Consider the following 72,089-nt stretch of genomic DNA (forward strand, 5'->3'; position numbering starts at 1 on the left):
GAGGAAACAATTTGGTTGACTCTTTTCAGGTGAAGCGATGAAAATATTCCCAGCCTTCAAAACTGTACTAGAAACAACACATGCAAATGAAGGTATAAGAATCCACAATGATAATTTGCATTTTACACACTTTCACACAAATGTCCCAAAGGCCTCCCAAAACTCAAATTAAATTTCACAGATCTCCTCTAAGGACACATTTATCGTTGTTTATGAAAACAGAGTGGGAAATTGAGACATAAATCGGGAGTGAGCCACAAATTAGGTCGACAGAATACATAAAAGAACTGAGTTTCAAGTTCTAAGCACTAAACCATGTAAATTCTTATCCACCAGTAAAGATGAAAAGGAAAAAGATATTACATTTATTTTTCTTTTCTTTATAAGGTGCAAGCCTACATTTCAAAGCTTGTCATGCTGAAGATTTACAATTTATAAAACAAAAGCAAGCAGAAAAATATTTCTTGTAACAGTAAAATAATGTTTTTTATCCAATTATCTTACCTTTTCAGCAGATATCAATTGAGCCATCTCCATACATAAGGTACTGTTCTGTGATGATGGAGAGTATAAAACACAACACATTCTCTTGCAGACTTTGCCATCCATCTGTATAGAACAGCACTCAAACCTGGAAAGTAAAAGACAACTCCATATCAGACTGTGATTAAATGTGAAATTAGTGTCATGATTGTTCAAAAGAGGGACAGCTGCCTGTGGCTGAAGGCATTTCAGGAAGGCTTTTTGAAGAAAGGAATAATTGAACAAGCCTGCTAGAACATGAGAAAAGACAAAAAGATAAAGAGTGACGAGAACATTCCAGAGAAGGAGTGAACCCTAGGGTAAGGTAGAAAGGAATAATGACTCTTCATGAGAAACAGGCAGACCAGTATGGAAAGTCTGTAAATTTGGCTGAGCAGTTTGGAATCTAATTATTAGAAGCCTACAATGTCAGAAACTTGAGTTGTATATTATAAAATATATTTTTCCAATTGCCAAATTCCCAGTGGTATTGTAGCCGGGCGGAAGGAGCAGAGGCCTCCCGAAGACGCTTTCAGTTCCCCGGCTGGGAAGTGCCTAGGTCCTTGACCTCTCTTACCCCAAGAATGGGGCAAGGGGCCATTTGAATAAATATCCGGGACCCAAAGAGTTTAGCAAAGATGCGATTAGGCAGAGAAAGAGAAAAAGAGAAAGCGGGAGAGCTCTTACATCGTCCTGGGAGAGGATCCGAGGGAGGAATCTGTGTAGGTAAGGAGCATCCGGGTTTTAACCCGGAAGTTATTCCCGCCCCATTCATGTTTTCATCCAATGAGGGGAGTTCTTTTAAGCTTCTGTTGGAGTGATTGATCTTTGACTTGGTTACTGGATTGGCTACAGAGCTCCCTCCTCCCCCAGCTTTCAGTGGGCTTTATTGAACAAGGAGGCTCACCTGGAATTTATACCTAGCCCTCATCACAGGAAAGTCAAAGAACTTTACTTCCTGGATGGAAGGTGTGGATGGAGGCATGGTGCTGGGAAATTCCTGCCTTTGAAACCACGCCTCTTGTGGACTCCTGAAGAGAAGTTTTTTGTTCCTTAACATAGTCCCTCAGTATAGAACACATTCTGGCTTTTATCATTTTATTCAAATATAAGAGCCTCAATGGTCAAATTTATCTTTTAACTATTTTCATGAAAAACAGAATATTTCAATTGAATTGTTTTTATCACCTGTTTGTGTATTTTAATAGTGAGATAAGGTCATTTCATTTTTCACTTTCTAGCTCATTCAAACAAGTGAGGAAAACTCATTACAACTTCGGTGCCCTAAGAAATTAAATCCAATTATGTACAAATAAATGTTCATAATGCGTGTTTTTACAAATTGTAGCCCTAGCTAGTCCACAAACCCAGAGGCAGCCCTTCAAAGAGGTTAAGAACTAGGATCCTAGAGTCACTCACACTTGATGTGACTCTATGCTGCCAATCATTAGCTATATAATCTCATGCAAATTACTTAGCCTTTTTAAGCCTCAGTGTCATCATCTGCAAAATGGGGATATGATGTTCTCTCATTGTTAGCATTGTTATTAATTTACCTTTTCAACAATTATTTATAGAGCACCTACTGTTTCCAAGGAACTCTTCCAGATGCTGGTGATACAGTAGTGAACAAGACAGACAAGCAACAAACATGTTTGGAAAGTTTAAATAAGACAATATCTATAATGCATTTGGCAATATACCTAGTGAATAATGAATGATCAATAATTGTTAACTATTATAACTATTATTAACACCTTACCACACACTTTATGACTTTGAGCAAGTCCCTTTACTGCTCTGAGTCTCAGGTTTCTTATTTTTAAAATAAGAAAATAAATACGTAGGGATCCTAAAACCCTTTCCATCTTCTACATGCTACAATTTTATGACTAACAAGCTTTTTCAAATTTTGAGGGAGACACCAGAAAAGAAAATAGAAAAAGGAAACAATTCCATTGATTCACAGAAACAGAAAGGTAGAAAAAGCTACTGTTACAGTTTTCCATACCTATTACTTTTTATATCAGCTAAAGAAGCATTCCTATTAAATCAGAATTCAGTGTCTACAAATATTGAGAGTGACATATAGTGCAGACAATACAATCACATTTGTAGGGTTTATTACTATTATTACTTATATTTTTGTTTTAAAATTTGAGTGAACATAGAATAATTTCTTGGAGGCATCCGTATGACAGAGATAACCAGACTGTGAGACAGTTGGTCTAATGGTGAACACTAGAAAATAGAAGCCAATTCACATCCAATCAATTTACAAATATGGCTGATGGTACTGAGCTATAATATAGACATTTTGATGATCTCATATAAAGACTGTCTTTCTGTGACGTTCCAAGCACAACTATACTTAGTAAAGAATGTTATTTTGTTCTGCAAGTAGAGATTTAGTGAAACACTTAAATCAAGCCAACCAGTTAATTGATTTGTCACCTGACAAAAATTTGTTGTTATTCGGTGAGCACTGGACCTTGAATCAATGATGCAACCACTAATTTATGATTCTGAAAAATAAAGAATAAAGAGGACTTCATGAATGACTTGACTTGCTTTAAAAATGTGAAATATGTGTGATAATAAAAGTAGTAGTAATAATATACAGTCTTCTATATTCTAAGGGAATGCTAAGCCAGGAGATACATTATTTCATTTAATTCTTACAGTAACCCAAGGAGCCAGGTATTATTCTTTCTATATTTTGGGTAAGGAAATGACTCAGAGAGTTTCAGGAACTTTTTCAAGGTCACACAGCTAGCAAGCAGCAGCAGAAGCCTGAAAATTGTCACTCCTCTTTGTTAATGACAGGTGCCAGATGACTATGCTAGAAACTCTTTAGGTATAAAAGCAATTCAAGAGAATATAAATGAGTCATTCCTGGACTTCTTAGCAAAGAGACCTTCATTTTCTGCATTTGCATTTCAAAAGACTATATGATAAAGAAATCATTTGCTATTCCTAGATAAGTGCTCCTTCAAGCAAGAAATTTAAAACCCATTTTTAAAAAATAGGCAAAAAAGAAAAAAGGAAAAAAAATACCAGCTTTAATTTCCTCTCTATATTGGACAACCACAAAAGACACTTGAAGTTCTGTCATTAAAAGCAGACTGCCCAGAATGACTGCAATCTCTAAGAGTTTGCATTTTAAATGAAACAGTTGCCTCTGTGACATAAATGAAGATATTCCATACATTTATGAAACTGGAGGCCTTCTTTATTTGTGTTCATATTGTTAACAACCTTCTGGCATATTCTGGAATGTATCCATTTCTTTTCATTTATTTTCCCAGCAGAGTTTATCTGTATTGGTATGGCGATTTTTCTTTTTTATTCAGTATCCTCAGCACCTATAAGAGGGTCTGAAATAGTAGGTATTCACTATATATTTGTTAGTTAATAACTTCATAAATCAATTAATATGATAGAAAATATATTGAAGAAAAATACTATCAAATTTTTTTGTGTGTCTTGAAATTGTCACACAACTCAGGAGACAAGTTCCTCTGAACCTGTCATTTGTGTATCTGAGAAGTTACATTTTCATAATACCCAGGACAAATTCAAAGTATTTTTTTCCTTATAAAATCAGATGGGCTGGATGTCTAAAAGGATTATTAACATCTAGACTAAGTCAAGAAGAAAACTTCTCCAATTCCAGTGTTATCCCATTTCAAAGCCTACTCTTTGTAGGTTTGGATATAAAATATGCTCTACCTTCTTTCAAAAACAAGTGGCAAAAGCTCAGCACCCAAATAACTTAATCAATCCTTGGAATGATTTTTTTATGTTTCAACTCATCCTGTTGCTTTATCCTGAGGAGCCTTAAAAATGGTCTTAGAGCTGCTGGAATTCCCTTAAACTAAGCTCTTAAAGCAACTCTAAGGAGGATTTATGTGGCAACCTACTTACTTGTCTGCCTGTCTTCCAAAGGGCTGAACTTTAACTGCTAAATTAACTTACTCTCTTTGGCGTTTGGGGACTTACTATAAGGGGAGCTATATATTTTTTCTTGTCTAATGTCTACTTCAGCCTATTTGATAAGAACTTCTATCCCACTAGAAATATTAGAAAGAAAACCTCAGCCGTTTTTTGGACCCCCTTCTCTTTCCTGTCTACCCTAGAGAAGAACCGTATAAATTAAGGTAATGCTAGCTGCCGTAAGAAATCTTCAGCTTTCAATGGCTTAGCTTAGCACAATAGAGATTTCTTTTTCACTCACCTTAGATCTAGCTGTCTTTCATAAAGTGGTTTAAGAATGTAGACTCCTCCCATGAATTGCTTCACCATTTGTTAGGGTCTTCGAAATGTCTAGGTCTAAGTAGCCAAAAGACAAAAGGAAAGAGATGGAGAATAAGGTGCATCACGGTTCAGAACTGACATACATACTTTCCATTAACATTCCATTAGTGAAAAAATAGTCATATGCCCACACCTGGAGGCAAGGGGTGGACTGGAACACATAGCCTTTGACTGGAAACCTGCCTTCCAGGGAAAACTCCAAAATAAGGAAAGGGTACACAATTCTTTTATAAAATATTTGGTGGTTCGCATGCCCCCTTCCAAAGTGAGACTGTGGAATCCTGCCCTCCACTGGGGAAGTTAGATAGTTGGGTTGGATAAGTCTGTTTGCAGATGCCTTATGTCTCTTCCTCTTTGGTGCTTTGTTCTTGAAATGGCCCACCTGGAGTTATCCTCTCTATTTTGTGGTTAGCCCTCCAGGGCAGACTAGGAGAACCTGCAGAGGAGGCTTGCAGTTGTCAGTTTCCTAATTGGAGACTGAGAAAGTAAGTTCAACTCTCAGGGAAAGTGGAATAAAAAGCCCATGTTGGCCTCAAATTCAAGTTCATTGTATCATCTAGTCTTACCAACAATACATCTGAGTTCTTTTTTCTTTTTATTTATTTATTTATTTATTTATTTATTTTTTGATACAAGTTTCACTTTGTCGCCCAGGCTGGAGTGCAGTGATATAATCTCGGTTCACTGCAACCTCTAACACCCAGGCTCAAGCAATCCTGCCACTTCAGCCTTCTGAGTAGTTGGGATTACAGAAACACACCACCATGCCCATTCCTTTTTTTTTTTTTTTTTTTTTTAACAGATGGGTTTTTACTAAATTGCCTAGGCTGGTCTGGAATACCTGAGCTTAAGTAATTTGCCTGCTTTGGGATTACAGGCAAGAGCCAACACATCTGGCTCACGTCTGATATTTTTCTAAGTTTCTATTATATAGAGAGATATAGATAGACAGATAGCTAGATAGCCAGATAGCTAGCTAGCTAACTAAAAAGATGATAGATAGTGATAGATAGATGATAGATAGATAGATAGATCATAGATAGATAGATAGATAGCAAATTGGCTCAAAACTGTAGGAGAAAAAAGGAGAAAAAAACAAAGCTCCATAATTAAGTTGAAGAATACCCAAATTTAATATTTTTTAAAAAATAATTACTACTCTTGTTTGAGCTGGCTAAAATGGCTTAAAGAAATGAACCTAGAAAACTGTTATAAACACTTTAAAAAACAAAAAATAATACCAAATCCTTAACATTCCAAATTATCTAAATTCTTAACATTTAAATAGGTTTCCCAAGATAAACCTAAAGGCTCAAATAGGAAATAAGTGTTTAATGGAAGGATACTTTGATTCCTTTGAACTTGTTGCCAGCTATTGTTCAGCCTCCTTGTTGGGTTTAGGTCTGCAGGTTTTTGCCTATGCTCTTTAAATTTCAGACCTGTTTCTTCAGAGTGGCATTAGCCTCTACCTACGTGTGAACCAGACACAACTTCTTTTTTTGCCATGCCACAATACTGTAGTCAGTACTGGGTGGTCTTTTAAAGTGTTCTGTGTGGAATTGCAAGGGGGAAAAGGCAAAACTCTCCAAAGAAGTGCTTGGGCAGCCTAGCATTGAAGACAGAGATGGACTACAGCAAGAGCCAAGCAACCAGTATTTCCTGGTGATCCATTTAAATACAGCCACAACTTTAGTACAATAAGCCTTAGCTACAGTGGCACAGGGAGTCGGACTCAGCTCTCTTGTGTGCAGCTGGCACACAAGCTACATTGAATTGGCAGAGGAGGAACTGGCTTGCTCACAGCCCAAATATGAATGAGGTATTAAGTGTGAGTTAGAAAAAAAAACATTTTAAGACATGTGTGGCCTCTTCGCTTTCCTGGCTGTTTTAGAGTCAGTGTTTCATTTATGGAAACAGAATTATAAGTAAAACCTTATTGGATTCTAAATTCTTGATCAATATGAAGCAATTTTTGACATGATTGAGTAGCAGCTATTTTCTTCTCTTTATTTTTCTGCAATAACAATGCTTTAAACAAATTAAATATAGATTTGAATACAGTCCTACTCTGGTTACTTTCTGGCAGGAGAATTCTCAAACATAGTTTGGAAGTGATGTCTATATACATAAAGTTAACTAGACAAATACACACACACACACACATATATATGTATATATATATAAAACAACAAATAATGAGTTTATTAAGAAACATAATTAGAAACGTGCTGATAGTGGTTATTTAAACAGTAAGACACTGGTGAAGTAACACCAGTGTAAGTAACAACAAAGCATGGGTGTATCAAGAAAATTAATTAGAAACAGGTCCTGATAATGGTTGTTTAAACAGTAAGACACCAGTGAAGAAAGATAAAAAGAAGATATATAATGAATTGCCTGTTAACTTTCATTTTATTGTAATTTGTAAATTTCAAATAAAGAACCTAAACAACACAACAGCTGACTAGGTAATTGATTTAAGTATTCATTTCCAACAAAGGTAGTAGATTACTGCATGAAAACAGACTGTTGATGGAGTCCTCCAAGTCCCTTAATTATGAAACAGTGGTAAGCTTTTATATTGTTATTTTAGAGACACTCTTTTCAGGTTTATAAATGCCTATCTAACAGATTCATGTGAGAGATCATGTAGGTTTTTCTTTATTTTCTAGAGTTGACTGTTAAAGTCTACTGCTGAGAAAAGTGAAAGGAATACCTTATACCTGTTTCATCTTTGTATTTTGGAGTCAGATACCTTTTTTTCTACCAGTTTCACTCATACCTGACTTACATGATACAGAAGGTGAGATTTCGGACTTTCTTCAGTTAGTTACGCATGGATAAGATTTTGGATTAGAAGCTGAGGCTAGAATGGCTTAAGACTTTGGGGATGTGGGATGGTGGTGAATGCATTTTGTACATTGCAAGAATATCATTTCATTGGACCAGAGAGTAAAGGGTGTGGATTGAATAGTGTCACCCAAAAGTTCTTGTTCAGCTGGATCCTCAGAATGTGGCCTTATCTGGGAATCAGGTCTCTGCAGATATATTTAGTTAAGAGGAGTCATAACGGATTAGACTGAGCCCTAAATTCAATATGAATGGTTTTCTTGTAAGAAGGCAGAGATGCAGAGGAACACTAGGAAGAAGACTATGTGAAGACACAGGAAGGAACTGGAGTGATGCAGCTACAAAGCAAGAAATGCCAAGGACTGCTGGCAACAAAAGCTAAAAAAAGGTAAGGTAGAATTTCTCTCTAGAGCCTTCAGAGGAAGGAGGGTCCTACTGACACCTTGATTTCCAGCTTCTAGCCCCCAAACTATGACAAAATACCTTTCTGTTGTTTAAAGCAGAGGTCCCCAACCCCCAGGCCATAGACCTCATAGTATTCTCACAGGAGCGTGAACCCTATTGTGAACTGTGCATGCGAGGGATCCACGTTGTGCAGGCCCCATCCCACTCTGTGGAAAATTGTCTTTCAAGCAACCAGTCCCTGATACCAAAAAGACTGAGGACTGTTGGTTCAAGAAGAAAAAAAAAAGGAATAAGAAAAATCTCTATGAAAAGATATAAAAGTAGTTCTACTTTGGGACAAAAATGGATATATATATATACACACACACACACACACACACACACACACACACACAATTATATATATATATATATATATATATATATATATAATTGTGCATTTATAGCTATACATACATAAACACTAGAAAAGGAAACCATAAACTAAAGAAGGGATGACATTTAGAGAGTTCATAAAAGTGAGCTAGAAGAATAGGAATGGGAGTGATGTTTTTATGAGTATTTGGATATTTAAACTCTATATTAAAAATTTAAAAATAATTAAATCTAAAGAATGAAAAATAAAATTCTGAAATACAATATAAATAGAAATAGTGAATCCAATTATATATTGAAATGACTGATAAACTAGGCAGAAAAAAATTTCATACAATTTTGGACATAATGTCTGACTATATATTCAAAATAAATTACATAGCCAGTTGAGAGAATTTAAATATGACTTGTATATTAGATTGCACTGTGGAATGATTTTTAATTTTCCACATTTCCAAAAATTTCCTAAATTTTTTCTATAAACATTTCCAAAAAAATATTGTTTATTTGTTTGAGAGTGGTAATGGTATGTGGTATTCCTTTTTTCGTTTTTTAGAGGCAGGATCTTGCTCTGTTATCCAGGTTGAACTGGTCTTCCTGCTTCTGCCTTCCAAGTAGCTGGGACTACAGATACATAGCAGCACGCCTAGCTAATTTTAATTTTTGTTTTTCTTGATAGGGATGGAGTTTCACTGTGTTGCCTAGGCTCGTCTTGAACTCCTAGCCTCAAGGGATCCTTCCAACTTGGCCTTCCAAAGTGCTGGGACTACAGGTGTGAGGCATTATGCCTGGCTGGTATTGTTATTCTTTTTTTTCTTTTACCTAAAAAAAAAAAAAAAAAGAAAGAAAGAAAGAAAAAAAAAAGAATGAAGGAAAGGAAGAAAGAAAACAGGAAGAGGGAGAGAGAATGGGGGTGTTGCTTTATTGTCCAGGCTAGAATGTAGTCTAAAAATGGGTATGCCTATAATTGTGCTTAATAATAGAGACATGAAAAAAAATGAGGGAAGAAAATAACAAACAAGCAGCCACCAATATTTCATTGAAACCTGTAAATAGATGTGATATGGTACTGATATGAGTGTATATTTTGTGTATTTAAAGTGGAGAGTTCTATGAATGTTAATTAAGTTTACTTGTTCCAGATCTGAGTTCAAATCCTGGATATCGTTGTTAATTTTCTGTCTCATTGATCTGTCTAATATTGATGTTGAAGTCTCCCACTATTATTGTGTGGGAGTCCAAGTCTCTTTATAAGTCTTATATATTTGGGTATTCCTGTATTGGGTGCGTATATATTTAGGATCTTTAGCTCTCTTGTTGCATCGATCCTTTTATCATTATGTAATATCCTTCTTTGCTTCTTTTGATCTTTGTTGCTTTAAAGCAACTCCTGCTTTTTATTTATTTATTTATTTATTTTTGCCTCCATTTGGTTGGTAAATCTTTCTCCATCCCTTTGTTTTGAGTCTTTGTGTATCCTTGCATGTGAGATGGGTCTGGATGCAGCATACCGATGGGTTTTGGCTTTTTTTGCCTGTCTGTGTCTTTGGATTGGGGGATTTAGTCGATTTAAATTTAGAATTAATAATAATAGATGTGAGTTTAATACTGCCATTTAATGTTAGCTGGCTGTTTTGCCTATTAGTTCATGTAAATTCTTGATTATGTTGATGCTCGTTACTTTTTGGTATTTTTTAGAAAGGCTGATACTGGTTGTTCCTTTCTATGTGTAGTGGTTCTTCCAGAAGCTCTTGTAAAGCAGGCCTGGTGGTAATGAAATCTCTGAGTGCTTGTTTGTTCACAAAAAATTTTATTTTTCCTTCACTTATGAAACTTAGTTTGGCTGGATGTAAAATTCTGGGTTGAAAGTTCTTTTCTTTAAGGATGTTGAATATTGGCCCCCACTCTCTTCTAGCTTGTAGGGTTTCTGCTGAGAGATCTACTGTGAGTCTGATAGGCTTCCCTTTATGGGTAACCTAACCTTTCTTTCTGGCTGCCCTCAGTATTTTCTCCTTCATTTCAACCCTGGTGAATCTGGCAATTATGTGCCTTGAGGTTGGTCTTCTTGAGGAATATCTTTGTGGTGTTCTCTGTATTACCTGGAGTTGAATATTGTCCTGCCTTGCTAGGCTGGGAAAGTTTTCCTGAATAATATCCTGAAGCGTATTTTCCAGCTTGGATTGATTCTCTTTACCACATTCAGGTACATCCATCAAATGTAGATTAGGTCTTTTCACATAGTCCCATATTTCTTGGAGGCTTTGCTCGTTCCTTTTTATCCTTTTTTCTCTAATCTTGTCTTCTCGTTTTATTTCATTAACTTGGTCTTCGACTTCTGATATCTTTTCTTCTACTTGATCGATTCGGCTGTTAAAACTTGTGCATAGTTCGCGATGTTCTCGTGTTGTGTTTTTCAGCTCCATTAATTCACTTATATTCCTCTCTAAATTGTGTATTCTTGTTAACATTTTGTCAAACCTTTTTTCAAAGTTCTTAGTTTCTTTGCATTGGGGTAGAACAAGTTCTTTTAATTCACAGAAATTTCTTATCATCCACCTTTTGAAGCCTGCTTCTGTTAATGGAACACAGTCTTTCTCCATCAGGCCTTGTTCTATTGCTGATGAGGAACTGTGATCCCCTGTAGAGGGAGAGGCATTCTGATTTTGGATATTCTCAGCCTTTTTAGGCTGTTTTCTTCCCTTCTTTATAGATTTATCCATCTGTGGTCTTTATAATTACCATCTTTATAATTGGGTTTCTGAGTGGACGTCCAACTTGTTGATGCCCAGTGCTAAAATCTGAGCAACCATTGCACCGGCCAAAACAGTGGCGTTATGATTGATGGTGCTTTTCTGACTCTGCACCAAGAACCACCACACCAAGGCAGCAGCACAACCGCCTCAGCAGTCACAAGAGTCGCGCTGGCGATCCGCGGGGCCCCTCCACTGGGAATCTCCTGGTGCCTGAGCAACAAAAATTCGTCTGAAAGTGTGGCGTCCTCTCGTTCTCTGCGCTTTCACTGGGAGCTACAATCCCGAGCTGCTAGTGATCAGCTATCTTGGATCTCTCTCTCGGTATTGTTATTCTTAAGAGATGCATTTTATATTTTTTAGAAAAACATTGCAATAATGCCTACAACTTACTTTTAAATAGCTTATACACATAGTTAACAATAATGTATACTGGTATCCATAATTGTATACTTGAAATTTGCCATGATATTAGATCTTAAGTGTTCTTGCCACATGCAAAAAGGTAACTATATGGAGTGATTTCTATATTAATGAATTTGATTGTGGTAATCATTTCAAAGTATACAGGTATGTCATATTATTATCACATTGTATATTTTAAATACATAAAATCCTTATTTGTCAATCATACCTCAATAAAGTCAGAAAATATGCAATATAGAGGAAACATATAAATATATATAATTTTTAACTTTTGGGCTTGGCTTTGTTGCCAAATCTCATCAGTCATTCTAAGAAAATACCACTATAATATAATGATTAACAACATAATTTCTATTATAAAGACGTGTTCATATAAGCACATGTATGTTCATAGTGGCACTGTTTACAATAGCAAAGACCTGGAACCAGCCCAAATGCCCATCGATGGTAGACTGGACAAGGAAAATGTGGCACATATACACCATGGAATACTATGCAGCCATAAAAAACAATGAGTTCCTGTCCTTTGTGGGGACATGGATGAATCTGGAAACCATCATTCTCAGCAAACTGACACAAGAACAGAAAATCAAACACCACGTGTTCTCACTCATAGGTGGCCGTTGAACAATGAGAACACATGAGGGAGGGGAGCATCACACACTGGGGTCTGTTGAGGGGGGCCAAGGAAGGGGGAAGCAGGGTGGTGGGGAGGTTGGGGAGGGATAACATGGGGAGAAATGCCAGATGTAGGTGACAGGGTATGGACACAGCAAACCATGTTGCCATGTGTGTACCTATGCAATAATCCTGCATGATCTGCACATGTACCCCAGAACCTAAAGTACAACAACAACAAAAAATGTGTGTCCTTTTGAGGGGTGGGAGGGACAGCATTAGGAGAAATACCTTATGTAGACAATGTGTTGAGGAGTGCAGCAAACCACCACGGCACGTGTATACCTATGTAAAAAACCTGCACATTGTGCACATGTATACCAGAACTTAAAGTATGGGAAATAAATAAATAACATAATTTCTGGTGCTAGAAAATCCAGGTTTAATACCAGCTTTAGCCTTATAAACTCAGGTAAGTTATTTAACTTCTCTGTGCTCAGCTTCCTCATCTGCAAAATGATGGTAACAACAGTACCTAGCTTATATGGAGTTAAACACACAGAAATAGAGGACACTGTGCACATTTATATATAAATAATACTAGGTGTATGGCAATGATTGTATTCTTCTTTATGCTTTCTATAGGCTTGAATATTTTCAAGATAGCTGGAGAAAAACGAATCAGCTAATTTTTATAACTTGGTATGTGACTGTTTAATAATAGAAAGTTACTGAATAATTTTGGAATCAGATAGAGATAAAAAATAAAGCCAGGTATTTAGAGGAAAAAATAGTTTCTAATGGACATGGTTTGCAGCAGTTATTAAAAACCAATTAAACCAATTTATGTTTGTGCCCCCAAAGAGTGGGCTGTTCACCGTATTTATGATACAGGGACCACCCTCCCATAAAGGGGCTGCTTTTAAATTTTTTACTGATATTTCCTATAGTATATTCATCCCTGAAACCTTCACAGCAGCCAAGTCTAACTTTTCTTGTTAGTAGAGGAAAAAACAATTCAGTGTCATTAAACAGTTTAAAACTTCCATTAGAACTCATTCGCTGATGAAGGCAATATAATGGAAATGAATTGTCAAGGAGAATAGAAACAAAGAAAATCGAAGGGAAATCTTCCAATGATGGAGCACTATCTTTTTACTCTTACCCTTCTCTGCACTGTAACTCAGAGGTGGGAGTATTTGTGGGGTTGGGAGGAAGACTGATGTCTGCAGGCTGCCTTTCAATCCTCTGTTGCCTAGGCTCATCTTTTGTCAGGTTCCAATGACAACTGGCTTGCAGCTGTTCTTCACCAACGGAAGACTAAAAAGAAAGTGAAGGGTAGAAGGGATGCAGAGAGAGGCCAGGGTATTTATCTCCCTCCTCTGGCTGAATGACTTCTTCCACAGCATCAGAGTTTCTCACTCCAGCTTCCCCCAGATAGGCCTTACATAATTCCAGCTTCTACTGTGTGAGCATAGGTGGGCTCCGGTAACAACTTACTTTATTCCCTTGAGTTTAGGGGCTTCTGCTGCCTCTTACGGCTGCCAATTTCAGGGCTTCCTCTCCATCTGCTGCTGGCATCTCATCTTTTCTATTTCCTGTTTAAATAATCCCTTTATAAATTCCTCATGCTTCAAATATGCAGAATTATTTTTTCCTGATTCTTGATGTGACTGGGAAATGAATTTCAGAACAGTCAGGTATGAAGACATAGAAAATAAAGAGACAATGGCAAATATTCTGATAGAATATTAACCAATATGTTATTCTCTAATAAAGAGACTTTAACCTACTATTTTTAACTTTTGAACTTGGTTTTGTTGCCACATCTCATCAATCATCCTATCACAACAGCAATATAGCATAATGGTTAAAAAGGTAATTTCTGAAGTTGTACAATCTAGGTTTAATCCCAGTTTTAGCCTTGTAACCCTAGGTAAATTATTTAATCTGTTCAATGCCTTCGTTTCCTCATCTGCAAAATGAGGGTAGTAATAGTACCTATGTCATATGGAATTAAGCTATGTAAAAAGGAAGCATTCAGTAAATGTTATTTAATGCATGTGTTTACTTATTTTATTTTACATAGTAAACTTATAAACAAGCTAATATTGTTAAAGCTACCTTTTCCATATAATTATTTCTATTTCAGATCACAGCCTTTAAAGTACTTTTAGATACATGACTTCATTCCACTCAACGATTTAGTTTAGATAAAATAGGTTTTATTATCCCAATACAGATGATAAAACTTAATCTGGAGGAGATCACCAGCAAGAGACACACAAGCAAGATTGAAACAAATCTGTTAATTCCTAGTTCAGAACTTTTCTGTGACATCATTTGTCAGTTATTTTGGGGATTCTACCATGCTTACTTTTAACATATTCTCTTAACTTCATCTGTCCAAAATAATCTGTAAAGAGTAAAAATAGTTGGGAGCCCATGATTAAAAACAATACCGTAGGTGGTTTTATTACATTTAATATTTAAAATTTTAAAAAATCATCACATATTTACAATATCAAGAAAACAAAAACATATTGGGAGGAGTAATCAATGATAAAACTAACAAAGTAGTTAATATAGAATTAAGAGATGGGTACTCTACAATTTGAAAGCATGTCATTAACCCTGAGTTATAATAATCTGTGGGGAAGGTAGACAACTTCAGAGCTAATATACTGAAAAGACCTAGGAGAAAAGAGAGACATGTAGGTGGGATGTAATTCATAAGCTCTATTACCTCAAGTTAATTCAGTGTAATGAGTTATTTTATTCATCATTGTTTCCAAGGAAACAATAGTTAACTCATCTCATGGTTTAGTATCTTGCAATCACATATACCATTTTATACATGACATGAACATAATGGTTCTTACTCTACAATTCATCTATGTATTTAAAACTCCCACGTACGGTACACATTGAGAGCAGTTAAACAGTGAATGTAACCTGAATCATTACATAGTACTTTTAGCATCTCACTATATTCAATGATCTACTGTTAAAAATAGACCACTATACTCACATTTATTCAATCAGCCAGATTATATTTATTTGCCTTTTATTATTATATTAATATAAAATATCTTTAAAGATAAATATATTCTTTAGAAATTAATTTTGAATCAGTTCATGCCTGTCTTTTCAAATATTTTTCTGATACAACTCTCATGATAAAAACATAAACATAGCATGCATATATGCAAGAAAAAGAACAAACTTTGAAGGTTTCCAAACTGGGCCACATGAAAACAACATTTTTTTTGTATTTGTCACAAGCGCATAGAAATGTTTGAGTAAAAGTTTTCTGAACTTTTAATATTTGAAACCTTGTAAAAGCTTACATTTATGATGTTCAGTAATTCATTCAGACATTTGATATTTTGGATAGACACTATTAAATGAATAGGAAAACAGATTATCTCGAAAGAATTACATCATAAAATTGATTAGCATCAGGACAAAAAGATAGCATTAATGAGTTCAGTCCTGATAATGAGGACATATAGGTTGCTAAGTAAACTTACAGGTACTCCACATACAACACCAGCAGAAAAGAAGGACTACCAAAGAAAATATAATACGGTACAATGTGACTGCAAAAATAGAAAAGGACGTCACTTGCAAGATTTCAGGTAGATGCCGAAAGACTTTTGGAACATTGCAGAAAAAATAAACACTTAAGGACAGAATTTGTAAACTACACTTTGAGAGCATATGTAGGTAAATCATGGAAATTTCTATAAATTATTAATAAGTATTCTGATGCAAAGAGTTGACAATTCTAGTGGATCTCAATTTAGGATGAGAATCCTGAGTCATACTCATGCAGAAAAGATCAGTAAAACTGAATTATTCAATAAGCAAATATTTCCCTAGATAAGAACAGATAAAATTCTCAAACTCTACGAGCTAAGGATGTTTACAGTTTCTGAGAGGTGGTAATGGAAATATTTTTAGAGCTCTGGCTTTGTTGATATCTACATCTGTTTATATCTAGATAGCTAGTTAGCTATTTTTTGCTTCAAGTATATTTTAAATATTCTAAGCAAAATATTAGCAAATTGAATATAACAGACGTATTTAACATTTTATTAAGAATATTCTTATAGAAATAATAATACGCCTTGAACAAAGGGGGATTTATTTCAGGTATGCAAGCCTGGTTCAACATTTAAAAATGAATTAATCTTATCCATCACATCAACAGGATAAAGAGGAAAAGTCATATATTCATATTAATAAATAAAGAAAAAGTAGTTGAAAAAATTCAACATTCAACATTTTAAAAACAACAAATCAGGAGAGGACTTCTTCAACTTCTTAAGGAACATCTACAAAAAAAACCTACAGCTAACATCATGCTTAACAGTGAGAAACTCAAATCTCTTACACTAAAATCAGGGAAAAAGCAAGGCTGTTCTCTGTCCCAACAGCTTTTCAACATTATATAGGAAATTCAAGCTAATACGATTTTAAAAAAGGAAAAGAAAAGATAGATAAATAGGAAAACAAGAAAATGAACTGTCTTTGTTTTCAGGTAATATATTTACCTGTGGAGAATATCCAGTGAAACTGACACAAAAAAAAAAAAGAAAGAAAGCTGAAAATAATAAGTAATTATAGCAAGGTTTCAGAATACATGATTAATGTACAAAAGACAATTACTTTTTTATGCACCATCAATTAAAAATAAGATTGAATTGTAAAACACAATATCACTCATATTAGCACCTGAAAATGAAAAACTATAAAAATCTGATAAAATATATCTAAGAAGAACTAAATAAATGGAGAGAGTCCATGTTCATGGATAGAAAGACTAAATATTGTCAAGTTGTCAGTTCCTCCCAACTTGATCTACAGACTCAACATAATCTCAATCAAAATCTCAGCAAGTTATTTTGTATACAGCAACAAACTGATTCCAAAGTTTATATGGTGAGGCAAAAGATTCAAAATAGCTAACACAATACTAAAAAAGAGCAAATCAGAGTACTTACACTATACAATTTCAAGCCTCACAGTGAAGTCACAGTAAGCAAGAAGGTGTGATATTGCCAAAAGAATAGACAAATGGATCAATAGAACAGAAATAGGTACACATAAATATAATCAACCAATCTTTGACAGAGAACCAAAGCCAATACATTAAACAAGGAGAGTTGCTTCAACATGTTCTTCTGGAACAAATGGATAGCCACATACCAAATTTCAAAATAGAAGAATAATCTAAGTACAGACTTTTATACCCTTTACAAAAATTAATTCAAAATGAAAGATAGACTTAAATGTAAAGTACACATCACATCTACAAAATTCCTAGAAGATAACAAAAGAACAACTAATCAAATTTGTGTATGCTATTGACCTTTTACATAAAACACCAAAGGAGCAATCCATGAAAAAAATTGATGAGCTGGAATTTATTGAAATTAAAAACATTTGCTGTGAAAGACAATGTCAACAGAAGGAGAAGATAAGCCACCAATTAGAATAAAATATTTAAAAGACACATCTAATAAAGGACTATCATCCAAAATATACAAAAAATTCTTAAAACTCACCAAAGAAGAGCTTTCATATGCTTTGCATATGAATAAAATGTTCAACATCACATGTTATTAGGGTATTACAAATTGAGACAATGAGATACCACTCCATACCCTTTAGCAAGGCTAAAATCTAGAACACTGACAACATCAAATTCTAGTGAGGATATGAAACAACAGGAATTCTGATTCATTGCATTTGGAAATCCAAAATGATGTAGTCACTTTGAAAGACAGTTGGCAGTTTCCAAAACTAAACACACTCTTAATCATATTATCCAGAAGTCATGCTCCTCGGTATTTACCTAAAGGAATTAAAAACTAATTAACTCACAAAAACCGTCAGGAGGATGTTTTAACAGCTTCATTTGTAACTGCCCAAACTGGGAAGTAACCAAGATGATCTTCTTTAGGAATGGATAAATAAACTGAGGTAATCCAGAAAATAGGATATTATTCAGCACTAAAGAGAAATTTGCCATCAAAACACAAGAAGACATAGGGGAAACTTAAATGCTTGTTACCAAGTAAAATAAACCAATCTGAAAGGCAGCATACTGTATTATTCTAATTATACAACATTCTGGAAAAAGCAAAACTATAGAGATAGTAAAAGAATCAGTGGTGACCAGAGGTTAGGAGGAAGAGAGAAATGAATAGGTAGAGCACTGAGGAGTTTTAGGGGAGTGAAGCTTGTTATGACACTACATTGATGAATACATATCACTATATTTGTCAAAACCCATAGGATGTATAACACTAAAAGTGAACCCTAATGTAAAGTATGACTTTGGTGATAATTTGTCAGTGTAGTTTCATCAATTTTAACAAATGTACAAATAAACATAAATATCAAAAGTATAAATCTAAATCAAAACATGTTAACAAGCACATTAAATGTAAATGGCCTAGTCACCTGATTCCAAAGGAAGATTGACAGATTGGATTAAAATACAAGACCTAAATATATGCTGCCTATCAGAAACACAATATTAATATGATAAAAAATAAATTAAAAGTAAAAGGAGGTGGGTGGCTGACAAGATGGTGGAATAAGAACAGCTCCAGTTAGCAGCTCCCAGTGAGTTCAATGCAGAAGGTGGAGGATTTCTGCATTTCCAACTGATGTACTCAGCTCATCTCACTAGGACTGGTTAGACAGTGGGTGCAGCCCACAGAGGGCAAGCTGAAGCAGGGTGATGTTTCACATCACCAGGGAAGCACAAGTGGTCAGAGAACTAACTTCCCTAGCCAAGGGAAGCTGTCAGGGACCATGCTATAAGGCACAGTGCATTCTGGCCCAGATGCTATGCTTTTCCCATGGTATTTGCAATAGCAAAGACTTGGAATCATCCCAAATGCCCATCAAGGATAGACTGGGGTAAAGAAAATATGGCATATATACACCATGGAATACTACGCAGCCATAAAAAGGAAGAGTTCATGCCCTTTGCAAGTACGTGGATAAAGCTGGAAACCATTATTCTCAGCAAACTAACACAAGAACAGAAAACCAAACACCATGTGTTCTCTGATAAGTGAGAGTTGAACAATGAGAACACATGGACACAGGGAGGGGAGAATCACACACAGGGCCTTTTGGGGGAAGGGGGCCTAGTGGAGGGATAGCATTAGGAGAAATATCCAATGTAGATGACAGGTTGATGGGTGCAGTATACCACTGTGGCATATGTATACGTATGTAACAAACCTGCACATTCTGCACATATATTCCAGAACCTAAAGAAAAAATAATAATAAGTAAAAGGATAGGAAAAGGCATACCATGTTAATGCTATTCAAAATAAAGGAGATTTGGTACATTAACCACAGTGTGGGTTTAACTATTTAAGATTATTTCTTTCAGAGAAGGGATGTCGTTCTTGCTCAGGTTGGAGTGCCATGGTGTGATAAGCTTAGCTCACTGGATCCTCAAACAACTGGGCTCAAGCAATTCTTCTACTTCTGCCTACCAAGTAGGTAGCATTATAGGCGCTCCCACCATGCCTGGCTAATATTTTAATATTTTTTTGGTATAAATTTGGTCTCACTATGAGAAAAAACACGTTAAATTTCATATGGGACCAAGAAAGAGCCCGCATAGCCAAACAAGCCTAGACTTGAAACTATGTTCCAGGTTGGTCTCAAACTATGTTGCCCATGTTGGTCTCAAACTCCTAGTCTCAAGCAATGCTCTCACTTTGGCCTCCCAACACGTGCCCATGTTCCCAGCCAACAAAGTAAATTTTAAAGCATAAAATATTACTAGGGATAAAACGGGTTATTTATTCTGTGGGCAGGATAATAATAATAAACTGGCCAATTTGTTAGGAGCCATAATAACTCTAAATTTTTATGCTCTTGATATCAAGCTTCAAAGTATATCAAGAAAAAAATGGAGAGAAGTACAAAAAATAATTCCACATATAAAATCTAGGCTTTCAACATCACTGTATCAATCATTGATAGAATAAGAAAAGAGGCAGTCAGTAACTTAGCAGACTTGAAATTAACTATCAACTAACATATCCTAATTTACATTTGTAGAATACTCTAAGAATAGAGAAATACTTTTTTTAAAGGAAAAAACAGAACATATACCAAGATAAAGCATGTGGTGGGCCATCAAATGAGCTTCAATAAATCTTTAAAGATTCTGTTTTCTGACTCAAATGAGAAATTAGAAATCAATAACAAAACTTTATCTGGAACTTCCTAAATATTTAGAATCTGAATGACACACTTCAAGATAACCCATGGGTCAAAGAGGAAATCAGAAGGCAAATAAGAAAGTATTTTGAAATGGAACGAAAATGAAAAGAAAACACATCTAAATTATGGGATGAATCTTAAACCATTCTTAGAGTAATATTTATGTAAATATATATTAAAAGAGAAGAAATAATTCAAATCAATTACTTCATCTTGTATCTTAAAATAAAAAGTAATAAGAGAAAATGAAACCCAAGATTAGCAGAGAAGAGCAAACAAGTCTGAGTGAAAATAAATAAAACAGAAAACAGAAAAAAAATGGAGAAAATAATAAAACCAAATATGGTTCTTTGAAAATATAAAATTGATAAACTCTAGCCAAACTGAAAATTTAAAAAGAGAGGACAAAAAGACACAAATTTTCAATATCAGGAATACGAGAGCTTATATCCTCAAAGATGCTACACAGAGGATGTACTATGCTAAGCCAATAAGTTGACAACATATGAAATAAACAGATGGCCTGAAAGACAAAATAACAAAGCTTACTGATGAAGAAATGGTGGAATAGCCTATCAATATTAAATAATTTGGACTGAATTTGTAGTTTAAAATCCTACCAAAAGTAAATTCTGTTCACAAATGGCATGATTGTATATGTAGAAAATCTAATGCTATCTTCAAAAAAGTAACTAGATGAATGAATTAAGCAACGTTTTGAAATAAAAAAAATCAGTATGCAAAAATTGTGTTCCTATATACTGTTAATAGTAATGTCAATCAGAAGTTAAAATTTTAAATAGTATTTACAATAACATCAAGGAAAAAATTATTTATGGATATATCTAACTAAAATGAGTAATAATTTTGCATAAAATCTATTAATAAATTGAAAGAAGACTTAAGTAAATGAAGAACTATGTAACGTTCCTAGATTAATATGTTGTTAATGTGGTTTAATCAGTCCTTCCCAAATTAATATATAGATTTAATTCAATCTCAACTAAAATTATTGGGCTTTTCTCTAGAAAATAATAAGCAAATTCCAAAATTTACATGGAAATGTAAAAATCATAGTATACCCAAAGCATTTTTTTAAAAACTGGGGGAAGGCAGAATTTACTCTGCCTGTTTTGTAGACTTATTTTAAAGCTACAGTAAATAATCAAGATTGTATAGTATTAGTGGTAAGGTAGACAAGTGGACCAAAAAAAGATATTAGGAAGTACAAAAGTAGATTCATGTATATATAGTCAAAGTATATCCATTGGGCAGTAGCAGACTTTTCAAACAGCAGGGGTAGGACAATTGAATACTTATATCCAAATAAGAAAACAAAAACCCTTAATCCATCCTCACACATATAAAAATATTAATGTAAAATGATTTACAGATCTAAATGTAAACCTTGAAAATTTAACAATTCTAGAAGAGAGCATAGGATGAAATGATTGTAACTCTGTTTTAGGGGCAAAGAGTTAGTAGATACCCCACCAAAAGTTTGATCCACAAAAGAAAAAATAACTTTAACTTCATCAAAATTAACAATTAGGATGGGCATGGTGGCTCATGCCTGTAATCCCAGCACTTTGGGAGGCAGAGGCAGGCAGATCATTTGAGGTCAGGAATTCAAGACCAGCATAGCCAACATGCTAAAACCCCACCTCTACTAAAAATACAAAAATTTGCCGAGCATGGTGGCACATGCCTGTAGTCTCAGCTCCTCCAGAGGAGGCAGAGGCAGGAGAATCACTTGAACCCAGGAGGCAAAGATTGCAGTGAGCCAAGATCGTGCCATTGCACTCCAGCCTGGGAGACAAGCAAGACTCTGTCTCAAAAATAAAAAATAAATAAAAATTAACAATTAAAGACACTGTAAGGAACATTAAAAAACAAGCAACAGACAAGAATAATTACAAACATATTTACACATAATTATTCTGATAAAGAATGTGTATCCAGACTATATAAAACTTCTCAAAAATCTATAGTAAAATTTTATCAGCCATAAAAAGTAATAAAAAACTGTCACATGCTACAATTTGGATGAACCTTGAAAAGATGCCAAATGGAAAGAAGCCATACCAGAAATTACCACTATTGCATGAATTCATTTATATGAAATTTTCAGAGTACGCAAATCTAGGGAAACACAGAGTAGATTTGTGGGTTGCCAGAGATGAGTGGAGGAAAAGATTAGGAATGATTGCTAATAGGTATGGGATGTCTTTATGGATTAGTGGAATTCTTCTGGAATAAATAGTCACAATTGTTGTACAACATTGTATAGATATATTAAAAACCACTGACATATACACTTCAACATGAATTTTGTCATGTGACATATTTAAATATTAAACATTATATAATGAAACAAAACTCATTAATAATCCTTTTTAATACACATTTACACATAGTAAATTAGCATAGAAACAGTTCCTGAACATCATAAGTAATTAGGGAAGTACAAGTTAAAAAACAGAAAATGCTAGTACAGACACCAATGAGTGGCTAAAATATAAAAATACTGGCCTTACCAAGTATTGTAAATGTGAAACAACTGGAACTCTCATGTATTGCAGGTAGGAATGTAAAATCTGACAGTTGCTTTTGAACAAAAGTGTGGTAATAGTTTCTTAAGAAGTTAAACATATACCTCACATTTGACTCTGTCTTGCATTTTTAGGTGTTCATCAAATTAAAACATGTATGTTTATACATAGACTTGTACATAAATGCTCATAGTAACATCATTAACATTAACTGTAATGACTCAAAACTAGAAACAGCCCAAATGTCCCAAATGTACAACTGCCTAATTGTGAATGGAAAAACAGTTTGTGGTATATCTATAAAAATACAATACTTCCAGCAGTTAAAAAGGCATGAAATAACGATCCACACATTAACATGGGTGAATGTTAAAATAGTTGTATGAATGGAAGAAATGAGGCAAACATATGATTTCACTTATATAAAATTATATGAAATTCAGTCATCGACGGTGAGAGCAGATAAAGGATTGCCAGAGAGGAATCCAGAGAGGTGAGGGCTGGAAGCAAGAGGATGGAAAAGGGCATGAGGGAAGTTTTAAGGGTAATGTACATATTCATTATCTTCATTATGGTTGTGGTTTTACTAGTGTACAAATAGATTATGTTTTACCAAATTGTACTATTAGATATTAGCCATTTATAGTATGTCAATTATATCTCCAAACACTGTACAAATAAATTAATTTTTAAAACTGAATCAAATAAACTGATTTAGTCTAAGGAGATATAGTATATAATTAGGGTCAGCGTTCATACCATTTTAACTACACACCATGTGTAAACAAATAATATTGTTTACACATGGTGTGTAGTTAAAAAGGCATGAAGGGTGCCAGTTCTAAGATTTTCATTTTGGAAGTGAGGCTGCAGCAAAGAAAAGTAAAGCAATATGCAGAAATATATGCACGATAACTCATCTACAAAATAAAAGAGAAAGAATGGATCCCTAGTTATTTTGGTTCAATTGTTGCCAAGCTAAACTTTGTTTCCTGAGACTCTCTTTTTTTCACTGGAGTTTCTATGGGTTCTTTTCATCTTCTAAAACCAAACTATCCATCATTTGAGCAGTACTTTTATTCATGTATTTATTTGTTTGTTTATAGGCACAGGTCTTTGCTATGTTGCCCAGGCTGCGCACAAACTCCTGGTCTCACTTGATCCTCTGCCTCTCAAAGTGTTGGGATTACAGGTGTGAGGCACCACACTTGACCTTTCCTTTCAAGCCTGGAGCAAAATAAAACAACCTACCAAACAAAAAGTTTGGTGGTGTTTCTATGAATTAATAAGTAGGTAACTAAATTGGCAAATAACCTAGGCTATTTTGACCAAGATTTTATTGACTCATACCTTAGTTTAAGGTTCCTTTAGAAAGAGACCCTGAAGCAAGAATTCAAGTAAAATAACTTATTTAGAAGGTGATCCTACACTTTATACTAATACACAGAAAGTCTACACCAATAATAACAAAGGTGATATACTCAGGGCACAGGTGTCATCTGCTATTCCTAAGTAAGGGAAACCAGGCAAAACATCACTGCTTACAGAATTTTATTTAAGAATAGTTATTTCCAGCTGGCAATACTGCATTTTATACCTTCCCTTGTTTTCTTCCCTTATCTAACCTGGCCCCGTGTTGCCGATAACAAACAAAGTACGTCCTGTGGCACAACAGGCACCTCATTAGCTAACCTTCACCTACTTCACCAGTGTCATCTCCTACATGATCCTGCCAGAGATAACACATTGAACTACATGAAGTTCTGCAAATAAACCATAGTTTTGCATAACAGTATGACTTTAAACATGCAGCTCCCAGCAACCAGAAATATCTTTCCTCTGTGGCGACTGTTTACTTATGTTTCAATATGCAACATAAATACACCAACTTTTACCTGAATACACCAAATGCCTGTCTCCTCTGTGTCTCTGTGCATATTTCATAGACAGCAATTTATATTGCATTATATTGATTAATTCATTGCTCTCTTCTACTAGATCAGAAACTTCCTAGTGGCAGAGATTATTATATTCATCTTCTTAGCTCCAGTGGTTGGCAAAATGTTGTACAGATTGAAAATGCCCAGTAATATTTATTGGATTGTTTATAATTTCAATAATTGAAAATAGAATCAATAAATTAGCTAAATAAGTGAAAATGCACTTAAAGATAGTATGTTATGCAGCTTTTAAAAAGAATTAACTAGTAGTACACATACTGATATGCAAAGATAATGAAAATATATAAGAAAAGTTTAAATATAATGTTAAGTAAAAATAGCAAGTTACAGAATGCTATGTATAGTGTAATCCAATTTTTGTAATATTTTGGTAAAATACAAGCATATATATTGTATTCATAACTAAATACATATATTCTGTGAAGAGTCTGGAAAAATCATATAGTCATGCATCACTTGATGATGGGGATACATTCTGAGAAATGTGTCATTAGGATATTTTTTTCTTTATGCAAATATCAGCCAGTGTATTTACAGTAACCTAGATGATGTAGCCTACTACATAGCTAGGCTATAATGGTATAGCCCACTGCTCCAAGGGTGTAAACCTGTACAGAACACTGCCATACCAAATACTGTAGGCAATTATAAAACAACGGTAAGTATCTGTGTATCGACACATATCTAATCATAGAAAAGATACAGTAAAAATGCCATATAAAATATTAAAAATGATACACCTGTATAGCATGCTTACCATGAATGGAGCTTACAGGACTGGACATTGCCCTGGGTGAGCCAATGATTGGGTGGTTACAGAATGTGAAAGCCTAAGACATTACACTACTGTAGACTTACTTCATCAGCACTCTACACTTAGGATACACTGTTTATATAAAAGATTTTTCTTCAATAATAAATTAATATGAGCTTATTGTAACTTTTTGCTTACAAAGTTTTTAAGTTTTCAAAGTTTTTGACTTTTCTGTAATAACACTTAGCTTAAAACACAAATATATTGTACAGCTAGCTATATAAGAATATTTTTTCTTTATATTCTTATTCTACAAGTTTTTTTCTATTTTTAAATTTTTTAACTTTGCTTTATAAACTATTTTGTTACATACTAAGACATAAACTCACAAATTATACTAAGCCTACAATTTGTTAGGAGCATTAACATCACTGTCTTCCACCTCCACATCTTGTCTTGAAGGTCTTCAGGGGCAATAACACAAATGAAACTCTCATCTCCTATGATAACAAGACCTCCTAAAAGGGCCTACCTGAGGATATTTTATGGTTAACATTTTTGATAAGTAGGCATACACTGTAAAATAATAACAGAAAGTATAGTATAGTAAGTACATAAACCAGTATCATAGTGATTTATTATAATATAATGTAAATAATTGCATGTGCCAGGCTTTTATAACTGGTTGTACAGTAGGTTTGTTTACACTAGCATCACCACAAATATGTAAATAATGCATTGCACTACAATATTATGATGACCACAACCTCACTAGGTGATAGAAATTTTTCAGCTCCATTATAATCTTATGGGATCACCATAGTATATGCAGTCCTTTTTTGATAAAATTGTTGTCATGTGGTACACGGTATATGATCATATACAAAACTATTAACAATGGTAATGCCTGGAAGCTGGAATTATGAAGCATGTACATTATGTTTGAAACTCTATGTTGTTTTAATTTATATAATAATAAGGTAGTTTTATAGGATAAAAATAACAATAATGATTATTAAATAGAAAATTAGATTTTATTATAATAAAACCTAATTTAGAAACAGTAATGGGAGAATCCAATTAATTCCTTTTAAATTAGCCAGTTCTAGAAGTTAGAGTTCCATTTAATATAGTATCCTTGTAGGTTAATAAAGAGAGGTGGTAGAGAAAAGCATAATGAGATGCTATGAAGGAAATCGAAAGCATTTTGCATATTTTAAACTGAGACAGAAGACTTAATCAGGATCATAAGCTGTCTTCAAATTCTTGAAGACTATTTCATGAAAGAGGTCTTAAATATGTTCTATTTTGCCCTTGGGGTTTTACTAATATCAGTATGTGAAACTTGTACAGAGAGTTTTAGATTTAGTGTAAAAAGAGACCTTTTGCATGGTCATCATTCTACAAAGATAGAAAGAACAGGCTCCATGACTTCCTCATTTTCACAATGCCTGAAGTTATCCAAATGCAAGCTGGAAAAACACATGTCAGAAAAATTGAGCAGTAACTCCCTGTCTGGTTAGAAGGGAGGGTTAAATGCCCTATTATCTAGGCTCCCTTGCAGCCATGAGGTTATGATATTGTGAGATCAGAAGTTTCCGAAAGAGCTTTATAATTTTTAGGACATGGAAAGCATTTCTATAAAAAAGTGATTCTTTTTATTAAATTTGGTTCACATTACACAGTTAAAAGCTAAATGAAAAGAAGTCTGGAGACATAGTTCTGTTCCAAACTTTCTAATAAATTCATTCATTCATAAATTCAAAATTTATTGAGTGCCTGCTATGTGTCAGGAACTTAACAAAAAGAAAATAAAGGAAAAAACAGGCATAGTCCAAGTGGTTTGTACTTAAATAGATGAGGAAAAATCTTAAGCAAACTATTACCATGCAACAGTTGAATCAATAGAGGAACATACACTGTTCAGCAGCAACAGAAAGAAGAGGAAGAACCTCGTCAAGGAGAGCCAAGAGATATATGGGTAGGGACATGCAGAAGCATGCAAACGTGTGGAAAAGGATGCAGATCTGAGAAGCGTAGATGTTTTACTATTACTAGAGCTTAGAACCTCTGTATTTGAAGAGTATGAGACTAAGGAGGCAAAGCCAAGTTAAAGAGTATTTTGAGTACCATTCTAAGAAATGCAGGTTTTTCTTTGAAGGTAACTGGAAGCCACAGGAAAGACTTTAATCATTTACTTAAAAAGAAGACCAAGTATGCACTTTATAAAGTTTGCACCTGTCAGCTACATGAAGGAAGAGATAGTGAAAATTTAGATAAGAAAAGGAAAGCCAGTTAATAAAATTTAATTGGCTTTTCAAACTGTCGCCAAGGAAATGGAGAGATAAGCAAAAGAAAGGAGGGCCAGTAAGAAGGCAGAATCATCAGGATTTAGTGATTAATTGAATGTGGATATTAAAGAAAGTAGTAAAATTCACTAGGCCTACAGTGAGTCTGCATTTTGAAACTAGGTAGATTATTTGAGACAAGGAATGCAGAAAGAGGAACTCTTTCTGGGAAAAATAATAAATAAATACAAAACAGTAAACAATAGCATCAACACAAAATATTCTCCTGTTGATGTTATTAACAGGACTAAATAAAGATGTCCTGGACACCCTGGAAGAGATGATCTGTAGCTGAATTACAAGATCTGAGCTAGAGACACATAACTAGAAGTCTTTATGAACATAGATATTTGAAATACTTATGGATATGGATAATATTGCTGGAAAGGAGAGAAAAACAAGAGAATGGAAAACTGACATATTTACACGTCATATCTTTAAGAGAAAGCAGCATAGGTAAGACAACAACTACTGGTTAGATATCATGCTTGATCATCTGACTTGAAAGCAACCTAAAACGCTAGAGAAATTTTTTAAAGCATTTTTTTTTTTTTTTTACTTTAAGTTCTGGGTTACATGTGCAGAATGTGGAGGTTTGTTATACAGGTATACATGTGCCATGGTGATTTGCTGAACCTATCAACCCGTCACCTAGGTTTTAAGCACTGCATGCATTAGGTATTTATCTTAATGCTCTCCCTCCCCTTGCTCCCTACCTCTGACAGGCCCTGGTGTGTGATGTTCCCCTCCCTGTGTCCATGTGTTCTCATTGTTCAACTCCTAATTATGAGTGAGAACATGCAATGTTTCGTTTTCTGTTCCTGTGTTAGTTTTCTGAGAGTAATGGTTTCCAGCCTCATCCATGTCCCTGCAAAGGATATGAACTCATTCTTTTCTATGGCTGCATAGTATTTCATTTGTATATGTGCCACTGAATCCCATTTGAAATAACTACAGATGAAATAAAATACCTAGGAATAAACCTAACCAAAGAAGTGAAATATATGTACAATAAGAACTATAAAACATTAATTCAGGAAACTGAAGAGGACACACAATAATTGGAAAGATATTCATGTTCATGAATTGGAAGATCAATATTGTTAAAATGTCCACACTACTAAAGACAATCCATAGATTCAATATAATCCCTATTAGAATACCATGGCATTCTTCACAGACATATAATAAACAATCTTACATTTTATATGGAACCACAAAAGACCCAGAATAACCAAAGCTAGAAAAAGAACAAAACTGGAAGAATCGTATTACCTGACTTCAAATTATACTACAGAGCTATCTATTATAATTAAAACAGCTTGTTACTGGCGTAAAAATACACACAGACCAATGAAATAGAATAGAGATCCCAGAAACAAATTCATCCATCTACAGTGAACTCATTTTTGACAAAGTTGCCAGAAACATATATTGGAGAAAGAACAGTCTCTTCAATAAATGGTGTTGGAAAAACTGGATATCCACATGCAAAAGAATGAAGCTAGACTCCTATTTCTTACCATATACAAAAGTCAAATAAAAATATATTAAAAATTTAAATCTAAGATCTCAAACTATGAAATCATTACAAGAAAACATTGGGGGAAATCTTCAGGACATTGTCTGAGCAAAAATTTCTTGAGCAATAACTTATAAGCATAGGCAGCCAAAGAAAAAAATAGATAAATGGGATCAAATTGAGTTAATAAAGCTTCTGCACAGCAAAGGAAAAAAGCAACAAAGTGAAGAAGCCCCACTTCCTACTCTCCCACCAAAAATTCCACCTCTCTTAACCTAAATGGCTCTAAGAATGCTGTCAATTAGGTCTTTACCCTCCAGAGAAATCCAGAAATATGACAGCCTCAAATGAAAGATCTAAGATTCTGATATCAGAAATTTGCCAAATGAAAGCTCCAGCCACTTCATCCTACAATGAAGCTTATAGTCAACAGGCCTCATAGGACTCCATTACTCTTAATCATGTGCACACAACCAAAAATGAGCACACATCTAGGGAAAACCTCTAACAAGAGATATAGAGATAAAAGAAAATGTATAAGAACAAGCACTTTGCAGGCTACAGAAAGGATACATGGAAAGAAAACTCTTTAATACAATAATTAGTATCTTTAAAGAAAAAAGGAAAGATGGCAAACCATAAAGTAAGAATATAGTGCTATAAAAAGGAATTCTTAAGGGACTAAAAAGATCTCAGTAATTAAAAATGCAATGGCAGTAATAAAAAACTTTGGAGAAGTCCTAAAAGATAGAGTAAAGAAAATGTTCCAAAAAGTGAAGCAAAACATTGTAACTGTAAAAAGTATTAGAAAATGAATGCTAGAGATGTAACTTCCAGATAGAGGTTCTAAAAGGAGAGAACAGAGAAAATTGAAGGAAGGTAATCATTGAAATAATTTCAGAATAGTGCCCACAACTGAAGGTTATGAGTTTCCACATTACAAAGATACTTTAATAACTAAATTTTTAACTGTTATTATAGGAAGTCAGTAAATGATACCTAAAACTGACCAATAATAAAAATGTATTATAGACCTATTATTTAGAAATACAGAGACAAATGCCAAAATAATCAGATAAAAGAATAAAAAAATTATTCCTCAGGAAGAAATCAAAGGAGAGCGGTTCTAAGAACTGCTGTTTTTCATAGTTTGTAGAATCATTTGATTCTTTATGCACATTTAATAATTACATAAAAATAAAAACTAAAGTTATACATAATCCTGGATAGATTTAATGGTAGATTCAACTGATATGGATGAAAAAATACCTAATTACCTAAAAGACACTTCTGAGGAAATTAATTAGAATGTAGCAAAGAGGCATAGGAGATAGAAAATATGAGAAGTAGGCAAAGAGAAGGAGAGCATGTCGGGAGGCCTAGCGGGTAACTAATTGGAGTCCAGAAGGAGAGGGAGACAATAAGGGGGAGGCAATACTTAAAGCAATAATGATTGAGTTTACAAGAACTAATGGAAGACTTCAATGCTTAGCCTTAGAAATTCCAAAAGAAAGGTCAACGATAAACCAGGAAGAACTGGATCCGTAATTCTGGTTATCTTTCTATCCTATCATCAATTGTTAACTAAAATATATAAACCTACTTGCTTACGCATTTAAAGGATTTATTTTCTATGTACAAAATATTTCAATTTGAGCAAATCAGATACACACATGTAGACACATATCATGTAAACTATTTTGGGGGTCTTTACTAGTAATCTCAACCAAAGTGATCAAACCAATTTGTGGATATAGACTTTGCCTCATAACTAAAGAGAAAATTATTTTTTCCTTAGACAGTCTTCCTAGGAAATGTGGCCTGAGATACAAAGGCATGGTAGCTCAAAACATATGTTAAGTGTTGTGTCTACAACGCCACAAACAACTAAAGGCAGAACGAACATATCAGGGAATCGGTTCTTTGTTTAGCTTACATGAGAAAACCCAGTCTAGCTGATTTAAAATATTAAATTAGTTATTTTGGCATTATGTAGACAAAACTTTGGTTAACTAATTAGGGAGTCAATTTCCTGTTTCCTTTGCGTAGAACCTGGTTTCCATCTGTTTATTATCCAATCATTATTAGTTTCTACTTGAATGACCAGGTATGATTTAGGCAGTATAAGTATCATTTCAAAATGGTTAACCCTGTATCATATTATAATAAAATTCTTTTGCTCATAAAATTTTATATGATTTTGAAAGTTAGTGAGCATGTCAATAGGAATTTCATGAAAGGCACAGGCAACAAAGAAACATTTTTTTAACGGATATATTTCTTTGTTAATTTAGGGCATTTCTCTAGTGGCAGTCACGTGTGAATAAAGCATTGACTTAATTGACAGTACAAAACTTCTTGTATAAACTAGCACAAACTGTGGATAAATGCAAAACGTGTGAATACCTGTACTGATGTGTTTATGGAAAGGTAGAAGTAAATTGGAAAGAGGCAATAAGACCTGTGAGCAAGTGACAAGGCTTTCTTGGAAAGAGTTTGGTAATTAAACACATTAACATTGTTCCTTGGCAGTATGCTAGTTTAGCTAAAGCTACCTTAGAGGATATTGTACAGAGTACAAAAGTTCATATGCAGCCTTTATTTTACAACTTTTAGGTCCTCACAACTAGGTTATAAAATAATAGAATCTTCACTTACAAGACAGTATCATGATCAACTTTGTTTTGTAAATGTTTTTCCTGGCTGACTTACATAGTGACTTAGGTAATGCAAATATTTCCTGTGATATTTTTAACATAAAAGGATCCCTTCATAGCTAAATTTTTAACTTTTATTATAGGAAGTAAGTAAATATTACCTAAAACTGACCAATAGTAAAAATGTATTATAGTTTCACTATTTAGAAATGCAGAGACAAAAGGCGAAATAATCAGAAAAAAGTAATTACATATTATTTATTTTGGGTTTTGGCTTTCTTTTTAGTTGCTGAAATAAACTCACAATTTCCTCCTGCTGTCTCTTTGCTTATTTCTTATACTTCAAATAAACAATTTACATGTAAATGGAAGCAGAAAATTATTATTATTTTTACCTCAGCTAGGTTCTTCTATGACACAGAATTGTTGAATAAATTGTTCTAAAGCTAAAAGTAAGAAACACAGCACTCTGTCTGGAGAAAACTGTGTTGTATACCCTGAGGAAATGACAATAGGCAGTTGAAATAAATGCTGATAATGAATTTTGCTACTTATCTTTGCTTTGTTTTGGTCCAAGTCAATAAAGACAGAGTCAAAATGGTGAGCAGTGGGTCTTGGCTGATTCAACTGAAAATCTAATTAAAAGATTCTTCTCATCTTAGGTTATATTGGAATTCTAAAACACAAAGGATGCTGCCACTAGTTAGAACAACCATAATTCAAAACACTACAAAGAAAAGAAGTGGTGTTTAATTGCTTGTCAATAGGCTATTGTTTAGTGTTATTCACCTCAGATCAAACTTGCTCAAAGACAAATGTTCATGCTTTTATTAGCTAAAGTCTGTGGCATGACATTCAAATCTAAGGACTAAGAAGTCAAAGTGCAGGAATTCAAACCACAGTATTTATTCTTTCTGGGCATCAGTGACATACAAATGATTGATTTGCATTAAAATTCTCAATAAATAAAATAATACTGCTTGAAGCCATGAAATTAAGTTTGCCATGACTCTGAACACACCACCATTTTTGGTACTCCTTTTGGATGTGGGAAATTGGAAACCCTCTTTAATAATTTCCAGTGTTTAAACATATGTCTGTCAAACAACCCCCTCTTTTAAACAGAGATTGTTCTTCATTTAATTGTGCATTCTCATTCAAAACCAAGGGTTAAAACAAAGCAATTACTTCCTAATGTATAGATACTGGGTAAGTGAGTGAATGAATGAATACAGATTGGTGGAAGTTTCGGAGGTTTGTCTTTCAGCGTCAGAAAGTCAGTTTAAGCACACCAGCATCTTTCTGTGGGCTCTGATACAGCATCTCAATTTAATTCTTATTTTCTCTTTTGTTTTGATGTTCCTTCGTCTCCTAATTTCTTCTGGCAAACAAGAATTTATGAAGCACCTTTTCAGTGCAAGGCAATTTAGGTATATGCTAATTGTACTCATGGTTTGTTCATTCAATAAGATTTCTGTTTAGTATGGAAGATAAGACAACAAACAAGAATAAATTAAAAGGTTATATCCTAAGAGTAAAGCAAATAAAGTCCTATGGCAACCTCCATTCTTCTAATGACACTATTAATTTACCACATTTCCTTCATTCCTTCATTTTCGAGGCATATTTTCAAATTAAGAATAGCATTTTGAGGAAAGACATTAAAAATGCACATATTTAAAAACTACCTAACAGTAACGTTCATTTACCTATAAAATTGTATGTCACTTTATTCATCAGTATCAGCATCTAAGCCATGACACAGTCCAAGTCTAAAAATTCTTCTGATAAATTTGACCATCAGTGGTTAAGCATATTGTGATAGTGATCAACAGTCCTCATGATACTGATTTCTCTAGCAATTTTAGGAGCAACAGTATCATTCAGAAACAAATGAGGTAATACTAGAATTTTTTTCTCCATTTACTGTTTGGCGAAATTCTAGTTAAGTTGGTTTTGTTTACGGCTATTAATTAAATAAGTGGAAGTCCCCCAAGAATCAAAAGTTGGTCACAGTTTATCTAGTTTTGAAAAATCTACAGTAAATTCCAAAAAATTTGGCAATATTACAACCTTCATTATGCTAGATGGCAAAAAATAGACGATTGCCTAGCTTCACAGTAACTTTTAGCTCTAATGCACCCTAAGGGTGTTATCTTTTTGTGGACATTTTAAATGACAAATACATATCCAAATATAAAATTCAACAACTGCTGATTGTATTAAGGCAAATAAACCTTCTCAAATAGCAGCCTGATGGTTTCAGATGAGGATGCCTTTAATTCTTGACCATGTTACCGTAAACTCAGAAATGACAAAGGCTTTGTAATTTACTTCACTGCATATAAGATTTTTTTACATCAATTATGTTTACCAATTTCAGAAACATTAAAAGTAAACTGAATTTCTTAGAATTGAATTTATTAGAATATTTCTGTTTGAATGTGACCCATAACTTTGATAATTTAATAAAACCACATTCCCTATTTTTATGTTTGCTTAATATGCTGGACACTTTACGCTTTTGTAATGCACTCAGGATGTTGCTATATTCTGGCCAGTAGTGTTGCACCTCTAATTTCTGCTGTTACTACATGTAGATAAATCCCCTCGCTAAAAGCACAGAAAATCAACATGAAAGACCTTTTAGGGCAATGAGGGAGGCTTAGTCTGAGTTGCCTGTTGTTCATATAAATCAGAAGTGTACAAAAACAAGTAGAAATGTAAAGCACCCAATCATCTAAACTTGTGTCACTGATAACAACTTTCTAATCTACCTCAAGGTCTAAGTATAAAAGAAGGAAATAAATAAAAGATATATCAAACATAGGTACATAAAGTCTGGGGATGTCACTGAAAAACAAACAAATCAACAACAACAACAAAAATTACAGGAGAAATTCAGTCACAGAGGAAGACGATAAATTTAAATTCAAATTTGTTGTTTGCAGGTAACAAAATAATATTGAAGGAAAAAATTACATTGGTTATTTGGAAATGGTAGAAGTTCTGAAATTAAAGAAGTAAACCGTTGGCAACTGTTTGGAATAGAGTCAGTAACTGAAGCCACAAAGAACTAATTGCTATCAAGAAGTAATTATAAAACATAAATTAGTACTTCTGTTCAAACTTAATGAATATTTTAACATAACCATCAACTTCTATAACATACATATGTTCCTTGAATGTAGCTAATATGATGAGGTCCACTCAATCCTATGCTGGGAAACTCAGACCACACTAGAGTGAGTTTCTAATACCCTGGCATTGCTCTGAACTGCCAGATCCTAACCTATCTTAAATTCCGCAGTGTTTTTTCTCACCTCTACAGATTCTCACCACAGGGTTTCTCCCCAAACCTCATTTATGACCTTACTTTTGCCTTCAGACTGTAGTATAAATACACTCCTATGTTCTTGCTTTCCATGAGAGCTGTACCTTATCATTATTTTGTCTGTGGCTGTACAGTCTTCTGTAGCCCTAGGTAAAGACCTGCACAACAGGACCAACACTCAGGATTCTCTGTCTCATTGCAGCCTTCCTGAGTGTTGTCCTCTTCTGTTTTAGAATGGATCCCTCTAATGAGACCCACATCTATTTACTTAATTGCAGACCACTAGTTTCTACAAAGACTACAAAGAGCGTTAAAAACAAAGAGTATGTTTCTTGAGAGGAGCTCTAAAAACAAACTAGAAGAGCAAATTTAACATAACAGGAAAATCCTTAGGATAAAAATAAGTTGTTCTTAAAATTTTATGTTTGCTTACTAGTTTCTAAAGTACATTTCATCATTAAAGATTAACTTCTCCAAATTCTAAAAGCATTAAAAGTGCCAGATTATGAAAGATCTATTCAATTAACTCACATGTACATAATCTGCCACCATCAAATTAACAAAATACATGAAATCCACAAAACAATTTATAACAAAATATTAAATCATACATTAAAAAAACAAAATGTATGTTTAGCTACTTATGTATACATACAAATATATATTAATATGACTATGTATATTAGATAGATTAAGCTAGTATGCACAAACAAGTAAAATAAATACGTGTTAACAATTAGAAAAAGTATATTCCTACAGAGCAAATCCTGTGTAAATTTAGTAAAAATTTAACCGTTAAAATTTCAAATTATTAGAACAAAACAGGTTTCTTTTTCCTAAAAACATATTTTTTGAACTTCCAGTATAAGTAATAATCAACCCCAACAGTTTTCAAACAATACTTTTGTTTGAGTCCTCGACTTCCAAGTTAAAAATAGCAAAATAAATCTCCAGTAGAGAAAATTATCTTCATTTTTGAAACTTTTCTATTACAAATGCTACTTGAACAATATTAATGTTAACAATCATAGATTTTAATTTCATTAAAAATGTTAAAAGTGATATTTATAAAAAATGCAAATGTGTGTTAAGAAGCAATCTGGATTATAGTTTGGGCAAGATTAACATAAATATAGTTGAATATTTTGCTCTGATCTCAAATTCATCTCACAGAAAGTAAAATGAACTTGAAATAAAATCAGGAAGTTTTCACAGGTTCAGAGAGACTGAATTCTGCCACTAGTATTACCTATCATTAGTGACCAAGCATCCAGATGGATCCTCTGTTAAACATGGCTTATTCTGAGCTATTAGTGCCAGCCACCAGATCACCGAATATTCTGAGAGATAATCAGCCATTTATTGAGAACCTTGGGCACATGCTTGTGGCTGAAAGAGGCAAAAAAGAAATACATATTTCCAAATATCATCTCATAAGTATTTAGCAGCAGGCCTGGAATCACTTGATTACCTTTCAATTGAGTAAAGTGTTCTTACCAAAATGACCACAGTTCAAAAGAGGGAAGCATCTACCATCCTTCTTTTCAAGGATTCTTTCCCATCGTATGCCTGGAAAATCCAAAAATAGAACGTGGAATTTTGCTGTATTTTAAACCAATAGATTCATAACTTGTTACTGTAGGTTGAAAGGTTGGAAAAGGGGAAAAACATACATACATATGAAATTACTTTAATGGTCTTAAACTCAAATCTCAGAGGAAAGAGAAATGAAGTAGAAAGGGAAGTGAAATTTTATTCATTTGAACAGATAAAAAGGATTATAAAGATATGTATTAGAAACAGATCTACAGGGGTAATTGAGATTTTAGCAGGCTAAGAAGAATGAAATGGCATGTTTATCAAGGAAGCAACAGAGCTAAAGAGGCTTATGTTTAGGAAATAGCCATCCAGATGCAGGAGGGAAACAATAGCTCTCTTTGATGTTTGAGAATTGAGTGCCAGGAATAGCCAATAGTATATACAGGTAGATCTAATGACTGTGATCTAATTCTCCAATAAGGTTATGAGAGTAGTAATATCAAATTATCACCATTGTATGGAGGAGGACATTAAGGTACAAAGTGTTCATATAACTACTTCCAAGAGCACAATTAACAAATATGGGAGTTAGGATTGTGAACTGAGGTGAAGTGACTGTCAAGCCAGTATTCCTAATCACTAGGCTATATTATATTTTGAGGACACAGAAGAAAGTGAACTGGTTAAGTAAAATAAGGCTATGTCATGGGGGCCTTGCCTGACTCCTAGACTAAAGAATTTGCTTAGGCATGTCTCCTACTGTGTGAATTTTTGAGATATGAATTAGAGAGAAGACAATTGAATAATTAAAGGGAAAGAGTGCCACTACTCCAGCAGCTGTTGGATATAATGTTATTGTGGCTGGGAAGAAGCACCTTGTTCAATGGAAAAATGCTATTGAGTAAACAGAGTAGGAATCTACACCTGCTTGTTGTGCAATAAATGGATGCTCAGCTGGTGTTCTTTCTTCTGTTTCCTGCTGGAAGTTGTAAACAACACTAGAATTCATTTTGACTGTACAAAGTTTATTGATTCTTATCTGATCTTACATGTTCTTCAGTAACTTCCCAGGAAGGTTTTGGTTTATTTTTGTTGGTTTTGTTTATTGTTTGTAGTTCTCACAAAATACTACCATACCCAGTTTGAATAATAATTTCATCAAAGAAATTCTTAAATAAAATATAATTTGGTTATTGTTGTCTGGTATTATTTTACTTCTTTCCTTACCTTCTCTTAACACATACACATTGAAAGAATTGAGTTTATAATACAATTGTTGAAAATGTGAATTTTCTTAGTAATATTGTTGTCATTAATAGCAAAAAAGAAAAAGGTTTAACTTAAAACTCAGCATGCAATGGTGAAGCATTAGTGGTTTCTGAGAAGGTAAACATTACACAAAGAACCATGAATTAGATAGGTAGATACTGGATAGATGGTTTGCAATAAGGGAGAGAGAAAGTAACAGGAGAAAATAAGGATGAGTCAAAGATGACTGCATTTTAAACCATGTGTCTGAGAGGAGAGTAGTAATATTAATAACCTCAGCCATAAAGGCATAAGGACAAATGTAATAAAACAAATCTCAACTGACCATGTTTTGGAAATATACATTTTATAGGCATAATTCTCCTGTTACACAATTTCGTTATCTGTAACAAATACAAATGTTATATTAAAACCTTTTGTTTCCCTAAAGGCATACACCCCTGCCTAAGATGTTACTTACAAGAAACAGTTAAAATCAACCCCTTAATAATTTACATTTTCCCATATATGCCCCAATTCCTCTGTGTTTTTGAAAAGGCTGCACCTAATATATGAATAGACAATTATGTGCAATGCCTATTATAAAGTGTTTCATGGTTAAACTAACATACTGCTTGCTGAGTTACCATGGAATTTAACTCTTAGTAAAAAAGCATAAAAGCAGTACTAAAATTGAACTTAAAACCCATCTACTTATTAGGAGTCTCTATATTTCTTCTACTGATATTAATCTCCACACATATATTTTCAGTAATCAAAATTATAATTTATTCAACAGCTGGAGGTCAGTTATTAATTCTAAATCATTTTCTCACAGACTCAGGCTTTGAAAATTAAAATTAATTATCCAGTTACAGTAGCAACAAATCAAAGTTAAATTCTTACATTATCACAAGGGGACCTTCCTCATAAGATCTAATTACTGATCTATTTTCTAGTGCAAAGAAGCATACCTACATATACATAAATGTACTTTTATAGTTTTTCAGTGGAATTGACAAATTATGGATTAGCCTCACCTCACCTTCCTTAGATCAAGAAATATTTGGAAATCCTCCAAATGCAATAATCAACCGAAACATGTCTGATTAGTCTGACATTATCTCTTGACAAATGCCTTCATTCTCTTCTGAATCAGCATGACATACACCACTTCAGTTTGTGTCTGTAGCAGACATTTCCTGTGAGGTGAAAACAGATTGCAGCATGAATACATTGTCTAAATTTATTTTGAATTCTTCACCTAAATTCTCAAATCTTAAAAAAAATATTATGTTTGGTAAGGTTTATTTTATCATTTTCCAAGGCAGGAGTAAATTGGGTTCTTCTTATATACCTCAATGAAAGGTTAAAGACTGAAAGTATTTAATAACATTTTAACAAGTAATCTGAATAGATAAGTATGTGTGTAGTTTTTTAATAGGAGCACAAGCATTTCATTGAACAACTGAAAATTCAACAACCATCTTCATGTTTATTAATATTTTTATAGTTCTTTCTGATATATCCAAATTGTTATTTGTGTTGGGGAAGTAGATCCAAATGCTTAAACACATTCCTTCCCTCTTATCTGTGAATAGACCTGCCTGCCATAAAACTGATGTTTTCTTCTGTGCTTTCATATAAATTTCTATAAGAGATCTATAGGAATTTAGCAATACCACATACATCACAATTAAGGTGGCTCTGTTTCCTGAAGATGAAAAAGCTGGTGGGAGGGATGGGGAAAGGAGCAATGCACTTGAAAATACCATACCAAAAGATAGCTTAAGAATGGCCTTTGCTAGAAAACATGGGTCTGCCATGGTAAGAAGTTGGTGTGGCCCTGGGGAATTACCTATCAATTGTAGAGAAAAAGAGTTAATCTGATAAAGGGCTATTTGAAGCAAATTGACCCTGGAGCACTTGTAGCCTGTGTGACAAAGCTGACTAGTCTGGTCCTCTGGGCCACCACTAAGCCTACGCTTTCAAACAACACCTGATTCATACACTCACCTAACTATTACGCCCTTTCCCTTAAACAAAACTTTACCCTATAAAACAATGATTTGTTTTTGCTACCTTGGATGCATATTAAATGCCTAGGAAGCTTCGAATACATGCCTTGGTCTGTGACTTATCCAAGACCCATAAAATCAAGATGCAGTTTGGAGCAGAATTTGTTTAGTAAGAGATCTTCATGGTTGAGAATCAAGGCCTTAAGCGATCAGCCTACATGAATCTTCTTCTGCTGGTCACAATCACTTTTCCAGAGCTCGATTCTGCTCTAGGTAAATGCCCATGATCAACTCAAATCACATGCTGCCTGAGGCCCACATCTTAAGCTCCCCATACCTATCATGGAGTAATGTTCCTGAGATACTGGGGCTGAGTGTTGTGTGTTAGATATACGCATGCTAAAATCAACCCAGAAATGAAAATTTTGGAGAAGAATTAAAACATAGTCACAGCATAGGAGGACTGGAAACAAATCAGTCTGAAACAAAGAAAGCAAATAAATGCTAGAGAGTTCATGTATAATGTCATACAACAGAAATAAGCCCTAAGGCAGCATACTGCACAGAATTTAGAAACCAAAATCTTTCCCAGTCATGGGTAGGGCTCCCTCCATCTATAACAATCCTCAAAAAGGCTATATAATGCAAGATTAAAAAAAAAACAGAGATTAATTGACAGTGATTGAGCGTGTTCAATGGGATAAGAATAATAGAGTTTGCTTCAGAGAGGCACACAAACAAATTACACATGCAATATAAATTTGCTATTAACTGTCGTTTTTACTTCTCCAACTAATACTCTCACAAAAGCCTTTAAACCCATGAAAGTAAAGTAGTTGCTTCTCATGGGCCAAAACTTGTAGGTAGATTAAAAATGGTAATCTCAAGTGTATAGCCAAGGAGGATTGTTGAGGCATGAGATCAGCAGGAAAAAAAAATGCCCTATTGAAATAGCAACGCCTGCTGTGGATGCAGGGGTGTGTAGGCTGGCACACTTGAAATATGCAACCTCACCTGCCCTAGTCATGTTCCTCATCTGCTCCTTCTGTATTTTCTTCCCTTCACCCTCTTAACTGGTTCTACTTAAATTTCTGGTCTTTTTCTGTATTCAAGAGTTTGAACACTCCAACATTCTCTGACAAGGAGCAGGTATTTACTCATAGCTGATATTTTATAATAATTACAAAAATTAGTTTTATGCTAATTACAAAAAAAATCGTTTCATCTTCTCATTGCTAAGAGTTTGCATGTGTGTCCTTAATGACTGATTTTTTGCAGGGAAGGGTGGAGAAAAAGGGGGTTGTCTTGCAAGGATCTCTGCTCTTAAAACACCTAAAGAGTTTCTCTCTCTCTCTTTTAAAAAATATGTTCTGGAAAATGCCTGTCACCAATAACATATTTTCCAGAAATAGCCTTGTTTTATTTCTGTATAATTCTGTCTTTCTCTCTTTCTCAATCTCTACTTGGAGCTGACCTGCTGTGGTGGGAAGGGATTTCTATTCTGCTCTGGGTCTGAGTGGGAAAAAGCAACCTCCATTTCACGTCTGAGTGAAAAACACGCCTCCACTAGAAACCAGGGACCCTGTGTGGCTTTATGTCTGAAGCAAAAACAACTTCCCTTTTGATACTTTCATAACCACTTTTACTTAGACTAAAGTAAAATTATTGTAGGAATCATGACCTAAATTCCCCCAACATGTTTATTCAGCTATTTCATAAGTAATAGTTTCATATAACATAATTTCTTGTCTGCATTAGCATATTTCTCAGCCCCACACATAAAATGAGATGGAAAGCTTGATTAAAAATATAATAGAGTGGATGAATTTCAGAAAATGTCTGTAAATTCAGCATATAACTGAAAATGAAAACCAGGCCAATACTTGGTATTTAAATATTCTATATCCTGTATCCTATAGGATTTTTTGACTAATGTTTTTAGACTTATATTGTCCAAGTAAAGAATTCCAAGTCTTCTGGATTCTGGATAAAATTTAGAAGAGTTTTGAATAAATTAGTGATGTAGGATAAAGTCTCTCTTGATTAACCAAGATGCTACAATGATGGAAATATACTAAAGATCTGAACCTGTTAAGAAAATGGACAAAATTGTGACAATATTTAGCAAGTGAAAAAGACACAATGGGCAAAATGAAACAAAGTTAGGAACAAAAAAAAGAGTTCATGACTGTAAATTGAGTAAAGTTTTTTTTTAAATTATAATGTAGTAGAAAGAGCAACTTTATGCCAAAAAGTTTTAATTAGATTAAAGAGATGATATCCTGGTAAATTATAACTCTCAACATAGACACAAGAAGAAAGAGGAAAATCTGAATTAACCCAGATCCTTTCAAATTTGCTAAACATTTATTTATCATGAATTTCTGTTTAACAGAAGGCACCATTAAAAGTATAAAAATATAAGTCATAGAAAACAAAAGTGAAAATGCAAGCCATATGATAGAAGATATTTGTATAAATATATCCATAAAGACCTCAAACTGAAGTGTATATGTATGTATGTGTGTTTGTATCTGTAGATGATATTCTTATAATTCTTTGACAGAGAAAAAATAATGAAAAATACTTGAACAAGAAATTCACAAAAAGATATCTACACAGTCAATAAACATATAAAAATATTTTTAATTTCACTAGTGATGAGAAAAATGCAAATTAAAACCTCAATGAGATACCACTATGCATTCACTGAGATGGCTAAGATTAAATGACTGACAACACTAAGTATCAACAAGAATGTGAAGCAACTGGAGCTAATTTCCTGCTTGTAGGATTGTAAATTTGTTTGACTCCTAGGGAAAACTGGCAGTGTGCACTAAAGCTCCCATATGCCCACCCTATGACTTAACAATTCTATTCCTAGACATATTCCCAAGTGTTTGTGTGTGTGTGTGTTTGTATGTATGTATACAAAAATATTAGAAGGAAGTTCATAGTAGACTAGGTATAAGAAAAAAATACTGAAACAACCCAAGTATTTATCAACAATAACATAAATGAATAAATTATATTCACATGAGAGAATACTATGAGAATGAATGTATGGTCATTTATGCAGTTACAAATATGAGTCTCATACATGTAATATTGAGCAAAAGAAGCCAAACACTGAACAGCATATACTGCATGATTTCACTATTATAGAGTTCAAATTAATCTATTGTTTTAAAGAAACTTTTTGCTTAACTTTGAGCATGCACGCACAGTTGTGTATCCTGAACAATTTAAGCTCTCTGGAATTTTACACATCCCAGTTTTGACTTGATTAAAATCAGGCTTTCAGTTAGCAATGAAGTGAACCTTGATAGTGGCCTCTCACAAGGAAGAGTCTACCATCCAACCTGTAAACCAACCAGAGACCTGAACTCAAAAAGCTGCCTAATTTTATAGTCTTTCTCCTTTTTTGATCTACATCAAGCACTTCCATTTCTAAATAAAGAGAAACTGAATTTGTACTTGAACAATGCTGCGCTTCCTTGCCGGGCACGCTAATAAATTCAGCCTCACTTTAGATTGTTATTTATTAGCCTTTATTTCTTTTCACTTAAGAAGTTGGTTGATGTTAGGATATTGGAGGCACTTACAAGGAGCAGATATAAGGTGTGCTTGTAGGATGCTTTTCTCTCTTCATTTGTGGTAGTGACACAGCTGTGTTAGTTCTGTGAAAGTTTATTGACATCTACCTTTATGACTTTATAGTGTATACTGCAACAAAATTCACTGGAAAAATTTTAAAAAATATCTAGCTGATAAAAATATTTCAAACAAAACAAAACAAACAAACCCCAATAAAGTGAAACAAACAAAAGCCCCTCCCCCCAAAAAAAGCATATTAGGCTAAGATGAATTTACAGGCAAGTTCCACTAACCTTGTTCTGGAGAACACAGATACAAATATTGTGTCCTTCCTCATTTTTTTTGTTAATATAACCTTGATGGCAAAAACTAGACTGTACAAGAAAAGAAAATTGTAGGCCAATCTTACATACAAATATGACTCCACAATCTTTTTATAAATCAAATTTTTGAAAAGAAACTAGCAAACAAGGAACACAGATGTATTAGTGAAGTAAAACAAATGGTAAATAAAATTCAGGTAGCCCAAATTAGAGTCAGTACATTTTATAGATAGACCCTGTGTAAAGCTTCAAATAATTTCGATATTCAGGCTGGTCATACTCAGCTCTCAGAAATACCTAGACAAGCAAATCTTATAGAGCTCATTATAAAGAAAGATTCAATTTCCCCGTTATCCAATTAACCTTTTTCCTAAGAAGCAGCAAGGAGAAAGAACATGGAGGGAATGTTACAGGTTTGGTTAGATTCCATTTTATCTATTCATAATACTCCCGAAGAAGGCAAACCTATCAATGAAGCTGGCTGTTCCAACTCAGAGAATACAAGCTTTTGCCCAGGCACAGTGGTTCTCAAGGTGTGGGCTCAGACTAGTGTCATGAGCAGAACCTGGGAACTTCTTAGAAATAAATATTTTTGTGTTTCTTTGTTTTATTTTGTTTTGTTTTTGAGACGGAGTCTTGCTCTGTTACCAGGTTGGAGTGCAGTGGCACGATCTCAACTCACTGCAACCTCCGCCTCCTGGGTTCAAGGGATTATTCTGCCTCAGCCTCCAAGTAGCTGGGCCTACAGGCATGTGCCACCACGCCCAGCTAACTTTGTATTTTTAGTAGAGACGGGGTTTCACCATGTTGGTCAAGATGGTCTCCATCTGTTGACCTCGTGATCTGCCCACCTTGGCCTCCCAAAGTGTAGAAATGAATATTTTAAGGCCCCACATTGAATCACTAAATCAGGAACTCTAGGGGTAGATCCAAAGACACAGTGTTTCCATAAGTTCTCCAGGTGCCATGGACTTTAAAGTCTGAGAACTGCTGTCCTGGTGTAGGAGATTCTGTTGCAAATGGGCAAATGCTGTATATTACGCTACATTCTTCTTTCTTTCTATTTACTCCAAGAGTCAAAACAAAACAAAAAGATGAGAAAAGAATGTTCTGAAAGGAAATGTAACCCCCAACCAAATCGAAGTGACATTTAAACAGCAGAAATGGAAAGAAGTGAAACCTACCCTTTAGCTTTTCTAGATAAGTGAGAATATTGGGAGGTAGTAAAAACAACTTACGAAAAGTTATTCTGTTACTTGACGAGATTTTTTTTGATATCAACTTTATTACATTTTAAATTACAGAGTAATTGTGGAAAAATAAGACTGCAGATAAGCACAAAAAATGAAAAAATAAACCTGTAATTGCATTATCCATAGATAATGTTTTAAAGGATTTATAAATTAGTTTAATAATATCTTTTGATAACTGGTAGGACCCATTGTACATAATTACTCATTTGTTTCATAATTTTCCTAACTATACTTGTGATAATATATTTGCACATAGTCTTACAGATTTTAAATAAACAGTTTCATACAGTACATATAATTTTGTAACCTGTATGTTATACAAAAAACCATAATGAAACTGTCTACATCTCTTTGTATATAAACATATTTCCTTCTACAGCATTTAAATGTGGCATATCATTTTATTGCTCAAATGTGTCATAATTTACTCAATCTGCTATTGTCAAACAAGCAATATTCCTGATCGCTTACTGTTATAAAAACTCTATCATAAACATTTTTATAGGAAATGCTGCTCATATACTAAAAGTAGAAAGTTAATGAAGGTTTTTGTTTATTATTACTACTCTTTTCCCTATTCTCTCTCTTCCTCTTCTTCTCTCTTAAACACACACATACACAAAATTGCTGTTCTATTTTCGTGTATATATATATTACCAGAATTATTTGTATATTTGGGCCACTCAACCATGGGTGATCTTTTCCAAGTTGATATAAAATAGAATGTAATAAAATGTTGTGTTCTGTTTACGTAAATGTAAGTATGGTTGAACACTTTTAATGTATTCCTTAGCTCTTTTTCTTCATTTGTAACTTATTAACATACTATATTTATTTCCATATCTTTTAAACATGTTTGTTTACATTGCAAACAAACATGTATATAGATTCCTGCTTTTCTAAAGGGCAAACTAATAGCAGATGTAAAATGAAAGTACCCTTAATGCTCCTATGCCAGCTTTAATCTCATTTTCTTCCCCAGAGATACCAATTATTTACACTCCAGTTATGTCTTTTAAATACTTTTCTAGTTATTTACACACACACACACACACACACACACACACATACATTTATATATACATATAGGTTGTTAACAAAATTTTAGCCACATTGTATACAGAGCTCTCTAAATTGCTTATTTTTTCTTTCTTATTATATTTTGGGAAATTTTTCATATCAGTATACATAAATTATTTTTCTATGGCTTCATTTCTTCAATGGAATATATGTACAATAATTTTTAAAATAATTCTTTTGCAAATAGGTGTTACAGTTGTTTTCAGTTATTTAATGTTTTAAATAATGTCCCAATAATGTTTTACATATAATTTTGTAATGTAACAAATATGTTACATCAAGACTCAGTAAAATCAGAACATTTCTTTCTGTCAATTAACTATACAATCCCCTTCTGATTTTGCCCTACCTCTGGATAAAATCTCTATAAGCCCTTTAATATTATCTCTTGGACATTTGGTAACTCTTCTAGTCATGTGAGTTATCATAATAGTGTCCCAACATGCATTCATGCATAGCATGGACCAGGCAGTGTGCTAAGGACTTTGCATGTATAGTTTTTCGATCATCATAACAGGCCCGGTGCTGTGCCTCACATCTGTAATCCCAGCACTTTGGGAGGCCAAGGCATGTGGATCACTAAGGTCGGGAGTTTGAGACCAGCCTAGCTAACATGGTGAAACCTCTTCTCTACTAAAAATATGAAAATTAGCCAGGCATGGTGGCACTTGCCTGTAATCCCAGCTACTTGGGAGGCTGATGCAGGAGAATTGCTTGAACCTGGGAGGTGGAGGCTACAGTGAGCTGAGATCATGCCACTGCACTCCAGCTTGGGCAACAGAGCAAGACTCTTCATAAAAACCAAAGAAAGTAGGCATCTTAGATGAAAAAACATAGAAACTTGGCACACATAGCTATTTCAGTGTAAATAGCAGAATCAGTTATTATTTACACAATAAAACCAATTATATGAGAATAATTTATTTTAAAAAACAGATGTCTGCAGTGATATGTTGCTTCTTTCAAAGATAAACACTGGCCCATTGTGGTTGTATTATCGTACGTTGACTTTAATTCTTGTATGTTGACTTTCATTCTTCACTATGATTACCCAGGAGACTACATGCATTTATGAACATTTGTGCACTTCTCTCCCACTGTGGATGCATTTAGTTTCAGTGTTAAGCACTGCTGTTTTAACCTAAAGCACTGTCTAAGAAGTCTTAATTCTTAGTCCATAATTACAATACTTGGACTTCATCCACCCTTATACTGATATGGTATTCACTACTAATACTATTCTGAACAACACAGAAAATTAAACAAAACAAAACAAAAAAGGTCCTCTATCCTTTAGCTTGTATTGATTAACTAAGAAGGAACATTTTCATTTCCATGGTAGGCAGACAAGCAACATCTCTCTTGCATAATAATGTTTTTAGTCTACAAAGATTTAGCTGGCCCATAGCCCTAGACTGCATGAAGACACCTAATTAGTCCATCAAATGCTACAACTCAAGGCAGCTCTGCATGTTCTTCTGTATAAATAACATATATCATTGCTTAAATTCCTCAGATTAGTCCTCCACCTTCCAGCAAGGTTCATGTTTAAATCTTACCAAAAAGTCTGGAAGGGGAAAGGGAATTAAATCTATCTCAAGCTTATTAACTTTTAAAGTTTACACTAAAATAACAGAATGACCTGTCAAATAGTCAAAGGAACACTTTGGCTTTCTCAGACACTAATTATGTTAATCCTCTGACAACAGAAAACTTAAAAAAGCTTCCTTACTTTTGTCAGTCTAGTTCTACTATTGTTAGAAAAGGTCATTTTTTTAAATTGTGTGAGTTTATTGATTAGGAGAGAATTCACTCATCTTAAGATAATTATCCATATTTCTCGTCTCAGACAGTTATGTCTTTTGGATCAGGAAAAACATGAAAGGATGAATATTTTCCCTGTTGATACTGTAGTTGCAAAAATATAAAACAATATTTCCAACAAAATTACAGAGATGTCCAGCTTCAGACTTTGTGGCTCTCCTATCTCTCTGGTCCTTCCTGTTTACTATTCTTTCTTCCTTCCTTTTTTTTTTTTTTTAATATGGAGTCCTACTCTGTTGCCCAGGCTGGAGTACATTGATGCAATCTCAGCTCGCTGCAACCACTGGGGCTTTAGAGTTCAAGCCTTTCTCCTTCCTCAGCCTCCCAAGTAACTGAGACTATAAGCACCTGCCACCATGCCTGCCTAATTTTTGTACTTTTAGTATTTTTAGTAGAGACAAGGTTTCATCATCTTGGGCAGGCTGGTCTTGAACTCCTGACCTCAAGTGATCTGCCTGCCTCAGCCTCCCAAAATGCTGGGATTACAGGCATGAACCACTGAACCTGGCCTCTTTATTCATTTTTAAACATCAGTTTCACAACTCAGGCCACACTCTTTTTCTCTTCATTTCCTTCCTCTCTAACTGCCTTCAGCCACCCTTTAGAATCAGTTTAAACCCCTCACATTTATCTCTGGGCCAGATGCCTTATTTAAGTATGCAGATGCTTCACTCACACACATATGTGACGCATAATGGATTGTCCTTCATTGACACCCCCAGCACTCAACCCCTTTATGCCTAACACCAAATTCCTGCTTTGGCTGTGCTCAACTTGTTTCCTCTCTAAGCTTTTCCATCTTAGCAAGGAACTGGAAGTCATCCTTAATAGGTCTGCTTCTCGCTATGTATAAGTTCAGGTACATCCTAAAAAATTCTCAAGTCTTTCCATGTATCTCCACCAACAACACACCACTCCACTCAAAGGAGTTTTGTCTCTTTCGGGAAGAATACTAAAGTGAAACCCTCCTGTTTCCCTGTGGGAGAATGCCATTATTGCACACACTGTAGCCGTTGTTGATATTTTAAAATGTGAATCTGATCTTGTCACCTCCAGCCTTATCTACGAATCACCTTTGTGGCTTCCTATTGTTCTTAGAATAAAGATAGAGTATACTTAGGCTTCCTATAACATACTCTATGCTCTTATTGGTCTTATTTTGAACCACTCTCCTTTTTTACCATCTGTGTTACTTTTCTTTCATTTTCAAGAATATTTTAATCACCATCCCACCTCAGGGCTTTCATACATGTCATCACCTTGGTCTGACACTGTTTTTTACCACACACTCCCTTATTTGCTGACTCCTATGGTGATACAAAGATCTATCATTCAAATCCTCCCTCAGGAAAGATGTGATGTTCCAGCTGCTGTGTGTACTACTGATACACAACTTCAACTATAAGTCCCTTCAAGGACTGCCTCAGCTGCAGGGATCCATCCACCTTGCCCAAAAGCATACCCTTCTTGGAGAGACCCACATCCAACAACTGAGTGGAGTATCTTCCAGCAACTTGAAGATTGTAGGGCCATTGTAGCTGCAGAGCCCCCCACGGAGGCCCCTCCCCTGAGGCTGGCATCACAGCTTGACTTCTCCCTCTGCTGAATACTGCTTCTTCCCCTTCCTTTCACAAATGTAGATCCTAATGGTTCTCTCTAATAAACATTCTGCCCACTAAGTTGTCTCAGAATCCACTTCCAATATACTCCTTTTCCAGAGGTTGGCTTAGATGTCACTTCCTGAAGGAAGCTGTGTATTAGTTTCCTAGGGCTGCCAAAAAAAAATAATAATAATACCCACAAACTTGGTGACTTATAACAACAGAAATTTATTATCTCACACTTATGGAGTCTGGAAATCTGAATCTTAAATCAGGGTGTCAGCAGGGCTGTACTGTCTCTGAATGCTCTAGGGAGGGATCATTTCCTGACTTTTATAGCTTCTGGTATTACCAGCAATCAGCAATCCTTGGTGTCCCTTGGCCTGGAGATGCATCCCTCCAATCTCTGCCGCCGTCTTCAATAAGGCTTTTGCCCTGTGTGTTAATGTCTCCATGTTCACGTTTTTTCTCTTCATGTAAGGACACTTATCATATTGAACTTAGGGTCCATCCTCACCCAGTAAGACATCATATTGACTCAATTATATTTGCAGAGACCCTTGTATTAGTCTTTTCTCACACTGTGGATAAAGACATATCTGAGGTTGGGTAATTTATAAAGAAACAGAAGTTTAATGGAATCACAGTTCCACGTGGCTGTGGAGGCTTCACAATCATGGCAGAAGGTGAAAAGTACATCTTTCATTGCAGCAGAATGAGAGCCAAGCAAAGGGGAAACCCCTTATAAAATCATCATATCTTGCAAGACTTATTCACTACCAGGAGAACAGTATAGGGGAAAATACCACCATGGTTAAATTGTCTCTCACCGGGTCCCTCCTACAACGCATGAGAATTATGGGAGCTACAATTCAAAATGAGATCTGGGTGGGAACACAGCCAAACCATGTCAATCCTATTTCTAAATAAATTTACATTCACAGGTTTCAACATATCCTTTTTAGAGGCATATTTCAAACCATGAGCTATATGACTGAAGACATATTTAGATGTAAGTAACGTAAGTTATAATAGATATCTGCCATTCTTTTCAGTGATTAAACATCTTTAAACTTTTTTTCTGCTATTTAGGGATTTTCCTAAATCTCACCATAAAAGTCCAACATCTGTTTTCCCAGCCTCCTTTACAGTAAGGATAAAGCACTTAACTTTCATCATCAGAAGCATTTCTGCCAAACACCAAATTCGAAGTCAATGGTGCCAAAAAAGCATACACTGTAAAGAATCTATTTGGGGAAGAAAGATGATAGTGACATCTAACATCCAGAGGCAGGGGTGTCAGAGTTCAGGTACTATCAACTACAAACTCATAATATTTATACTCAAGAGTGGTGGCTAAGTTGTCTTCAGCAGACCAGTTATGTTGTGTGATTTGGGGTACCGATACTGGAAAAGAGTTTCTAAGAAGGGATCTCTGAAAATTTAGTAAGGTTGATGTACTTTCAAACTGCTTTCTTAAAATAGTCAGAGCTAGTATTTATTATCTGCAACTAAGCCCATAAGTTATATGTAAATCTAACTTCTTTTAGTTACTTAAAAGAAGAAATGAGGATAAAGTAAGTAACTGTATTAGTTTGAACCTCTGTAAGGATGTACAGGTAGAGTTAGAATCTGGGACTCAAATGCTATTAGGACTTCCTATCGACTTCAGCTCATCACATCTCTGCTTTTCTCTGTGTGACAAATTCATTCTTTCAGGCTGATTATCCCCGCTGGAACCAGGATCAGCAGCAGCCCCTATTCTCTCATCCTGGTTTTTGAGAGAACAAAGAAAAGGACTTCTCTTTGCCAGTTACGGTTTTAAAAATCCAGACAAAATCCTTTGATTAGCGATCTTGAGTCAAAATGCTCACTCCATGGATGAATTAGTAACATCAGGAAATTGAGTTACTATGAGTTAATTCTAGCTGCTGTGGCCAGAGAAGAAAGTTGTCGAAATCTCTAAGAATACCAACCAGAGCAGAGAGTAGAAAGAAATGAGCACATTTCCCCTAAGCAGAAAGGTTTAGGGGCAGAAAGAGAGTGGGTGGCATAAATATGGCCAAAGGAAAAAATGACTGTGAGCCTGGCAACCTACCTTAATTTGTGTCCACTGTGGTGAATGTTTGTTTCCTTCCTTCCTTCCTTCCTTCCTTCCTTCCTTCCTTCCTTCCTTCCTTTTCTTCCCTCCTTCCTTCCTTCCTTCCTTCCTTCCTTCCTTCCTTCCTTCCTTCCTTCCTTCCTTCCTTCCTTTTCTTCCTTCCTTCCTTCCTTTTCTTCCTTCCTTCCTTCCTTTTTTCCTTCCTTCATTCTTCTCTTTTCTTTCTTTCCTTTCCTTTTCTTTCTCCAACTCTTGCCCTGTTGCCCACGATGGACTGCAGTGGCACAATCTCATATTGTCTCTCTGCAGCCTCCAACTCCCAGGTCCAAGCAATTCTTGTGCCTCAGCCTTGCGAGTAGCTGGGATTGCAAGCATGGGCCACCACACCCAGCTAATTTTTGTATTTTTAGTAGAGATGGGGTTTCACCACGTTGGCCAAGCTGCTCTAGAACTCCTGACCTCAGGTGATCATCTACCCCGGCCTCCCAAAATGGTGGGATTACAGGCGTGAGCCACTGCACCAGGCCACTGTGAATATTTTATATTCTTACAGATAAACTTTTATCTGTGTCTACAAATAGTATGAAGTACTAACTCTTTAGAACTTAAAATAATTAAATTGACCTTACATACATGAATTTGAATATGGGTTTCATGTATACACAAATTCTGCTAAACTTCACTATATTCCCAGTGTCTTAGGGATATAACAAATAGAATATGGAGACATTGGCATTTATTATTAAATAGTCAAATAAGTAAGGAATTATCTGATTCAGTGAATGAATCTAAACCAGATATTAACAATGGGGTAGTACATGTTTAAAAAAAAAAAAAAGGTTTGTGCCTTTTACCCAATCTACTTCATATTTTATTTCATTTCATATTAAGAGATAATAGGATAAAATTACAGGATCAAAGTGATTCTACTCTTTAATAGATTTAAACAAGCTACTTAAGTTCTCTATGATTAGAATTCCTCATCTATCCAAAGAGAATAATATTAGGACTAATGTCTTAGGATCCTTGCAACAAGTGTGATATTAAGTGGAACAGAGTTTTCACTCAACACACGTTTACTTCTGTTATTCTATCCATCAGTTACAAGTGACTCCTAAGTGATTTTACTACCTTACTCCCATGATCATGTCTATAAGCCTCTGCCTGATTTGATTCTGTATCCCAATGCTTTTGATTTGTTCCAGTATATCTACACTCTCTTGAATAAAACTTAGTACCTTCTTAAAAAATAGAAAAGAATGTAATCTTCCAAAACAAAGACAAGGAACAAAAGAATTTTTTCTCTAACTCCAACTCACTTTGAGGTTGGAAGTGGAAAACAATGAAATGATTTCTTTAATAAATAACAAACCGTTTTGTCTTTTTAGAGTCACTTCCTTCCTTACAGCTTCCTTATAGCTCCCAATGAGTCTCAGGTGTAGCTCTCATAACAGCAGAAGGTAGAATAAGATCACTGGGAACGAGAGTAAGTTAAGGGAGAAAAAATATAGGCATAGTCCTCCACTTCATCTTTAAAACAGATACAATCTCCAAAAATATGAAATCCCCCAAACATTTCCATGACAACTAAATTTACAGACATAATTAGCCTATATATAATCATTATTCATTATTATGTATCATAATCAGAGTACAACTCTTGCCAAGCTAATGTGTCCTCACTTAGAGAAAGAACTAACAATGAACAAAGAGGTTGACTATTAGTCTCAGATTTGACGATATGATTAATGTAAAGAAACCAGTGAGCTCTCTCAGGCCTAAACACATTGATCCCTGGAAGATCCATTTATTTTTTTATCCTTACTGATTTAAGGAAAGAAAACAAAACAAGCAAACCACCACCAAAAAAAAAAAAAAAAAAAAAAAAAAAACAGTCAAAAAACAAAAGCAAAAGACCCTAGAAGTCTTGCCCAGAATTTTCCTGTTTTTCTCTGAAAAGGGACAGTTTGGGTGAACCAAAGTACATTTACACAAGAAATAAACATACAGGAAATGTGTAATTAGTTTGTGATTTTATAATTAGTGTGTTTATGATATTTTCCCTCTGAAGGAGGGAAAATTAATAGACTTACAAGGCTAGAAATTTGTTTGAGTTATTTTTGAACTATTATTTTAAGAGTCTAAAAGAGGCTTTAGGGTTCATCTAAAAGTGGTACCATCTGTTCTTATTATGATCTCTCTCCACTGAAGACTATATTGTTTTATATAAAAGTACAATCTTGTCAGAGAATGAGTTACAAAATGTTAATTTCCAATCTAGCTCTCATTTTACTATGTAATTCTATCTTTAAGCCAAATATATAACAAACAAATTACTTCACAAAATGAAAAGATTGCCTTATCAAATTACTATTTTATGAGCATGAAAAGGAAGAGCAGACTACATTTGTTTTGTTGAATATTTTTTAAGATAGATGCATCTGTAAACTTCTTTGGAAAGGTGAAAAACATTGTTATCCACCCATCATCTAAATATGTACTTACTTCTTCTTACTGCAGCGTTTTCAATTTCATGACTATAAAATAGCTTTCACTCTTGATTTTTAGAAGCTTTAGTTCTGCCACCTGAAAAAATATTTATTCATTCATCCATCTATTTTTTGATTAATTCTGAAATATAATTTTATCACCAGTGGTACTATATGCTAGGTATCAGCATGGTCATGTGAACAAGCTGATTATCCATTATAACAGCCAGTCTTGTACCAATTTCTTTAACTTTCTTGTCTCTCTATCTAGATCTTGTCCTCACAGATATTAGTATGCCTGGTCTGTTCTTGTCATAGAGTTCTCAGTTGAAATTTCATCTCCCCAAGGTATATCATTGGTCATAATATCAAAGGTGGTACATTCTCATTCTGTCATCTTACTTTAACTTATTGATTTTACTAATGGAATTACCATCAGAATCTATAATATTCTTTTATTTGTTTATATAATTATTGTCCATATCTGTGAGCAAAAATATAAGTTCCATGAGAGCAAGAGGCCTAGCGTATATTGATTAGTGCTTGGTCTCCAACACCTTGAAGAAAAAAAAAGTAGTGGGTAAATAAATAAATCCTAGTTGGAAATAGATATAGACATTTATCAAATGATAATAGATAAATTAAAAACTCAACAATATTAAGTTCTATAAGAGAGTTGAAAATGGTTTTGTGAGTGTGTGTTGTAGGAAAGTTTAACCATGTCAAAGCCAATTTGAAAAATAGTGAATTAACCTAGGAGTATGAAGGACTCTACCCTTATCTAAAAAGCCCAAGAAAAGACTAGTTGAAACATACATTGTTGAGCCAAAAAGTTACTTTGGTTACAGTGCGAAACTAGGTTAGGATGAGGATGAGTTTCTGGAGACTGACCTATATACAAAAGATCAGAGGATAGCAGTGCAAAAGGAGATCAGAAGAACAAATTTGACAAGGATTTAGAGGATAAAAATCACCTCGACTTGGCCATGCATTGTATATGAAGACAAGAGGATGCAACATACAACTCATCATTCCTAAACAACTGCATGGATGGTGGTGACACTCAGTGAAGTGGAAGACTCTGGAAAAAGACAAAATTTAGTGCGTGAACAGATATGCTGTGCTGAGGTGGAGGCATCCTTGAGATATCTGAGTGGTGATTTTGAATCAGCAGTTGAGTACATACAACTCCAGTTCAAAGGGAATGTCGGAACTGGAGAGCTGGACTTTGGAATTACCTATAATGGAAATCACAAATGAGGGTGATATCATCTGGAAAAAATGAGTGATTTTATTTCCTTTCTTATCCAATTTAGATGGCATTCTCTGCCATTATAACCATTCTTGTACTTTTTAAAAAAAACTTTCGGCCGGGCGCGGTGGCTCAAGCCTGTAATCCCAGTACTTAGGGAGGCCAAGGCGGGTGGATCACGAGGTCAAGAGATCGAAACCATCCTGGTCAACATGGTGAAACCCCGTCTCTACTAAAAATACAAAAAATTAGCTGGGCATGGTGGTGCGTGCCTGTAATCCCAGCTACTCAGGAGGCTGAGGCAGGAGAATTGCCTGAACCCAGGAGGCGGAGGTTGCGGTGAGCCGAGATCGCGCCATTGCACTCCAGCCTGGGTAACAAGAGTGAAACTCCGTCTCAAAAAAAAAAAAAATAAAAAAAAAAATAAAAAAAAAAAAAATAAAAAAAATAAAAAAAAAACTTTCTTGCCTCTCTTTCTGTGATGCCTACAGAGGGAATTCTGAACAAATTCATCTGTTTCCCTTCTTCCCTCCTAAATAATGCTGCAGAAAACCAACAACCTTGCAGATTGGACTTTCCTTTCCCAGTGTGGAAGGCTGGTCACGATGCTCTGGGTCTATGGGCTTTGGCTCTCACAGAAACATTGACGAAATCATTTTTGCTTATGATGCTTCATTTAAAAAGGCCTCTTTTGAAAACATAGACCCGGTTTGAGTGCCTGAACTCTGTTTTTCCTTAGAGCAACAGTTTTCTCTCTTTTTTTTTTTTTTTTTTTTTGTTTGTTTGTTTGTTTGTTTGAGACAGAGTTTCACTCTTGTTACCCAGGCTGGAGTGCAATGGCGCAATCTCGGCTCACCGCGACCTCCGCCTCCTGGGTTCAGGCAATTCTCTTGCCTCAGCCTCCTGAGTAGCTGGGATTACAGGCATGTGCCACCATGCCCAGCTAATTTTTGTATTTTTAGTAGAGATGGGGTTTTCCTCTGGTCATTCAGGTAGATCAGGTTGTCAACTGCAAATACCCTTTTCCCAAAGTATAAACAGTACATCTTCATATTTATCTGTACTCAAAAGAGGAGAAATATTTCTTAAGAATTATATGTAAAGAGGTATTCTCACCTGCCATAAACAGATTTAAGTATGTCATATTATTGCAAAAAGTCAATTTTTTTTTGTTTCTTATGGAAAAGTTAGAGACAGTTGAAAAAATAAAGCTTCAAGTGGGGCCCAAATTTTGGGTGGTAGCCCAGAATGGCAGAGGAGGCAGGTTTGGAAACACAGCAGGCAGAGATACAGGTAATCATCATCAGAATATGCAAGTGCAGATTTACCCTGAAGCTAATGATGCTTAAAATTTGGAACCCTCTTATCTGACTGCTGAGAGTGCAGGGAGTTTCTGGAAATTGTGGAAGGTTCTAGGTAGACAGAGTAAACAACTTTGGAAGCAACTCTGATAAATAGCCTTGAAATATCTGGGATGAAACTAATCTCCAACTTTAAAAAATCAAAAACATGATACAGGATTGAAAGAAAAAAATCTTGAGTGAAATAGCAGAAGTAAAAGACAACCACAACTTCTGGGAATCAAGAATACACTTAAAGAAATATAAAATGCACTATAAAGTCTCAGCAATAGAATCAAACAAGCAGAAGAAAGAACTTCAGAGCTCAAAGAGAAGACTTTCAAATTAACCCAATCTATCAAAAACATAGAAAAAAACATTTTTTTTTAATGAACAAAGCCCCTAAGAAGTTTGGAACTATGTTAAGTCTCCAAACCTAAGAATAATTGGTTTTCCCAAGGAGAAAGAGAAATCTAAGTTTGGAAAACATATTTGAGGGAATAATCAAGGAAAACTTCCCTGACTTTGCTAGAGATCTAGACACCAAAATACAAGAAACTCAAAGAACACCTGGGAGATTCATCACAAAAAGATCATCACCTAGGCACATAGTCATCAGACATTGGGTTATCTAAAGTAAAGGGCGGGGATGGGGGTGACTTGGGGGTGGGGTGGGGGGAAGTATCTTAAGAGCTGTGAGGCAAAAGCATCAGGTAACATATAGAAACAAACAAACAAACACCCTATCAGAGTAACAACAGATTTGTCAGCAGTAACCAAACTAGAAGGGGTTGGGGTCCTATTTTTAGCCTTCTTAAACAAAATAATTTCAGCCAAGAATTTTGTATCCAGTGAAAGTAAACTTCATAAGTGAAGGAAAGATACAGTCTTCCAGACAAATAAATGCTGAGAAAATTTACGACTACCAAGCTAGAACTACAAGAACCACTAAAAGGAACTCTAAACCTTAAAACAAATCCTCAGGATACACCAAAATAGAACCTCCATAAAGCATAAATCTCAGAGGACCTATGTAACAATAACACAATTTTTAAAAAAAAGGTATTCAGACAACAAATAGCACAATAAATAGAATGGTACCTCACATCTCAATACTAACATTGAATGTAAATGGCCTAAATGCCCCACTTAAAAAATAAAGAATGGCAGAATGAATAAGAATTCACCAACCAAATTTCTGCTGTCTTCAGGAGACTCACCTAACACAAGGACTCACATAAACTTAAGGTAAAGGGGTGGACAAAGATATTCCATGCAAATGGACACCAAAAGCAAACAGGAGCAGCTATTCTTACATCGGACAAAAAACAAACTTAAAAACAACAGAAGTTTAAAAAGACAAAGAGGGACATTACATAATGATCAAAGGACTATCCAAGAGAAAAATATCACAATTCTAAATATGTATGCACCTAACACTAGAGCTCCCAAATTTATAAACAATTACTACTACACCTAATAAATGATAGATGGTAACACAATAACAGTGGGGGATTTTAATACAATCATCCCTTGGTATCCATGAAGGATGGTTTGCAGTACCTCCCTCAGATACCAAAATTTGTGAATGCACAAATCACCAACATAAAATGATGTAGTATTGGCATACAGGATGCACAACCTCCCATATACTTTAAATCACTTCTAGATTCCTTATAATAACTAACACAATGTGAAAGCTATATAAATAGTTGTATACTATATTGTTTGGGGAATCATGACAAGAAAAAGTCTACATATTCAGTACAGATGCAATTTAAAAAATATTTTCAATATGAGATTGGTTGAATCCATGGCTACAGAACACACAGATAATGCAGGAACAGCTGTATTCTCTTCTGTGTTGCTCTTATATTGCTCTCCACTTTAATTTCATTCCCACAATGACTGGATATTACTTATGATATATTTCTTAATTATTTTTTGTTTTCAAAAAGTTACCTTTTAATTTATTTGTATTTCTTAATTATGATCATATATAAATTAGATCAACATTATGTCCATTATTTGTAGTCCATAAATGTCTCTGTATATCTCTTTATTGATATTTTCTATGCATTCATATGCATAATGAAATTTGTTGAATACATGATTAAGTTACCTTATATTTTATCTATTTTTTGCTTATGATATCTATCTAATCTTAAAAGAAATATATTAAAATCTTTTAATTTTTAAGGTTTTTATTACATTATTAGTAGTATGGGCTTTGAATATTTTCAACTGTTATTTATTTTGGTGCTTAGGAATTTTTTATTATAATATTTCTCTCTTAAATTGGAGTTCTTTATTAAATTCTGCACCTCAATGTTCTTTATTGCCATTAACCTAAAATTCAACTCTACATTATTTATATTGCCACTTTCATTTTGCTTTCCTTGTCTGGTCTCTCTTTGATCATATCTTCAGTTTCAATCTTTTATAACGTGCAGTTTTAAGTGTTTCTTAAAAACAGGGAAGAGCTAGGTTTGAAGTTTTTTTTTTGTTTGTTTTTTGTTTTTTGTTTTTTTTTTGAGACGGAGTTTCACTCATGTTACCCAGGCTGGAGTGCAATGGTGCGATCTCGGCTCACCGCAACCTCCGCCTCCTGGGTTCAGGCAATTCTCCTGCCTCAACCTCCTGAGTAGCTGGGACTACAGGCATGCACCACCATGCCCAGCTAATGTTTTATATATTTAGTAGAGACGGGGTTTCACCACGTTGACCAGGATGGTCTCGATCCACCCGCCTCGGCCTCCCAAAGTGCTGGGATTACAGGCTTGAGCCACTGCGCCTGGCCTGAAGTTTTATTCCAATCTTGAAATCACTGTTTTTTAGAACCATTGAGCATGTTCCCATTTAATGTAGAAACTTACTTATTTCATTATATTTTTTTGTCCCATTAATGTGTTCAATTTATTTTGCTTTATTATTTCATCTGTTTTTATAGGTACTTATGCTATTTTACCCCTTCCTAACTTGGATGTTTGTATATGTAGTCACCTTTCCTTTCCCCAAATTCATGTATTTCCCTCATCAAGAGGCTCTGCTTTCTTAATGCACAGCCTCTTGAAAATTTTAGAATACATATTCCCCCTTCTCCTCCTGTCACAAGTGTTGCTGAGTTCATTTAGGGCTGGCTTTTTTGGGTATTTAAAAAAAATTATTTTATTTTATTTTACATTCTGGGATATGTGTGCAGCATTTGCTAGTTTGTTACATAAGTGAACGTGTGGCATGGTGGTGGTGCTGCACAGACGAACCCATCACCTAAGTATTAAGCCCTACATGAGTTAGCTATTTACCCTGATGCTGTCCCTCCCCCAGCCCCTCCACCCCCAACAGACCCCAGTGTATGTTGTTCCCCTTCCTGCATCCATGTGTTCTCACTGTTGTCACTTTTGAGAACATGTGGTGTTTGGTTCTCTGTTCCTACATTAGTTTGCTGAGGACAATGGCCTCCAGCTCAGTCCATGTCCCTGCAAAGGAAATTATCTCATTCCTTTTTATGGCTGCATAGTATTCCATGGTGTATTATGTACCACATTTTCTTTATCCAATCTGTCATTGACAGGCATTTGAGTTGATTCCAAGTCCTTGCTGTTGTGAATAGTGATACAATTAATATATGCATGCATTTATCTTTATAATAGAATGATTTCTATTTCTTTGGGTATGTACCCAGTAATTGGATTGCTGGATCAAATGGTATCTCTAGTTCTAGTTATTTGGGGAATCACCACACTGTCTTCCACAATGACTGAACTAATCTACATTCCCACCAACAGTGTAAAAGTGTTCCTATTTCTCCACGGCCTCACTAGCATCTATTGTTTCTTGACTTTTAATTCCAGTTTTCTCCTTGCAGTGCCTGCCTTCTATGTCAATCTTTATCCCTTAACTTCCACATTCACACTTAGTCTATCATTTTTTTTTTACAATTAACTCTATATATTACAAGATTTTTTTGCTTACCATGGTCTCCTTTTCACTTCATCTTCTGCTATTTGATGTTCCTGTTCTGATTCATTTGGTTTGAAGAGTTCTTTTCTAATATTTTACTTAAAAGTGTTCCTTGCCTAGCCTCAATTTTTTTCCCCATGATGATGATAAATGATACTCTGGAAGCATAGAGAGTCTTTGCATTGTCATTATGGCAGTAGTCTGCATTACACTATCTCCTAGCTTGGTAAGTCCAAAGCCACCAGTTATGCTCCTGTGACTCTATCTCATACAAATAAAAACACCAGTTGATAAATACATATGTATAAATACATCTACTGTGGAATCAGTCATAGAAGTAAGAAGCAACTGCTGGTAAAAATTGTATAGAATAATAACTGATTTAGTAAACTATTATGGCACAGGTGTACTTTGAATATTATTTGGAATTTTTAAAGAATGAATTAAGGCTCTATTAGTGCACTTGAAAGAATTTATGTGAGTATGGGTTAAATTTTTGAAGCCAGAGAAGAGAAGTAATATGGGATCACCTTTGCATAACAATGACAGCAAAGTCTTATATATGACTGTGTGTTTTGTGATTCAATTGTTAAATAAACATAGAGAAGAGTATGGGAAAATGTACAAAAGGTTATTGATATTGCATAGATGAGTTAAGGGGAATTTGGAAAAGAGAAGGAAAGTTTTATTAAGTAAAAGAATAAAAGGTGTGATAAAAGCAGTGAATGAGGTATGATTGTGCATATGTAAATATTCATGTGTCAGTATGTGGGTGCCTGGATGTTTGTTTATATATTTGAAGGGAGAATCACCAAACCATTCATGGTGGTTTCCACAGGGCATTGAGATTTAAGGTGGTCTTCATTCTCTTCCTTATAATGGTATATTCTGTTTGGTATATACATTGAGAATTATGTATTAGTCAAACTAGTAAAGGAAAGCTGCTTTCATTTTGTTAAATAAAGAAAAAAATCACAAAAAATAGTGAAAACATCTTATACATACATATTGATCACGGTATTTATATAAATGCAACACATATGATCATAAAAAGTATAACACTGAATTAATATAGTCATCCATCCATCTATCCATCCAGAAAATAATTCCAATGGACAATCAGGAATAAATAATAGAATGAATAATTTATATAGTATCACAACCACAAAGTTAGATATCTATACAATGTATACATTTTTGATATTTTGTGAATCTATTGGTTTACTCAAATATTATTAATAAAGCATATGCTATGTTTTATATGAACAAAAATATTTATCAGAATTTTTTATGAGTATATTTCTTCTGTTTTAATCTATTCCTATTTAAATATCCCATAATTACCCTCTTCAAATATTTGGGCTACACTCACAAAAGGCAGAATCCTGCAATTATAATTTAACACAGACCCTTAATATTTATAGTTTTATATGTCTTTGCTTTCATTTTCTAGAATAATGGCTGCTTATATTCTACAGTAATAAATCTAGCTTGGGCATGCTTTTCTTTAGGTGGTAACCTGAACTTCATTTTACAGTAGACAGATAGATTTGTAAATTCTAGAGGAGAGAACACTCAATGTTGCTGGATTGGAGTGAACAACAGAAAAGGTAACAGGATATGAAGCAGAGAAAAAAATAGGAATTTTAATCATAGAAGACCTTTAAGGTAATTTTCAGGACTTTGTTTTTTACTTGATTAGAATGAGGCATCATCACAGCATTTTGCATAGAATAGTGACATGATCTGACATAGATTTTAAAGGATCACTACTCTGTGTAGTAAAAAGTGTAGAAGGCAAAGATAGGAGCAGGGAGAATATTTGTGAGACTCTGACAATGATCCAAGTAATAACTAATAGTGGCTATACCAGTGTGGCAGCAGAGGAGGTAGTGAGAAGTAGCTGGAGACTGGATTGACTTTGAAAGGATATATGAATGGAATTCCTAAGAGGTTTAATCTGAGATTGAAAGATGGTGGGAAAAGCAAGATTGTCTTGGAGAATGAGTAATCAGGATTTGTTCATGACTTGTTTGGGACTTGTTGTGTTTAAGATATATATTACTTTTGAAATTTAAGACACATAAGACTTTTAAGATATATATATATATATATATATATGACTTATGCATAAGTGTTTTTAATCACCACAAGAAAATTCTTAGATACTCAGATCTGTTTAATTCTACGTTAGAATCTAGTTTCATACTGCTTAAATCACCTGGAACAATTATTTTCTAGGTAAACTTCATAGTGGCTACTTGGCAGCCATTTTCTGCTGCTCTTCTGCAGTATCTTTTAGATAACTATGACATACCTTATGGTCTCATGACAGACAAACTTAGAAAATGTTTCACTCTTTCAACATTTTTCTATTTTTCATGGTTGCCTAGAGCAAACAGTCCCACTTCTAGTATGAGTAGACATTGTAGTTTATATTTCATCACATTTTCAAATTATATCATTTTTGTAATGTCATGTGTGTAAGTTCTGTCTCATCCTGATTTCCATCAGTGTCTCATCTCATGTCTTACGGAAAGAATAGCCACTGTCACCTACTCTTCTCTGAATACATTTCCCTTCATAAAATATCTATTTTTTTTTCTTTTGAAATGTTTTCCGGTTGATTCAGGGAAATTACAGCCAGAATCTTGTTGTGAAAAAGCATCATTTTCTAAATCAAAGAAAAAAAAGTAGTCCTGGAAACAAGATGGAAGATTTCCTCATCCAGAATGAGTGCTGCTGTCGTGAGAGAGATAATTCTGAACTCTACAAACAGTGGGGCCTTTGCCTCCTTGGAAGCTCCAGTTTTTCAGAGACAGTTCTGATGCTGTGCTCTACAAATAAAGGATTGAATGTCTTCATAAGGATCCATAAATTTCAAGTATAATCATTCCATCAATCCTAAGCTCACAGGCATCTGAATGACTAACAAGAACCATGAAAACTCTTCAAGCCAAAGATGATCCCTTAAACTAGGAAAAGTTTTGAATATTATTTTCTAGTTAATCGTGGTTCAAGACATTTTCTCTACAGAATATTAATTCTAAACAATGGAAAGAATACTGATACAAATAGTGATAGACAATAGATAGACAGATTTCATTTATTGAGCCCAATTAACTGCTAGAAACTCTGCTAAATGATGTTTAATTAATCCTGAAAGTAATCCATGAGTAGGATATTTATTTACATTTTACAGATAAATAAAATGAGACTTAGAAAAGAAAAGTAATGATAGATATTGGGCCAACTGCATGTTTTATTTCAAACCGAATACTCATGAACTCCACACAACACTGTCTATTGTTTATTGAGCTGACACAGATGATATTTAATCCTAATAAGTACTATTATTCCCGTTTTATAAATGTGAACAGTTGACCTTGAGGAGATTTTAAAAATTGAGTTAATAAGTTGCAGAACCAGGATTCAAACACAGTGGTATGACCCCAGTGTCAGTGTCCTTTTCACTGTGCTACACTCCTGAGTATCACCAAGACCCTCCAAGATGTTATGAGTTAATCTGATAAAATCAGTTCATCAAAGATGCAGCAAAACCAAAGGAAAAAACGCCCTAGTGAGGGACTGTGTTAAAGAAACTTCTCTTCCCTGGTCCGCTAGGGGAGGAATTTCCCGGCTCCATGCCTCCATCCGGAGAGCAGAGGGGTTTCAAATGCAAAATTTTTTGTCTGGTTTTTCCCCGCGCGGGCCAGGTAGGGAAAGCCAGGTGAAGCTCTTTTGTCCCAAATTCCCACTCAAAGCTCTAGGAGGAGGGTGCTCTGTAACTCAGGGTTGTAGAATAAGTAGCCAATCCTGTATCAGAGTCAAAGATCAATCACTCCAGAGAAAGTTTGAAAGACCTCCTCTCATTGGATGAGAACACAAATGGGGCGGGAATAACTCAAGGGTTAAAACCTTCAGCTGCTCCTATCTGAATGGATTTCCAGTTCTGGGTTCCCCTCCCACAACAGCATGGGCGCTGTCTTTGTCTGTCTGCCTGTCTGTCTCTGTCTCTGTCTCTGTCTGTCTGTCTGTCTCTCTCTCTCTCTCCCCCTCCCTCCCTCTCCCCACTCCCCCCGCCCTCTGTCTAATGAATCCCTCTTCTGCAAAACTCCTTAGGCCCACAATATTTATTTGAACGATAAGCTCACCGCGCCTCCAGGGCCCCTTTTCCAATTCTTCGCGGTTAGAGAGGCCAAGAACCTATGAGCTCTGGGAGCTGGGTACACTCCCCACGGTTACACTGGGAAGCAGAATAGCTTCCAGTTTACAAACTGGCTACCATGCAAAATGTTAGTGGTATCAATACATCAAGCTCAACTATGTAGCTCCATGGCAGCCAAGTCCTAATTATGACAGCAGATGTATTGGGTTATTATAAGTTGGCACTGTAGCTATTTCAATCGTGCCACAAGCTCCTCTTGTTTTGACTCACTGCTCACGAAGCAACATCCTGATTTTAATTTGGTTTCCTTTGTGGCTTTCTACAGCAACCCTAGTTCCTCTGGTGTCTATGACAATTATATTTCTCGTTTTAATTTCATGACTAGGCTACTTAGTGAACAGATCATTTCCCTTTTGAAATTGGTAACATAAGTCTCCTAGAGTCACTTAGTAACTAGCTGACCAACTTGTGGTGATGCCCTGAAGTGATCAGATCCTGAACTGCAAGGATTTACTCAGGTATTAGGTGAATCACTCTGGGCTACACCTCAGTAACTGACAGTGAACCCATTATCTCACTGTGATCCTAAAACTATAGCAAAGAAAAGATCGACTTAGCAATCCATTATTGGTCACTGTGTATATACATACATGAATAAATACGTTTTTTCCAATTTCTTTAACTACAGTTTGTTTCAGTGTCCCAATGCCAATAAATAAATACTATGTTTGGATTCCCAAAGATAAGTTTCCTTTCAATATTTACATATTAATATTTATAACTAGCACATGTGTGGCTTAGTATAATTCATAAGCTATTTCTCTCCTTTATGTTAAGTTGAGTTAGATGTATTTTTATATTGTGGTACATGTTTTATGCTTAGTATTTTAACTAGGGCATATATTATTTTCTCCCATTTCATTATGAAAATTGAGGAAAATGAGGATTCTGTTTGGCTTCATTAGCCTTTTTGGAAAAATAGCACAACTATATAGAGTGTTAAATAATTAGATTAGATTGTAGCACAAGAAAATTTATTTAATCAAGACCGAGTTACTAAGGAATGCAAAAATCCCTGCCCACTTGTTCCAAACTATCAAATGTAAAAGGATTAATTTTTAATCAAAAGAAATATCATTCAGTATTATTATTAGGGGAAATAATTTTATTCTGCACTCACTGGTGCTTCCTTTATAAACCAGGAAAATATTAATTTGATGCTCCACTAAGTGTTTTGAATTATTGAATATATTTGCCAACTTCATCTTTCTGAAGCTAAATCATTAAGAGCCTGAATATTTTCCAACTAACAGAAAATATGCTTATAAAAAGACAACATTCAAACCATAACCTGAAAATGCCAATTCATTAGCAGTATATCCCAAAGTACTATCTACATTTTTAGTCTTGTATTTTTTAAAATTTTTATAGGAAATGAGGTCCTATGTGTTAGTAGAAATGTACCAAATATAGTATCGAGAATTACACTGTCCAATGAAGCCATTCTGACTTATAAAATGCTGTAAAAAATACTCTTTAATATTCAAGAAACATAGGCTTTTTAAGGATAATTGAAACTATGTTATGAGTACTTTATACCAAGTCGCCATATGTCAATGTGGCAGGTGAAATTTTAACTCAATAAAAATGAGAAATAAAAAAGATTTTAAGTAGATATTTTTTTAAAACTTTAAAAAATTGTTTGCATTGTCTAAAAATTATACAAACTCCTTTCCCTAGCCCCAGCAATGTTGGAATTTGATATACATCACAGAAAAATAATAGCAATTACAAAAAATGCATACATTATAACAATACAGAAAAATATCAAGTTTCTCTCTTGTTCAATGTGGAAACTCCTACTCCACCTTCCGGTTTGAGTAGTGCTTCTAGGCATTCACTGAGTTTACACAGATAGTAGAATTCCATATGCTTTTCCATGTAAAGGTTCGTATTTTTTAAAGCAACAACAACAACAACAACTCTACATTGGTCTTTCCATTCCTCCAGACCTTGAGAAAAGTTTCTATGGCAGTGTCAAACGTTGCTTAGGAGTAACATTTAGAAGGTAAGATCTTTTTCTATGTGTAAAGAAGGTCACAATGTTGAGCATGTCAACTCTTAAAGCCTTCTCAGCAGTGTATGACGTACAAGTGGTACCTTCAGACTGTCTTAAAGAGCAACTCAATCAACAGACAAAACATATTTTTAAAAGAGTGCAGACATTTTTCTCTCCCCACTTCACAGGGATTCCAAGTTATAGACTGTAAACTAAATCCCTGAAGAAATGCTTTCCACTGCATTATGCATTCCAGATTCCTCAATATCTTCTGAAGACACTGCCATTCGCCAACACATTTCTTTTACAGTGGCCTCCCATCTGATCCAACGATCTAACAGTCTGATCCACACAGTGTAGTGACTTGTGCGCTTGCTCTATTAACTTATTCAAAAACACAGTTGCTCTTGACAACCACATCACCTTCTGGCTCCTAGGGACCTTATAGCCAGGTAAACCTTCCACATCTTATCAAGAATCACTGCTAAGCTGGTGAAATCCACTTTGAGCTACCTTAGGAAAATAAGCAAATAAAAGACTGAAACTACTACCCATTGTCCATCAGTGTTATTAGTGCTTTGAAAATCAGACCACCCTGAGTCATCAAAGTGGAGAGGCACAATTTAGTCCAGAATTGTGAATTCCCAGTATAGTCATTATGTGCAAATGTACTCTGAAGCTACTGTTTCACTACGTTTATGCTTTAATGGTAGTAAGAAAATTAACCTTGATGGCTACAGTAAGATGTTTTTAGAGATAAAAGACATCGCAAAAGGAAGTTTCTGCTATCATTTATAAGGTTGGGTACCATTAGGCATATAAACACATGGAACAGACAAAAACTGGGACCTTTTATTCTTTCTGCTTTTGTTCAAGAAAGTGATGGAAGGAAAAAGAAGAGAGTAACTAAGACTGCCGTGTTTCAGTGACATGAAAAAGAAACAAGCCTGTTTTATGTGTCAACATATTGATTATTTTAAAGAAAATATAATAATTCCAAAATAATTATATCACTGTCACACCACAGAAGTATATTGATTATCTGTGTGAAAGGAAAAGACAGAACATAAAAATTGGAAACACTAGACATTGGTAATGTGAATTCAGTATTCACACAGTTATTTCTCTGAGTTAGGCCCAGATCCTCTTCCAAGTTGTTTCTAAAAGCTGGGCAGTATAAAGTGTGGTCATGTATGATTCAGTGATTTTTCAGCTTACGAAAAAAATGTAAAGGAGAAAACATGATTAAGGTATGGAAATTTAGATATATATTCTCTTTTATTGACTTATCAAATCAAAATTAATATTGATTTTCTAATGAGAATTTGTATTTTATGTTGTTGTTGCTGTTTTTTTTCTTTCTTTACTTAAAGGTTTGTTTCTTCTTTGTTTTCTCCCTCATGGGATGTTTCTTCTTGTTAAAAAGATGAAAAATTATAGTCTTAATTCACCAAGTAAGGAGAATATATTGCTTGTTAATAAAATGAAATATCTAACTTTACCAAACTTGACAGATCTTTTGTAGTGTAAACCTCTGTGAATCTGAGGCAAAGAGATCTATGTATTTTGATTTTTCTGAAATTCTAGAGATTCAGGAATCCAGAAAATGGGCAAAATGTTTTAAAATTAAGATTAACTGAGAATAACAGTGACAGGGTTAGGAAGTAATAAAGACCTCTCTATCTATGAAATTCAACACAGTAAAAATCACCTGGTTTATAATTTTCCACCTAATGTTTTTCTACGTGATTCCTGGTACAGACTTCATTCTTATTAGTGGACTGGCAGCCCCTCTATTTATAAATAGACTACGATTCAAAACTCATTTATCCCTTAGAAACTGCTACAAATGGTTAGGTTTCTTGGTTATTTCACAAAATATATTTAACCAGATAGCGGAATTACTGCAGCTTTCCAATTTTAAAATGGGTTCAGATGCAGTTGTAATAATAAAACTAAATAAAACCAAAAATGCATGGTTTTAGTAGTAGCTTTAAAAATGTATTTTCAACATCAGTGCTAGCAGAGAGGTTTGAAGAGAAGAGGAGGAAAAGGTGAAGTTGAAACATCTCAGGACTGTCAAAGGTATCATCTATGACTTTCAAAGGTATTTTGAAAGTGACATTGCTTTTTTGTTATACGTAAGAAAGTGACATTGCTTTTTTGTTATATGTAATTTCTCTTTGTATGTTGGGATAGGCTAGTTCACCTATTATCTATGACTTACAAAGGTATTAGGAGAAAGTGATTTTTTTTGTTATATGTAATTTAACTTTGTATCTCAGGATATGCTAGTATCACCTAATGATATTTAGACTATTATTGCATTCTAAATATCATTAAGGCATTTTGTGTGTTTTTGTTAGGGAGGAGATGTTTAGTAAGTCTCAGCTAACAAGTTGAATGATATAAAGAAACCTGGAATGGAACATTTTTTAAAATGGTAAAATACAAAGATGGTTATTAGGAAGTCACAGGGAAAAAGAAGAAGGAGAGTGAAGAGATAAGGTAAATAACTTGACAAATTAAACTGGTTCCTGAAGGAAAGCTATGGGTTCAGCTTTCACAAGTTGATCCCATTTTTGTTCCTGTAGATGCTATAATATGAACTCGGGTCTCATTTCTGAAAAGTCATTTCATACAAACCAAGAGATACCAAAAAAGATTATAAAATGAATGGAACAAAAATAAAAACAAATACATATTCTACAGACATGCAATATAGCCAGCCACCTGACATGCTACAAAAGCGATGTTATGATTTTTTATTTTTAGTACAGACAGAGAAGCTGAGGCTTCTTAAATATTTATATATTTAAGAAGTTAATATTTATTGAGCACCTATTCCACATTGAGCACTAGTATAGGCACTTGGAATACATTAGAGAACAAAAATGACATCTCTTTCTAGAGACTCTTTTCATGATCCAATGATCTTGCTTTCAATAAAACATTCACTGCTAACTCCTGCTAAAAAAATAAAAATAAATAAAAAATAAAAAAAAAAGCTCCCATACATCTGCTCTGTAACCAGCAGCATGCTTTTACCTCCTTAAGAATGCAATATTGCCAGTGTACTGGCTTTCTCAAAAGTCTTGCTTCATCGGCTTTAAATATAAATTGCAAATGCCTACCTTCCCTTTTAATTATCCAAACAAAATTTTCTGGAAATGTCTTGGCTACTTCTACAGCCATGCTTCAAGTTTTTCCTGAAATGTTGGTGCTAGGCCAACAATTTGTTTTTTGGAAGTAATCAAACCATTCATTCCTGTGTCTCAAGCACCTTTCCTAAAATTCATGGTTTGGTTTAGACTTTAAATTTTATCAGCATATGCATTCTCTGAGCACGCATTCACAGAGTTGCACATGTTCCCACCTCATCATTCAGCCAATGCATTTTCATGCCACCACTGATTGAACTGATATAACATTTTTTTCCTTCAAACATTTTTCATGGTTCTAACAAATTATGCTCAGACCCAAATCAGACAATTTCAACTTGGAAGTTAGTTTATTCAGCTTAATTCCAGCCTCTGAATCTGAAGTGAGGCTTTTCTTCACTTTTGTGTGATTTGCCATTTGTGCATCATATCTCCTTTTCTAAGACATGAAGTGGAGGAGTTTTATTTTAAAAACTAAAGAAAGTACAGAAGAAGTGAAGAGCAGTATCAAAAAACATACTTGCACTAAGTGCAATCGCACACCCAGCCAGCTGACTCACTACTGCTGGCAGCCAGCTCCTCAGTGTCTGCACTGGATCTGCTGAGCCATCAGGGAGAAGTGGGGGCTGGCAGGCAGCTCGAATGCAGAGCCATTGGTGTTCATAAACTGCACTGGGGGCATGGGGAACGAGAGGTTGTTTGGTAGTGCTCTCATAATTCCAGGGCCATCTGTATTTATAATAAAATGCTAATTTCTACAGTGGTATTAACTGCTGTAAGAAGTGAATGGCAGAAGAAACACAAAGATGAAATAAAGAGGAAGCCCAAAGTGGTATTTTGGAAGTGAGGTTTTTATATCTCTGACATGAAGGACACATATTTTTCTCATCAATTGTACCTAATTATCAAACATCATCAGTAGTAGGTCTCTAAAACATACATGAAACTAAAGTGATAATAAAAGAACACAGTTGGAAACACACCAACTTGAAATCATTTAGATCAGCTGTCCCATAAATCTAAGAGTGGTTACTACAGACTACTTTCATTATTATTTAAATGCATTTGGAACTTCTTTTAACCATAAGTGATTCAAGTTTATAAAAGGGATATGTCAGTTAAAAGCATATAACTTTATTTATTTTTATAAGTATCAGGTTTATGGATTGCACTTAGAGGCAGCAAATTTCACGTTTTACAAATTACTCATAGTAGTAAAGGCTGCTACTTTTTGGTTTTTAGCTTTTTCTTCTTTTTTTTCTATTTCTTATAAATGCCCCAATCTCTCAGAAGTTAGTCATTCAACAATGCCTACTGCATAACTAGAATTCATCAAGATATTTCCAATTGTTGTTGTTGTAATTATTAAGTGTTTTAAAATACTAGCATTAGTTTGCAAATAGATATCCTGA

General features: G+C 34.6%; 2 long non-coding RNA genes across 2 annotated transcripts; both read right to left on the minus strand.

The window, feature by feature from the left end:
- Positions 1-13,649: 13,649 nt before the first annotated feature.
- Positions 13,650-39,653, minus strand: LOC116540625. Its single transcript, XR_004264523.1, has 3 exons — positions 37,159-39,653; positions 14,641-14,679; positions 13,650-13,861 (listed from the first exon to the last, which is right to left on the minus strand). It is a non-coding gene; the product is annotated as an uncharacterized LOC116540625 (long non-coding RNA).
- Positions 39,654-41,965: 2,312 nt separating this feature from the next.
- Positions 41,966-58,434, minus strand: LOC116540629. The gene is made up of 3 exons (XR_004264526.1): positions 58,224-58,434; positions 44,750-44,756; positions 41,966-41,978 (listed from the first exon to the last, which is right to left on the minus strand). It is a non-coding gene; the product is annotated as an uncharacterized LOC116540629 (long non-coding RNA).
- Positions 58,435-72,089: the final 13,655 nt, after the last annotated feature.

The sequence above is a fragment of the Sapajus apella genome, unplaced genomic scaffold, assembly GCF_009761245.1.
Source record: "Sapajus apella isolate SASKATOON/1434 unplaced genomic scaffold, GSC_monkey_1.0 scaffold4, whole genome shotgun sequence".
NCBI lineage: Eukaryota > Metazoa > Chordata > Mammalia > Primates > Cebidae > Sapajus > Sapajus apella.